The sequence below is a fragment of the Leopardus geoffroyi genome, chromosome A3 (assembly GCF_018350155.1).
Source record: "Leopardus geoffroyi isolate Oge1 chromosome A3, O.geoffroyi_Oge1_pat1.0, whole genome shotgun sequence".
Lineage (NCBI taxonomy): Eukaryota > Metazoa > Chordata > Mammalia > Carnivora > Felidae > Leopardus > Leopardus geoffroyi.
In genome coordinates this window covers 131533760-131605526 of record NC_059336.1, presented here as the reverse complement: position 1 = coordinate 131605526, position 71767 = coordinate 131533760, and the positions used below count along the sequence as shown (strand labels likewise).

Here is a 71767-nt window from a genome sequence, read left to right as displayed (position 1 = left end):
TTCTATAATTACTTGGGAAAGATAGGCTAGGGTGGGATTTTCTTTGACTCAGTTGGTTAAGCGCCCGACTTCGGCTCAGGTCACGATCTCACCGTCCGTGGGTTCGAGCCCCGCGTCAGGCTCTGTGCTGACAGCCCGGAGCCTGGAGCCTGCTTCAGATTCTGTGTCTCCCTCTCTCTCTGCCCCTTCCCCATTCACACTCTGTCTCTCTCTCTCTCAAAAATTAATAAACGTCAAAAAAAATTTTTAACTGGTATTTAAAAAATGTATTTTTATGTTGTAAACAGCCAGAGTTCTGCTGATACGTCGTTAAACTATATCTATTTTTTTCTACAGTTGTTACAAATAACAGCAGCTGAGGAAAAGAGTGATGTGATATGTAGGCAATGCTTTTAGGTGGGAGGGGGAACATGACAGTGGTGATATTAACCCCCAATATGATAAGTTGTATTTACGTGATCTTCCCTTTGCGAGCACGCTGGGTGTGTAACTCATCGTATATAATTTATCCTTTTAAGAACACTTCAGGTAGACCTTATATCCAGTTCACAAAGAAAGAAGATCAAGGTTGGGAAGTTCCATAACTTTCCCAAGGCCAAAGATCCCTAAACTATCAGAATTGTACCAAACTCAGACCCGTCTATCTTCAAATTCACGTTCTTCCCCCCCTCCCCCCACCGCCCCCAAATCATAACAAAGGCGTTAAGGGGACACTTCCATTTTCAAAACTTCCCCCCTATTTCTCAAGAGTAGGAGCAAAGTTTTTCCTAATGTTTTTCCTTCATACCGCATTTCCTTGATTGAAAAGTCACTGTCAATTTAATCATGACTTTTTTCGTCAGGGAAGAATAAAAATAAACGTTTCTACTCCACTGTCTGTACTTGTTAAATAGAAGACAGCCCAACATCAAAACTGTTAAATTGCTGTGGTTAATATTATGCTTGTCATTTTGTTATTTATGGTGTATTTTTCCCATTAAAGAAATATGGTCAGTGTTATCGGCGTAACACTGTGGGGGTGAAGGACCCAAGTTCTTGTCTGCAGAGCTACCTGAATGAGAAGAAAGAGTAGAGGGTTTCCAGTGTGGGGGTGAGAGTGCCATGCTCTGCTTTGTGATTTCTTCGAGGATTACTCGGGCAGCACAGGGGAAGGCCCGGGGTTGGGAGCTGGAGACAGGGAGGCTAGGTGAGGTCCACAGCCCAGGACAGAGGAGAGCCCCGACCTGGGCTGCTGAGACGGGGAGGAGGGAGTGGGTTGGCCATGGGGAGGTGGGAGGGGAGGGGAGCGGGCTGGATGAGGTGATGGATGGAATATTCTGGCACAGGAAAGGGAGGGGCTTTAGGATTCCTGCTCTATCTGGATACAAGACTGTGGCTGGGGTGTCTGGGGAGGACTTCCGAGGGGGAGAACAAGACAGGGCTGGGACTTTTCCAAACGTAATTACCATTTCATAAATACAGCACTATGCTTTGATGCAGCCTTTTGTGTTCTGAGTTGTCATTAACAGCCTGAGCGATTTCTCATTTATATGCAAGGAGGTGCAGTGCTCACAGAAAACTGCAAACAGTGGTTTAATATCTCCCCATAGGTGAGTTGATCAAGCTATAGCCGAACATTGTGTGTGTGCCTGGGGACATTATTTTGCTAAAAATACCTCTCTGTATTTGTGACCGACAATCATCTGCATTCATTCAATGTGTTTTTGTTAAGGAATGTAGTCTACTATTTTCTTAGAGTTATCATTTACTGCTAATGTTGCTTTCTTTTTCTTTTCTTTCTTTCTTTCTTTCTTTCTTTTACCATTTATTTTTTCTATGTGATGGGGCTAGGGAAAGAAAAAGAAACTATCATACCCATGGTGATGGCTCCCCAAATTTTGAAAGGAAGATTCCCCAAGATCCCATATGAGAGGTCAAATGCCCCGTTCGGAGCCGACTGGAAACTAGAGCAAGTATGTCTTCAACGTGAGGTTCCCTGAAGAGAACAGAGACTTGGTGAGTCTCAGTGGCAGCACGGGCTTCTGGGAAACACACAAACTTTAGAGTCGAAATGAATGGGTTTGTGTCCCAGTTCCGACTCTTACGAGCTGGGCGACCTTGACCCGGGCCAGCTTTTTTCTTTTCTAGGGCCTTCTCTGGAAACCGAGGGAGAGTTATGCCTTCCTTACTTAGTAGTGAGTGTAAGTGAGCTGTTTCACGCAAAAGAATTTTGTAAAACACGAAGGGCTCTACAGTGTTGATTCCTTTTACACTTATTACATTGGTACCAAATGACTTTTTTTTTTCTGACCATCACTTCCTACTTTAGGCTGTGCTCATTTCTCCCCCTCTAGACTCCCACACCACCCCAAACTGTACCTCGGTCATTCATTCATTCCTTCGACACCCCAAACTGTACCTCGATCATTCATTCATTCCTTCGACACCCCAAACTGTACCTCGATCATTCATTCATTCCTTCGACAAATGTACGCACTGGGCATCTCTTAGGGAGCACTGCCCTCTGTGTTAAAACTACCCGCACAGGGCGCCTGGGTGGCGCAGTCGGTTAAGCGTCCGACTTCAGCCAGGTCACGATCTCGCGGTCCGGGAGTTCGAGCCCCGCGTCAGGCTCTGGGCTGATGGCTCAGAGCCTGGAGCCTGTTTCCGACTCTGTGTCTCCCTCTCTCTCTGCCCCTCCCCCGTTCATGCTCTGTCTCTCTCTGTCCCCAAAATAAATAAACGTTGAAAAAAAAAAAAAACAAAAAACTACCCGCACAGTTTCTGAAGAGGCTATTTGATTTTTGAAGGCAGGGATTTGCTTTTCCTCTTCTTGAAGGAAAGGAGCATCTATGTGTTTGTTGAAGTCAGGGAAATTGGTATCGTCTTTCTTAGCAGAGAGCCTGATGAACAGTATGTGTTTATTGAGCTGAACTGAGGCCTGCATGTGTCACGAGCCCACATGTGGTCTAGTTATGTTCCACAGCAAGGGAACATATTATGTCCCAGTCAAGGGAGAGGAAGAGGAGTTAAGAAGCCAACTGATCATTCTCTTCGAAGACATGGTTACGCAATTAACGATACGACGATATTAGAACGCTTTAATTTTTAATAAACTAATTCCTCCAACTTAGCTGAATTAACATCCTGACCTATTTGGACCTCTTGGCTTGCTAATCTTTGCCCGACCTGCAGTATTGTGTTTGCCCAGCTTCACACACACACACACACACACACACACACGTGCACGCACACAAGTTATTTCATCTTTTTTAAAAAAACATTGTTTATTTAAGTTGAAGTTAGTTAACATATCATGTAGTATCGGTTTCAGGAGTAGAATTTAGTGATTCGTCACATACCTACAACACCCAGTGTTCATCCCAACAAGTGCCCTCCTTAATGCCCATCACCTATTTAGCCCATCCCCCCACCCAGCAACTCTCAGTTTGTTCTCTGTATTTAAGAGTCTCTTATGTAACTCTTAAATACCGAGTTATTTTATCTCGAAGCCTGTCTATCTACTCTGGAGCAGCACCTCCATGGACCTATCACTTGGAACAAGCCTATTTGATGGGACAGCAGGGCCTCCCAGCCTATGCCGTACCCTTGCAGGCCACCTTTCCTCGTATGGCCTGCACCCATGGATCATTCAGGATACACTGCTCCCATAGAGAAAGAACATATCCACCTACTTCCAAAATGGAAGCTCACCCAGATAGAGGCATAAAATCCCCCCACCCCAACACAACTTTATACACTTTAAATTTGCTCTGTACCTGTAGACATGATTAAAGTACCTAGAGTCTGTCTACAGATATATTTTGAGTCTTGGTGTGTGTGTGTGTGTCAGTTCCTGTCTGTGGGAAGTGGGGGATAAAAAGAAGTATGTGAGATCTGCAACTTGCCTTCAGGGCTTTTGATCTTATTGGAGAGATGCAACATGAATTCGAGAAGGTGTGTTAAGATTACTCCACAGAGAGATGGTGTGATATGATAGGAAGAGCACGACCAACAGAGAAACCAGAGCTCTTGACTGGGTCTATGGTCAGCTTTCCCTCTTGTTTAGGGGGCCCCTGTCCCCTCGGATCTCAGTTATACTTTTGTCTGCTCTTATGGTGAGTTGCTTGATGATTTCACTTGAACAAAGGTTTCTGCAGCTGGTGAAAAATAAGGTTAAAGGCACTTTAACTCAGTTTCTAAGGTCCTTCTGGTTTGTGCGGTTTACTCTTCCAAGAGAAGTCACAAGACGGCAAGGTTCGTTCAGTCTTATCTTGACTGCAACCATCGTAAGTAGAATCGTTAAGACACAGACAAACATTTACTAAGTGTTAAATGATCAGTAGCTTGTTCCTTTCCTCTCTTTTTCTTCCTGACACATTTTACTTTTTCTCCCCTAATATGGCGAAGCTCGACTAGATCTCTTGGTCTTGACTTAAAATCCAGTAAGTTTCCACTCTTGAGCTGCAGTTACTGGCTCTAGGCAAAGACAAGTACATTAACCACAACACCCTAAGTTTGGCCAAATAGAATTCGTTGGCTGTACCAGTATCCAGGAGGCTTCTGTCTCCACTTGCTGCTGAAGGTCCTGGGGAATCCACGAGCAAAGCCCATCTTGGGATAAACTCTATTTCTTGGGCATTTTGGTTTTGGAGGCGGGCGGTCCTGAGCTGGCTTCACTAGGACTGGCATCTTTATCCTGCTACTTTCCTGCTCTTCTCTGGACTATTTGGATGGGGAGCGGTTGCTCTGATTTCTCCCCAGAAATGTGGCTTGCTGTTATGAGCTGTTTATTCAGTCAGCCCTTTGAATATTGCGCGAATGTTTTCCATCAGTTATTATAGTGGATTGCTGGCCATTGGGAAGGTAATAAAATCTCTGACCCAAGGAAAGAATGTTTCACACATACCTAGCAACCAGAGAGAACTCGTAAAAAGTTCATTACAAGGCAACACCATGGGTCCTGGTGTATCTCCCCATGAGCATTGCTGCAGAACTACTCTAGAGCAGATGTCTCTCCTCTATAGCTTCCAGAACTTTATGGACGTTCCAAAACTTCCCTTCATAAAGCAGAGTACTTTCAGAACTTCCCTCCTTTGTGAAACTTCCAGAATTGTTCAATTAAAATGCATGTAGGTCAAAGATTCTCTGCTTTTCCTAACCATCATATGTCCTTCCATTTTTCCACCTCTCACTTGCTCTAGAGGACTACTAGATCTTTCCTCTTCCCCCTTTTTCTCTTCTTTGTTCTAATCAGGTTGGAAGGAAGAACATCTCAAAGGAGGCCAGTTTCATCCAGGTGAGCCCAAAGCAGAGGCAGCTGTGCTGGTGAGTGGCTCCAGATCATGTGACGGTTGAGAAGCTGTGAAATGTATAAATTGAATATTTAAGGAGTATATTGAAGCTTTGAAGTTTAATGTGCTTGACATAGTAAAAAATAAGCTGAGCTCAGAAATGAAGGAGGAATCACCTCTGATGTGCACATCACTTTATAAAGTCTCTCTTGCCATCTTGATGATGATACACTAATCCATACATCTTTTCCCCACTTTCCTGTAAAACTTAAAGGAGTCTGCTTCCTCTGAGTAGGAAAGATATCAAGGATAATCATTACATGTAATACACCTCCCAAATGAGAGGCAGCCCATTGACCAAGGTTTTGAAAAGTCTCTTCAAAGGAAACGCCCTGATGGAGAAATGCGGCAGTGGTGTTTTCAATGGACATGTAACACAAGGAGTTTCAAAGAAGATTTCCAGGAGGAAATAATACTGTAAAATTTCATTGTAAAAATGTAATTGCTAGTTTATTGTTTTCCTAGGTAAATGTTTCTCCTCTACGTGGCTGTCTGATTTTTTGCCTTTTTTGTGAGATATGATCTTGTGGTTTTTCTTCTTAAGACTGTTAATGTGGCTTACATCGATTTACTTTTGAATATGGAACAAGCTTTGCATTCACGAGATAAACTCCACTTGATAATGGTATGTTCTTCTTTTTACATATTCCAAGATTTGATTTGCTATTATTTTGTCAAAGATTTTTAAGTTTCTTTTCAAGAGGATTCTTGGTCACTAATTTTCTTTTTTAGTGCTGTCTTTGTCTGGTTTTGGTATCAGGGTAATGCTTGTCTTGAAAAATGAGTTGTGAAGTATTCCCTCTTCTATTTTCTGGAAGAGATTGTGTAGCATGGATGCTGTTTCTTCTTTAAATGTTTCTGAAATTTATAAGAGACATCTTCTGGGCCTGGACTTGTCTTTCATGGAAAGTTTTAACCTACATATTTGATTAATTTCATAGTTATATGACTCTTTAGTTTCTCTATTTCCTCTTGTAAATTTGGGTAATTTGTGATTTTCAAGTAATTGTTCCATTTCACAGAAATTGTTGAATTTATGTTCATAATACTGTTCGTAGTGTTGTCCTATTATCTTTCTAAGATGGGAAGGGTCTGTATTAAAATTCCCTGGTTTATTCCTGATATCAGTAATTTGTGTCTTTTTTGTGTGTATGTGAGAGTTGCCACACATTTGTAATTTCTATCAATCTTAAAAAAAAAACAGGTATATTGATTTTCTCTATTTTCTGCTTTCAGTTTCACTGATTTCTGTTATTATTTCCTGCCTTCTGCTTGATTTGTTTATTTTGTTCTTTTTTTTTGTGGTTTCTTAAGGCAACAACTTAAGTTATTAATGTGAGAACTTTCTTCTTTTTAAATTCATGTTATAACTTTCCCGCTAAGCATTGTTTTAACTGCATCCGACACATTATCAGATGTTGTAGTTTACTTTTGTGCAGTTAAAAATATTTTATAATTTCTCTGAGACTTCTTCTCTAACCCATATTTCTAAGTGCAGTTTTAGTTTTCAAGTATTTAGGATTTTTCTGCTACCTTTTTGTTATTGGTTTCTGGCTTCATTTCATTACGGTCAAAGAACACGTGTGATTTCCATGCTTTTAAATGTGTTGAGGTTAGTTTGATGACACTTGATGGGGTTCCGTGCATATTTGAAAATAACACGTATACTGCTACTGTTTGGTAGTGTGCTCTATAAATTCCGTTGGATCCAGTTTGCTGAAGAAGTTATTCAGCTCTCCTATATCCGTGCTATTTTTCTGCCAACTTGTTCCATCTATTACTGAATAAAGAGGGTTGAAACTGCCAATGATAGTTATGGATTTGTGTATTTCTATATTCAGTTCTGGCAGCTTTTGCCAGTTGGGTTATTTCTTTTCAATAGATTCAGAAAATATCTGCCTTTTAATTGGTATGTTTAGATCCTTTACATTTAATGTGTCATCGGCGTATTATTACGTATGCCTTTCCTTTTACTGTTTGTTTCATTTGTTCTATTTTTTTTGTTCCTCGTTTCCCCCTTTCTTGTCTTCTTTTGGGTTATTTGTACAATTTTTAGTATTTAATTTTATCTATAGTGACCTTTGGTATAACTCTCTGTATAATTTTTTTTAAGTGTCTGGCCGCATTTTTCTGTAAAGGACCAGACAGTAACTATTTTAGGCTTTGCCTGCCATGTGGCCTGTTTTGCAAACTACTCAATTGTACCATTAGAGTGTAAAAGCAGCCTCAGACAGTATGTAAGTGAGTGATCATAGTTATATTCCAATAAAACATCACTTACAAAAAATGGATGGCAAGCTGGATTTGGCCTGTGGGTCATAGTTTTCCAACCCTTGCTCTAGGTATTATAATATTCACATTCAATTTTGCATAGTATACTCTTAATGTTTTATCACTTTAAGTAGAATGTAGAAATTTTGCCACTACGTATAATCCTTTCCCCTTTATGTTATAGTAGTCTTAAATACTATATCAACATACTTTACAAAGCCATCAATCTTATGATTTTTCCTTTCAACTGCCAAACATATTTTAAAGAATTCTATCGGAAAAGAATGATTTCTCACACTGACTCAGATATCATTCTCGGCTGTCCTTCCTTCCTTCCTGATGTTACAAGTTTCCTTTTGCTCTCATTTCTCTTCTATCTGAAGAACTTTAGCAATTCTTTTAGAGTAGGTCTGCTGTCAATGAATGCTCTTAGCTTTCTTTTCTTTTCTTTTTAATGTTTATTTATTTATTTTGAGGGAGAGAGATAGAGCGTGAGCGGGGTGGGACAGAAAGAGAGGGACAGAGAGAATCCCAAGCAGGCTCTGTGTTGTCGGTGCAGAGCCTGATGTGGGGATTGGTCTCATAAACTGTGAGATCATGACCTGAGCTGAAATCAAGAGTTGGATGCTTAACTAACTGAGCCACCCAGGCACCTCTCTTAGTTTTGTACCATCTGAAACTGATTGTATTTTATCTTCATTTCTGAAAGATATTTTTTTGGGCATAGGATTTTAGCTGGCAATTCTTTTCACTCAGCACTTTAAAATAATGTTGTTTCACTTGCTCCTGGCCTCCATGTTTTCTGATGAAAAATTCACAATTGTTTGAATCACTGTTTTCTGTAGGTAACACATTGTTTTCTTCCAGCTGCTTTTAAGATCCTTCTTTGTGTTTCATTTTCAAGAATTTGATTCTGATGTGTCCGGATGTGCATTTCTTTGAGTTTATCCTATTTAGGATTCAATTAGCTTCTCAAACATGTAGGTACATGTTAGATTGAGGATTTTTTCCAGCTATATTGCTTCAAATACTTTTCAGTAATGCACTCTCCTTCTGGGACTCTAATGACACAAATGTAGACCTTTCTTATTATCTCTTAGATTCCTGAGGCTCTGGTCATTTTTTAAATAATTTCTCTCTCTCTCTCTCTCTCTCTCTCTTGTTCAGATTGGATGAATTTTATAACTCTTTCCTATGCCATCTCTATTTTACTATTCAGCTGATTCATGGAGGGTTTCTATTTTCTTATTTTATTTTTCTATAGTTTTTGGTTCTTCTTTATGTCTTCTGCATCTTTGCTGAGCCTTTCTATTATTCCACTGGTTTAAAAAGCATTATGATTGCTTTCCAGTACATTTTTGTAATAGCCACTTTAAAGTCTTTACAGATAATTCCAACAACTGTATTAGCTTGACATTGGCCTTTGGTGATTGTCTTTTCTCATGTAAGTTGAAATTTTCCTGGATCTTCGTTTGCTGAGTAATTTTGAGTCGCATCTTAGACATTTTGAGTACCGTGTTATTTTCAGATCTTTTGCAGTAGAGTTTAGATCTGTTCTGTGCATGCGCCCCACCCAGTGGTCTTTTTGCAGTTTGGGTGGTAGTGTCTCTTCTTTTATTCAGCTCTTGAATTTTTTGGTATGCTGTTTAGGATAAGATCTGCTATACATGTGCAGCTCAGGGGTGAGGCACAGGGTTTAGGAACAACATAAGGGGGTTGCTTTCCTGAGTTCCTCTCTCTCCTATCTCTCTGGTATTGTCTGTTTCTTTGGGTCTCCTTGGTTTTGGTCCTCTGGGTAGAAAGCTTGTGTTTTAGTTATTCTATTCTGCCATACCCCTCTGTATCTGTGCCCGCATTCAGGATCAAGTGGTGAGAGAACCAGAGAGAGAGAAAAAAAAAGCAATTGGGGGGGGTTTCCTTTACCTGTTTGGAATCATATCTTTACTGGGGAGAAAGCTTTTCTTCCCTTGGAGTCTGTTATTGCCACGGTCCCTGCAGACATGGGGTTGCTTGGAGGCTGTGGCAGGAAACCCAGGGATTTCAATATTCTCTTCAAGTGTTAGGAGCTCCCTCTTCTATTCCTCAGACCAGAACTAGAGGACTTCCTTTGGACCTTTCTCTGTTTGTGCCCTGTTCCGCACTTCTGGGCTGCTGACACGTATCCAAGCCAGGGGATGTTAGAGAAAAAAGATGGTAAACATACTGTCAGGTCAATGGTACTCTTACTTCTAATCTTCTTCCCCATTCTGCCTGCTATTCTTTACTTTTCAGTCTCACACAGATGTTCCATGAGTTCTGTCTATTCTTTGTGGCCGTCTTCAGCTGGGGACATGGTATTGTGTGCTTGCCCTGCCTGACTCAGAACTGGAACAGAGAAACTTACCCGGAACTGAGCTCCAAAACTGCCTGCAACTCAGAGTGGCCGGGGCCAAGTGTGACTACGTAGAAGGGGGGACAGAGGCTACTGTAGGAGGTAAACATGTGGATGATGTGTGTCAGATTAAGACATTTCAGCTTTCTACTGAAAGCTATTGGACGATACTCAAATTTTGTGAGCAGGTGATACAAAATTCTTTGTACTGAGTATGGCTTTGGCTTACAAAGTGTGACAGGTAATCTCCAAAGAGGAACTGCTTCTATTTGGAGGGATCTCTCAGAACTTCTGCTGTCTCAAAATAGTCACTGTCATCTGAATACTCTGACTGGCCACCTGGACCCAGGCTGTGCCATCAGACATTTCTGCTTGTCGCCATCAGGTCCAACCTTTAGCAGCTTCCGGTGTCCTGGCAAGGGACGATTCATGTATTTCCTCTTTCCTGATCTTCTTTCCTCGTTACATCTCTGGAAGACATCCCGTTCTTTAATAGCAGCATGGGTACATATGTACCAAGCAACAGAACAAATACTGAGAAAGAAACATACATGGAGGTTGGTGGAGTAACCCAGTGGAGGCTGGCTGGTGTCGCCCTCGGGTGGGCATTTGCTCAGCACTCTTGTTGGCTGGACCCCAGGACAACACCCTTCTGCATGGTCTGGTGATCCCCAGTAGCAAGTCTTTCTCCTGAAACATTTCATGAAGGGGCTCAGTCAACTGAAAACAACCCCAACAAGTGTTCTGTAGGTATGATTTACTGGCTAAGGCCTCAAAGAGGCCTTGGTTTGTCCAGTTGCTCAGTTAGTTGATTTGTCACGTCATGTGCCCTTTCTAAGCCTGTTTGCTCATCTTCAAGTGGGGCGAGTGATGGTACCTATAACTTTGGGTCCTGGTGCAGATTAAGTGAGAGGAGGTCTGTAAGGCTCTCACCAGGAACCTGTCCATGATAATAGTGCAACAGATATGAAACACCCTTAGCGATGCTGGTGCATTTGTCGCTTCCTCGCATCGTTGTCAGCTTGTCTGCCTCTTGAGACTCAGATTTGTGCTCCTCAGAGAACTTTTTGCAGGAACTAAAGGTGAGGCAGGAAGACAATGGGAGTCATTCTTTATCCTTCATTACCAAGAATAAGGACCTGCCCATTTTTTACCTTAAGATGAGATAAAAACCCATCTTAGTGTAGCTTCTGTCCATCAGCTCTAATTCTCCTTCTTTGGGTTCTATACAACACATCAGATCCTTTGTCCACACGATGGGTCCTTTGGACATTTTAAGAAAGTAATTTCAGTCCTTATTACATCCTTCTTTACCAAACAAGCACTTTGCCTTTCCCAGTGTAGTAAGATTATACCAGGATTCGTCTCTAGGCTCATAGGTTTTATCCGCTTTTTAGGCTGAAATATCCATGTTTGCAGCCTCCAAATTCTCTACAGAAAGGGCAAAACATAGCGACAAATCAACCTGCATAAATGCACAGGGTGTCACTATGCATGAGGCATGTATACGTGGAGAAGAGAAGTGGCCCCACACTTTATAACATCCAGCTGAATCCTTTGGGGTTGACAGCGGAGGGTGAATCTATCTGCATATTTGAGGGGTGGAGGGGGCTCAGGGTTGGAGGCTGAGGTGGGCCTCTAGAGTTTACGGCACCGGAGGGATGACACTCCTTCCTCTTAGAACCCCTCGTCAATCATGGCTGCTAAGGCCACCAGTCAAGGCTGCATCAGGGCCACTGCCTATTCTTTTCTCTTTGTTTCAGACTGAATGTTTGGTCCATCCAACGTAGACCCAAGGGCAAGTCTCAAGGACAGGACAAAGCGCCATCTTCCCACACTCTGTTTCTTCCTCAATGATCTACCTTTTCTCAAGACGATGGGATTTTTCTCTTCTTTCAGGGGATACTCTGTCCTACCCACAGGGCTGGGGGCCTCTCCTTATATTCTGAGCAAGTCCAAAGCCTTAGAGCACAAGAGCCCAGCATCTCCGCAAGGACCTCTTGATTATAGTTTGGCTTTCTGTGTGTTTTCCAATGGGGGGGAAAGCGGTGGTCATACCGATGTGACCTTGAGGTTCTGATCACAACTAAAGTCCTCCTTCTCATTTTAAAAGTTGACATTCTATCCATTCCAGGGATCTTGGTAAGTGTGATTCCATCCTGAGAGATAAGTGCACTTTTGGTGTTGGCTGTAAAATCATGTTATTGTCACAAAACTGATGGCCAGGCCTCGGATCATAGTAAATTTCCAGTGTCAATATTGCTCATGGCTGCCATTCTCTCTTTTGGACACATTTGTCATACTGTATGCTTTGGCTAGGACCAACCTTTTTCATTCCTATTTTAAACCTCTCCAGATATCATTAACCTCATTTTTCAAATGGGGAAATAGAAGCTTAGGGACATTGAGCAATTTCTTAAAAATCACATGGCTATGGTGAAGCAGGTTTAGAATCCAGACCCGTCTGACTTCAACACTCAGGCTGTTTCTCCCTCAGAGCTGACATTCATCTTCCTCTTTGGGCCCGGTATCTCTCTGACAACAACCTAGCATTCCATGACATGTTCAGTGGTGAGAATGTTGCCTTCAGATGTTTTGGCGATGGACCTGAATTCCCACTCTTTGCAAATAAATACTTCCGTAGAGGAAAGATCAACCTCCATCTTTGTGATCACGTACAATACTGTGTCACCAAACGTAAGAGTGCAATGGCCAGGGTCTCATGACTAAAGGCATTTTCAGATAAGTCTGTGAAGTGCGGTGGTTGGAACACGGAAGGCGCTCTGTCACTGGCGGTTCTTTTCCCGATGGAGGCAGAGGTACAAGAAGATAAAAGAAGGTAAGTCAAGGGCTCTCACAGGGGTAAACACCAACAGGGTCGGTTGCTGCATAGAAGATGCTTAGAAAATCCTTCCCAATCATCCACCTCCAATAGACTGTTTGCTCCCTTGAGCGGAGAAGGCCAGACCAGACAGATAGGGAAGCAGCAATCTGTGAAAACCATCTGTAAGCGCTGACGGGACTTTGGCAGGGAGGCGGACCGGGATCTGTTCCTACTGATCTATAAATCCAGCTTTCAAAACTGCTCCCCATGGGAGGCCTGGGATGGCTTAGAATATTTCGTGGGTCAAGTTCAGGAACAACCGAGAGAGTGTTGCAGCAGGGTGGGAGGAAATGCCCCTGGACCCACTGCGGAGGACATTCCTCAGGTCTCATCTCAGATGTCACCTCTGCAGAAAGGTCCTACTTGCCAGGTTCCCTGCTATGAATTGTATTTCTCCATATATTTCAGAGATCAACCACCTGAATCTTACTTATTTACTTAGCTTCTCCCAGCTATGATGTAAGCTTCGTGAGGGCAGAGACTTCATTTGTCTTTTCTTGTCTTTATAGGAGTAGAGAGTCTGGCATATGGGGGATGCTGTAGGAATATTTGTTGATTGATTGGTTGCATGAATGAAGGAGCAGGCAGACAAGATGGTGAGGGATGGTGGGGAACCAGTGGGTGGAAGGAACCCAGCATTTGGAAAGATACTCATTTGCTTCCAATCTCGATCCTAAAGTAACCAACGCATGACCTCAACCTAGAAAGGTTTGTTTTCTTGTCTATAAAAATCTGTTTCATGGAATTATTATCAATGCCGAATGACAGAACAGCGAAGTGACTGGCACAATGGCTGACATACAGGAGTACGACTAGACATTAGTGTCACTGTCTTCCCTCCAAGTACATAAGCACAACCACACATCTACCTTATGATAAGTAAGGTTCAAGTCAACATCTACTTCCGGTCCCCCCACCCTAAGCCCTTGGGATCTGGAGATAAGTACGTTTCAACCTCTGGCCTCAACACACTCATAGTACCATTTAGTTAGAAACATAAAAATCAAGTTTGGAGCCGTGGATACGGAGTGGCATTTTCCTCATTAGTTAATAATATAAGTGCCTACTTGAAATTTCACACAGTTACTGAATTTGATTTTATCTCCAAACCAAGCCTAAGAGGTAGGTAGTATTATCTTAATTTTGCATATGAAGAAATCGAGGCTCAGAGAAGTGAAGTAACTTGTCCAAGGTCACTTGTCCTTGGACCTTGTCCTTGGCGTTCCAAGGGCCCCATACAAGTTCCATCAATGTCAATGTCCTTGCGACTGTGTTTTTTACACCTGCCCATTCCTTACAACTCCATCGGTGACTTTAGAGAAATTTCGGTCCTTTTCTCACCTATTTGCATGGGCAACGTGTATTCTCCTGATTCTAATTGGACCTTTCTTCTTGGAGTCCATGGAGGTTTTGATATATGCCTGCTTTTATTTAAGCTGCTGGCTGCGACAGCTTGGTTTATTTCATTTATTATAAAAGATGTGCACATATCATGTATTATGCTCCAGGGAAACTTAGTGAATCATCCTGTGATTCAAAATATCAAACGAGTGGTTTTTTTTTTTTGAACTGCAGCCATCATTTGGTGCAATCCCGGTTGAGCCGTTAGGAAGTTTTCCCTGATGGCCATTATTGTTTTATGGTGACAACCCACCAGCTAAATTGAAAAGTAATAATAAAATGCATGGAGGATAAACTACGCCCACATCTAATAGCATCACACAAATTAAATGCCGAGTAAAACAAGCCAGGTACAGAAGATTCCATTCCCGTATAGTTCTACTTACATAGAATTCCAACACAGGCAGAGTTAATCTATGGTGAAGAAGTCAAGAAGGGGGGGCGGGGGGTGGGTAGCATCCTGCGGAGGCAGGAGGAGAGTTTCTGGGTGCTGGTCATATGCCATTTTTTTTTATTTGGGTGCTAGTTACACAGACACGTTCATTTTGGTATATTCACTGAGCTGTCCACTCAAAAACTTGTGCGCTTTTCATATACATGGTATAACTCCATAAAAGTTAAGTTTTTGAACACCACCGTGTGCTAAACCCTACAGCACGGTCTGCACAACCTAATGAGTTCACAACTATAATCTTGACAGACTTTCCAAGTTGATCTAGTTTATAACTATTTAACGGATGTAGAAACCGAGGCTCAGAGTATAAATTCACCTGAGATCCCATAATGAATAAATGATAGAGCTGAGCTTTCAAATCTAGGAGAACTGACTGCACAGCGCTGCCTTTCTATTTATGGCATGTTGAAATTGCTTAGCAGTCGTTTTGAGAAGCTTACCGTTGAAATTAGCGATACGTGCAAAACTCCGGGTGGACTAATTTTTTTTAAATGTTTATTTATTTTTGAGAGGGAGAGAGAGATAGAGATAGAGAAAGCAGAGGAGGGGCAGAGAGAGACAGAGAGAGGGAGAGAGAAAATCCCAAGCAGGTTCCGGACTGCCAGCACGGAGCCCGATGCAGGGTTTGAACTCATGCACCATGAGTTTATGACCTGAGCCAAAACCAAGAGCTGGACGCTTAATGGACTGAGCCCCCGAGATGCCCTTGAATGGCCGATGTTCTTTTCCCTGTGCCACGCTGCCTCTTTGTAAGTAAGAGCTTACTGTGTGGACGGCAGCCTTTTCCAGTTTTGAGCCGTGCACGCTGCCTGTAATTAAACGGGAAGATTTCTCCTTGTAACTTGCAGCCTCTGGCCCTTCCTTGTGTCCTTCGGTGTCACCTGGAGAAGCACGATTAATAGCTATTATTTACACAGGGCCAGCCATGTGCCAGGTACTTTACATATTTTCCCTTTGAATTCTCATTAGCATCCCTCGAATGAGGGGCTGTATTTTTCCCATTTATGGATAAAAAAGATTGAGGGTCAGAAAGGCTCAAGTTAGCTACCATTTTCTCCCTTCCAGTCTTCAAGAAAATTGAGCATCAGAGACGTTAATAACTCACCCGAGGTCACACAGCAAATAGGTGGCAGGTTTGCAACGCAGGTCCAAGTTCGAAGCTCATGGTTTTTGAATCTCTCCAGTGCGTCCCCTCTCTTGCCTTGGTCAGTCTGTTAAATGCCGGACCAGCTGCCAGCGTGTCCTGACCCCCCACTACCATCCAAAGTTTTTACTTCCCAGCACATGCTCCCGTGGACACCTGCTAGTTCCCTTCCTGCTACCTGGCTCCCATGGGAGCTGCCATATTCGTACGTGACCTGTCCCTGGTCACAGCCAATTGGTTCATGGGGGTTCCTGCTCCAAGCGGCTCCCGGCTCCACTGGGGGCGAGGTCAGAGGTCTGCACAGAGAAAGGACCTTCTGAGAATTCAAATCAAACATCGAAATACATGAATGGAAACTAGACTTGCTTCAGAGTGTTTGGTAGTGACCGGAAACGCCCGGGTGAGAGGTTTCAGCTCAAAGGAAGCATTTTATCACAGCAAGAGAGACCCAATGCCCGGGAGAGGAGGGAGCTCCGGCGTTCTGATGTTGGCTCAAAGGCGGGCGTCCCCTTGGACGCCTGCTAGACGGGACAGTCCAGCCAGCCAGGCGATGGGCTGAGCTGCTTTGTGGCTTCCAGGCTTCCTTGAACGTGGGGCACGTGAGTCCTTTATCACAGCTGTCCTAGCCTGCTCAGGCTGCCACAGCGAAATGTCACCGCTGCGGGGCTTGAACAGCGGAAATGTACGCGCTCCCGGTTGCAGAGGCTGGGAAGTCCAGGGTCAAGGTGCCAGCAGGCCTGGTTTCTGGCGCAAGCTCTCTTCTTGGCGTGCAGACAGCTGCCTGCCCACTGTGTCCTCACACGGTGGGGACAGAGTCTGGTCTCTCTGGTCTCTTTTTTTTTTTATTATTTAAAAAAAACTTTTTTTTTTTTTTTAACGTTTATTTATTTTTGAGACAGAGAGAGACAGAGCATGAACAGGGGAGAGGCAGAGAGAGAGGGAGACACAGAATCGGAAGCAGGCTCCAGGCTCTGAGCTGTCAGCACAGAGCCTGACGCGGGGCTCGAACCCACCAACCGCGAGATCATGGCCCGAGCCGAAGTCAGACGCTTAACCGACCAAGCCACCCAGGCACCCCTCTCTGGTCTCTTCTCAGAGACACCACTTCTAGCAGATCAAGGCGCCACCCTTATGACATCATTTAACCCGAACTGTCTCCTAAAGGGTCACATCACCAAATAAAGCCCACCCTGGGGGTTAGGTTTCCGCGTCTGAATTCTGGGTGGGGGGCTGGTGGGACGCATTTCAGTCTGGAACAACGATCCTGTGGTCTCTCTGTTTACCAGACAACTGAAGCAAATGTTTCACAAACACACTTCTGTTTTGTTATGCCTTATTTTATAGTATTTTTAAATTTTTTTTAAATGTTTTTATTTATTTTTGAGAGCGCAAGAGAGCAAGCAGGGGAGGGACAGAGAGAGAGGGAGACACAGAAACCAAAGCAGGCTCCAGGCTCTGAGCTGTCAGCACAGAGTCCGACATGGGGCTCGAACCCACGAACCGTGAGACCATGACCTGAGCTGAAGTCGGACGCTTAACCAACTGAGCCACCCAGGCGCCCCTGTTCTATAGTATTTTTAAAGTTTATTTATTTTGAGAGAGAGAGAGAGAGAGAGAGCGAGACTGCGTGCGTGAGTGCGTGAGCAGGGGAGGAGCAGAGAGAGGGAGAGACAGAATCCCAAGCAAGCTCCGAGCTGTCAGCACAGAGCCCGACTCGGGGCTCGAACTCACGAACCATGAGATTATGACCTGAGCCGAAACCCAGAGTTGGATGCTTAACCAATGGAGGCACCCAGGTGCCCCTATTTTATACTATTTAAAAACATTCTCACCATGACCATGAAACTGAGTTCACGTTTACTTTGAAAAATACCATGTTAGCTGGTGATGGCAATGACGATGACGAGAGTCACAGTCACACAGCGGTAGTGGTTAATAGCAGCTACGGGCATTTTTTGCAGAAGCGAAGAGCTTCAAAACAAATGCCTCCCTTGTGCGCAGTAGGTCTGCTTTCATCTTATGGACGCCATCAAGCTTGTAACTGACCAGGTTTCTCTCTTTGCCTTGGCCACTAGGAAACTTAGAGCAAAGATGGCTCATCTGTGACCCAGGATCACATGGAATGCGGTCATACAGACTGGTCTTTCCCGCACCTTTCCTCTTCTTATTCATGGTTTCTCCCCTGTATTTATTTTTTATTAAAAAATTTTTTTTTCTTTTTAACGTTCATTCACTATTTTTGAGAGACACAGAGAGACAGAGCGTGAAGGGGGAAGGGCAGAGACAGAGGGAGGCACAGAATCCAAAGCGGGCTCCAGGCTCCGAGCTGGCAGCACAGAGCCCGACACGGGGCTCGAACCCACAAACCACGAGATCGTGACCTGAGCCGAAGTCGGACGCTTAACCGACGGAGCCGCCCAGGCGCCCGTCTCCCCTTTATTGTGTATTTAGTTTTCTTGCTGTCCCACTTCTGTTGATAAATGCTTAACACTTTTTATGGTGTGGCACCAACCGTGGTTAAAAAAAAAAAGAAAGATAAATAACCAGACATTCCCTAATGTAATTATCACAGCAGGATATGATGAACGTGTTATTACTCTCATTTTATGTATAAGATGATGAATTTCAGAGAGGTTGGGTGCCTCTCTCTAGTGGTACAGCTTGTATGGGGGAAATCTTGGTCTCAAAAACGACTGATATTTCCCTGGAACTATCCAAGGCTCCCCACGTCCTCCTTGACGGTATCTTCTAGCTTTGAGAGGGTACTATTCTTGGTCTACCTTTAGAAGGTGGGTGGCAGGTCCGGGTCCATATTTGCAGTCATCACTGAGCCCCCCCCCCCACCCCCCAAGCAGCCCCTTCACACCCCACCTGTTCCCTCTCCTTGCATGCAGGGACCCTGGGGCTTGTGTGTTTCCTCCAGCAGCAACCATGGGACTTTGGAGGCTAAAAGAGTGTGGGAGCAACCTGCCCGCAGGTTAGGGTAGGGGCTCACATCTCTGCCGTTGTTACCTCGTCTGGAACTACTTGGATCAAAGCAGAATCTTCTCTACTTCGCTTGATCCCTGAGCAGACGGTGGGCAGCTCCGGGGCGGGAGAGTATCTCCACCTCTGGGGTCTAGAACAGACCGGGGGCAGGTCAGTCTTCAGGGAGAGCATCAGTAAGCAAACAAGGACACCTCTCGTCGTACTAATGCCAGTAATGTTGACAACTAACCTCATCGCATAATTGCCGAACGCCAGCTCTGAGAGCTTCCTGGATTGCTTTCGTCTAATTTTCACGTTAACGTGATGATGCAGGTCTTATTTTGATCTCCATTACCAAGTTTTTTTTTTTTTTTTATGTGTTTTATTTTTTATCCTTGAGAGACAGAGACAGACAGACTGTGAGCAGGTGAGGGGCAGAGAGAGAGAGGGAGACGCAGACTCCGAAGCAGGCTCCAGGCTCCGAGCTGTCAGCCCAGAGCCCGATTCGGGGCTTGAACACACGGACTGTGAGATCATGACCTGAGCCGAAGCCGGCTGTCCAACCGACTGAGCCACCCAGGCGCCCCTTGATCTCCATTATAGACACGGGAGTACTCGGTCACAGACGGGTTACATAACCCACATGCTCCCTTCCACACGGCTAACGAGCGGCACCCAGAAGGTAAATGCTGGCACCCTCGCTGTAGAACCCGAGATCCTCACTGCTGTGGACACAGCCTCCTCTTTCCCCCCCTGGCTCCTATCCTGGGGCTCAGGACTGGGCTCAGGGACCTCGGCTGCGAGTCTAGTAGAGTTTACGTTGACCCCTCCGATACTCCGGCATTTCTTCCTGGGTATTGTATAGATTGGATGCAGTTCTGAGGGCCTCTCAGCGCTCTGATTACATTGTTGGTTTATGCTGCTTTGGTTTCAGGTCATGAGGCAAGAAGGAAACCGTCTCGAACTCCCGCCAAGCCGTTCTGCCCAGCGAGCCTCTTCCCACAAGCGTGGGGCTCCGGGCGCGCCCGAGGCCCCCGCCAGCCGAGGCGCTTTCCTGCCTTCAAAGGCCCACCTTGAGTGCATGCCAGAATCCGGCAACAGATTCTGGTCCAACTCATGCAAACCGCAGAACTCCAGGGCGGTTGAGGCCACGGAACACTGAGTTGAGATCAAGTGGCTTAATACCAAAAGAAAACATCTTCAAAGTTTTGTCGGAGGGAAAGCCAAACAGAGATAATGTTGAAGTCTCCAGCTTGCTAGTTCCTTTCTGTTTGGTCAGTGCTTGATAGGATATGACGTCTGAGTGCCCCTGCCCACAGCTTTATCGTCGAAGAGGTGAGCGCGTTTACGTGGACCAAGCGGACCCCAGAAGGGGGGCTTGGACCGCTGGGGATCGCCAGAGGCGTTTTTCCATTCCAGGTCCGCGGGGCACTGATTTTGCATTGTTTCTCTTTGTTCCTCCTCAACACTGCTCTGTAGATTCCAACCTTTGGGGCCACATTTTATAGAGTTGGGAAGTGGAGTTCGCGGGAGAAGGAAGGAAAATAGCATTTCACTGATGGTGGTAGACAGTGGCAGGGCTGGAGCCCAGATGGCACGTCCTGGTTCCAAGTCCGGAGCTTTGGAACCACGTCTCAGGGTCCGACACATTTCCCCCCCCTTTGCCGTCGGGGAGCCTCGCACCCCCACGGGGCTCCACGTGGGGTGGGAGCGTGGGGTCAGGAGGAGCGTGCCCATCGTGGACAGCACGAGCAGAGTGCTGTCTTGGCTCCTGGTGCCGGGCCACCCTCTCTGGGCTTCTTTGTCACCAGCCTCTGTTCGTGCCCACGCAGCGTGAGCAGACGTGACGTGAGCGTATGCATTTCGGGGGGCTGGGGGGGCAGAGTCCGGCATAGAGATCAGCGTGGGGGAAGTTTATCCACGAGCCCTCTTTAGATTAAGAGCAATTGGGAAAAAAAAAAGAATGAAAAAAGAAAAGAGCAATCGAAAGGAAGGACAGGAGCAGGGCGGGCAGATGGGGAAGTTCGACCGTGTTAAGCCGCAGAGGTTTGGGATTTGTGACCCAGAGCAGTTAGCTCCTACCTTAGTGAGGGCAGGAAGACGAAGAGGTTGAGGGACACTGGGCAGAAGTGGGGTGTGCAGGGTTGCGGTGTAATTGCACAGATGGGGGGCGCCCAGGGACGACCCCCAAGGGCTCTGTGCAGTGGAGAAGATAATGAGGAAGCCGAGGTGGAAACCGAGCCCCTTCTCTTGCTAACCGGGTGGTCTGGGGCCGGTGTCGGGATGACCGATGGGTCTAGTTGAGGGGAGATGGCTCCCTGAGCAGCGCAGGGGGCCGGGCTCTACCCGGACCGACACCAGCTTTCCGGGGCAGGACCAAAGCCACAGAATCGCAGTCGTCGGGGAGGGGGTCGCGAAACACCCCCAGTGGGTCGCAGGGAGCCCTCCTAGAAGCCACGCTACGCTAAGTGGGCGGCTGAAGGTTTAGCTAATGCTTTTCCCTCCTTAGTGTTCGGAGTCCCAGCTTCCAAAGAGGAGCCGGAGGAAGGAATCCAAACGGGTCACTTGGCAGAAACGGCTCGTCATCCCGGGTGCCCGCAGCATGGGGGTGCGCAGTGTGGACTGGCGGGAGACGAGGCGGGCGCACGCACCTCGGGGGGGCTCTGAATGCCATGCCAGTGCGTCTGGACTTGGGCGTCCAGCTGGCCTGCGCTGCCTCAGAGCCAGAAAGGTGGCGCGGGGGTGGCCTGTGACCTGAGACGGGCACATTTATAGAGGGCAGTGCCTCCAGGGTGGAGGCAACGAGGACGGAAAGCAAAGAGCAGCAGGGTGGCTTCGGTGCTGTTGGACGCGGGACACATTGCAGGTGAGGGATGGTCAGGGCTTAGCAGCTGATTTCGGGGGCGCGAGGAGGTGCAGGGATGACACAGCCAGCGACTGAGGGTGAGTCCAGGGTAATTAGGGTGGGAAATTCCACAGCGTCCTCTGGGCCCTCCCTCAGGACAGAGGCCGTGCCTCTCCTGCCTCCGCATTGGCAACGCCTTGCCGAGCATGAGCTGGTGGAATGCAGCGAACTTCAGGAACGCCATCGGCCCCCGTCTCTTGCTTCCCACGGCCTCGACTGGACCAGGTGGCTCCTTCCCTCTGCCCGAGCCTCGTGACCTGACTGTGCCTGCCCGAGGTTCCCGGACTCCTGGACTCCAGATGCCAAGGACTCCTTGGCTTCTGTCCGAGCGCAGCTCCCAGCGGCCTGGGCAGGTGGCCCGGGGACGTGACGAACAGCGAGCGTCCGGTGTTATCGGTTGGGGACACGGGCCAGGTCGCGGGGGGCCGGAGTTAGCGAAGCAAAATACAGGGCCCCCGGTTCCCTTTGAACTTCGGACACAAAGGGAGTGCGTATCAGGCAGTGCGCGGGACACACTCCCTTGCCAACATCTGAGTTTCTGAGCTCGCTGGGTGTCCTGGGTTTTCCTGGCAAGCCCCCCTGTGTCCCCTCCCCACCCCCCGGCCTGGTTTGCATGCGCGGAGGGGACTTTGCACCTCCCGGTCCCCCGGGGTAGCTCTACCGACGGCACAAAAGGAGGCAGCAGACCCCCACCCTGGCCAGCCCCCGTCCTCGCTGCCAGCGGCCACGTGCCTTCATTGGCAGCTGGGCGGGTGGCTGGGCCGTCATCCATCACGCCGCCACCAAGGCGTGCTAACAGACCGCTGCGGTTCCAGCACATTGATGACGGTTACCATCCTAATGAAGATTTGTGGCCCTGCCCGAGGAGTCCGTTTGTTGTCTCCAGCAGATGGGACGACGCCCTTGGGAGCGGCTGACGGGAGGGGAGGTTCCGGGCACGGGGGCGGGGGGGAAGGACACAGTGGCGAGACGAGCGCCTCCGCTCAGGATCTTAGTCGTGTCTTCCGCTGTATCAGGATGCCAGGCAGGGAAGGTTCCTCCAAGGAGTCAGCTGGAACCCCCTGTCCCCGCTTTCTCTGTCTTCCCTGCTGGGTTAACGCTTCGATGTTAAGACAGGGCAGTTCACACACTCCTTCCGTTGAGGGAGGGAGACCGTGCCAGGCTGAGCGCGCCAGCCCTGCCTTTGACCCACTAGGTGGCCTCGGGGAGGTCGTGCCTCCTCCTTGGGCCTGTCTCGCCCGCTCCAAATGCGGGCGTTGGACCGCACAGCCACCAAGGGCCCCTCGAAGCCAGAGACTAGATGGTGAAGTTCAATCCCATCGCACACTGGGGCAACTAAGGGCCCTGGACATTGAGCCCCAGGGCTTTGGGCGTAATCGAAGCATAGAACCCAGCCGTTGGCTGCGGTCCAGGGTGAAATTTTGGTCCGAGCCCACGGCTTGCTCTGAGCAGCTCTTTACCATTCAGAACGGAGGTCATGATCCAACCCACGACGACATTACGGCTAAGGACATTTTGCTGAAGCCGCGTCCTGACTTCATAGCACAGCAGAAACCCAGATCCACAGGGAGGCAGCTGGAGCACGATGAAATTAGACAAGTTCTGCTCCGTGTGACCTTGGGCATGCCATTGAACTTAATGAGATCTCAGTATCTGCATTTGGAAACTGGAGTTGTCAATTTGTGAGCATTAAGGATCCACAAATGCAAAATGCCCAGGAGAATGTTTGCTTTGTGGGAGGGGCTGGCTCAGCAGGTGGCAACAGGCCCCCCCCCCAAAGGTGTCTCCCATTACTCTACCCCCATTCTCTGGGTTCGGGCCCTCTGGCCTCACTTCTGGGCTCACTGCTATTCCAGGACCGTGCTCGCCCTGAGTGCTGTCCTATCTCAGGACCTTGCACTTGGGTCGCTTCAGGCCGAAGCAGCCCTCTCCCAGATATGTGCACGGCTCATTCCTCACTTCCTGCAGGTGCCGACGGCCACGCCACATCGTCCAACGTCTCTAACGTGTCATTCCCTTGTCACAGTGCAACTTACTGTACGTTTCACGTACGTATCTATTTGCCTGGTTACTTGCCCTTGGGTAAAGTGTAAGCTTCAGGAAGTTGGGATTCTGGATGATTAGAAAATTTTTTTTAATGTTTATTTATTTCTGAGAGAGAGAGAGTGTGAGACAGAGCGTGAGCGGGGGAGGGCCAGAGAGAGGGAGGCATGGAATCCGAAGCAGGCTCTGGGCTGTCAGCACAGAGCCCGACGCGGGGCTCGAACCACCAACCTTGAGAACATGACCTGAGCCGAAGTCAGCCCCTTCGGCTGAGCCACGGTGAGCTCACGGACTGAGCCACCCAGGTGCCCCTGTAGATTATTTTTTTTAATGTTTATTTATTTTTGAGAGAGAGAGAGAGAGAGTGCACAGGTGCGAGGAGGGGAGGGGCAGAGAGAGAGGGAGACAGAGCACCTGAATCTCATGAACCCTGAGATCATAACCGGAGCCAAAGTCAGACGCTTAACCAACTGACACCAGGCGCCCCCTCGCTTATTTTTATCACTAATGAATCTCCACTTAAAACAGTGCCCGGCACACAGAAAGCACTGGAAAATATTTGTTGAATGAGTGAATGAATGAAGGAATGCACGAGTGTTGGGAGGGAAACGCTCTCGAAGCAGCCGCATGGAGGCCAGCATTGGGAGGTGATGACTAGGAGGCAGGAGGCCACCAGAGTCATGCCCTGCAGGACCCTCAGAGCAGGGAGGGGGCAGTGGGGTGACGGGGGGTGGGGTGGGTGGGTGGCTTTCTGGACACGGAGCTGATAGGATAAGCTGAAGTATCACTTGGAGGGGTGACAGACAGGGACGTGTCACAGAGGACTCCAATTGTGGGTAAATGCAGGTTCTGAGCTGGAGATCGCCTTGGGGGGCAGGTTTGCAATGCCCACATCCGGGGGCCTTTCTGACAGGGGACACTGGAAGGAAAGTGAACTGTACCTCCCTCGGAGGAGCCGGGTTCTGCTTCAACCTTCAAGGTGAGGCCACCATTGACCTGAAGCCATGCGGTTCATCTTCTGGGGCCGCGGATGGTTCCATCACGAAGGGACGGGGAAGGTGTGATAGAGCCCATCTGAGGTCCGTGGGTCCGTGTGGCACCCCGGGCAAAGCTAAGCTTTAAAGTTAGACCAATTTGGGGGCGCCTGGGTGGCTCAGTCGGTTAAAGCGTCCGACTTCGGCTCAGGCCGTGATCTCATGGTTTGTGAGTTCGAGCCCCGCGTCGGGCTCTGTGCTGACAGCTCGGAGCCTGGAGCCCGCTTCGGATTCTGTGTCTCCTTCTCTCTCCGCCCTTCCCCAACTTGTGCTCTGTCTCTCTATGTCTCTCAAAGAATAAATAAAATGTAAAGTTAGACCAATTTGGTTTCAAAGCTAAGCCTTGTCACTTACTAGTTAAATTTCACTGGACTCAGTTTCCTCATTCTCTAAAATGAGACGGTAATTCTGACCTCATAAAAATGCGAAGTTCACGTGATGCCATGTCTCAAACCCTGTGCCAGGCACACAGTATAGAACGAATAATTCGCTCATTTCCTTCCTCCTGTTCCTGGCTTTCCATAGGACACCCAGATCCTGATTTCTCTGCCCCCACTAGCCACTCACCCCTATGCTGGTGGAGTTGCATGATACACAGCTTATAATGCTCTTAACCTGTTCACACCTAAGAAACTTAGTATTTCCATGCCAACGTGCCCCACGGATTATGGCGAAAGGCCGCTGAATATGTAAGAGGAAAAGCTATTGCTTTGCTCGGTGTTGCTTGACTGGATTACATAGAAAGGGTAAGAATTCTACCCTTCTTTCTCTGCCATCACCTTTCTGTTAGATTTTTCTCACACCAGGTGTCCAAATCCCAGAGAGAACATTTCTTCTTCCCCATCTGACATTTTCAAATGTGTTGATACTTACCCAACGGAGTGATTCTCCTGGAGACGGTGCCACTCAAAGCTCCAACCTGAATGAAGAAGCCCCCAGCATTCTATTTATGTCGTAAGGAACATATTCCACCTCAGAGCGTCAAGGACTTTGCGAGCACACCTGCCACAAAGAGCGCAGTACGGCTCCGGAGTGATTCGAATTTTCCTTCCACCAAAAAAATAATTTTGGCAGCTTGGGATCAATATCTTCCCTCCCATATGTTTCATAGTCTCTGTAAAGTATAATTGAAGACACCCTTCTCAACAGTACTTTTCGGTGTGAATGCCTTCCGAGATCCTAAAAAGGTAATTTGAAAAGGAAGGAAACTAACGCTTGGCTTGTACCTAGCGCGCAGCGAGATAGTGTTATTATGCACCTTGCATTTGCGATCTCATTTAAGCTGCACAGCTGTGAGAGAAACATAGTATCAGGCTTCTTGTGCAGAAAGGGAGGCTGAGGCTCTGTCAGCTTAGGTTACTGGCCTGAGGTCCCACCGTCAGCGGTGGCGGGATCAGGATCCGAAGCCCGTGTTGTCTGACTCCAAAGCTTGCCCTCTCGGAACGTGGCCTTGGACTCTCCACACCGCGTTCCGAAGTCTCCACCCTTCCTACCTTCAGGCCTTTTGTTTTCACCGAGAACAGAGACAGAATCAGTGGAGGGACCCGAAACCCTGAGACCAGATTTTGGAAGAACGTTCTTGGCCCACACTTCCAGGCGGACCACGTCCAGTTCGTCTTCACTTAGACGGCATTGGTGTCCTTATTTCCTGGCATGGAAACAGAAGCCAAGTTGGACAGGGGAGCCCACGACCTTGGACTGAAAGAGATTTGACTCTATTCTAGGAAATGCCTGCCTTTCTCCGGGAGGTGAGAGGGAAGCGGTCCCCGCCAGGGGAGACGGATTCTTTCCGCTGTGGCTCTGACAAGGCATCCTGGCAAATGTCCCAGCCAAACTTTCTGGGCTGCTTTCGTGCTCCGCTGCATGATTCCTTGGTAGGGTAGGATTTGGCTCCGTGGCTCCCTCCGCCCATCAATCTTCATTTTCGTTTGTTGCTATAAAGATACATCTTGAGACATTCAAGAGGCCAAGGAGGAGTTCATCCGTGTCACAGACAGCATGCTTCAAGGGTTGCTGTTTTGTCAACCTGGCCAACTTGAATGTCAAAGAACGTGCTCTGGGAGGAAGTGGCCTTGGAAAACTTCCTTGCTTTGCATTCTGTCCCCGTCCCCACCTCCAAATTTATCCAGAGCAGCAATGACCCATTTTATTGTTGTGGCCGTGACCACGAGGACAGGAATGCCTTCTGTGGCCCTGGGAGCTGGGTGATCCTTTGACCCCGTGGTATTCCCAGTTGGCACGGCCCCAGAGCGTGGCCACCGTGTGACGTCCGCTTCCTGGAATTGAGTGGACTTCTGTCGGCGGCTGGGGGATTTCTGCGCGACTCAGCAAACGCACTGGCAGTTCCCTCAGCGTCCACACAGCGATGATGTTAATTTCCTTAGTGCCAGGACCTGTGTGACTTCTAACTCTCACGCATTTGTGAAACTGATGAGTTGTTGACTGTCCCCTAATATGTCCTGCGTTTCTGGTTGTGAGGAATTCCAGATAGAGGAAATGTTCTGACAACTGGAAGCTTAGTTGAGTGCGTAAGCGCTTCTTAGGAAGTGGAGAACTTCTCACTTAGGAGAATGGGGGCCCCTGTGTGCTGTGCTCCTGAAGTTCGGCTTCCAAGGAAATGTCTTCATGGGGGCCCCGAAGAACAGGGGATTAACATTAACTGAGTTCCTGCAGTCCAGCTCCTATGTTTGTGACCTCTGCTACGTACTTTATTTACACGATCTTACTTACTTTCTGGCCAGCAAATTCCTATCCTACAGAAAAGGAAACTCGTGCTCAAGGAAGGCAAGGGGGTGATAGTGTTGAACTTCCAAATGGGACCGTACGTGGAAACACTGAGCAAAACCCCTTGTCAGTCTGCTAAGATGTTTCCCAGTGGGGTGAATCCTGAGGCTACTTCTCCATCGTTTAAGGGAGGACCTTTAATCGTGTTTTAGTTCACCAAGATTGTGCTCTATCCCTCGGCACAGACTCGCATTAACCAAACTCATAAGGCTGATATAAAACACACACCCATTGCCGATATATTAAATTAGTACGGGAGGCATAACTACCACAGTGGCCAAGATGCTTGCAGTGGCCCAAATGGCACCTTCTCTTTTTGTGGGCAAGTTGAACGGGAAAGCAAATTACAATTGGAAAGATCCTTCATAGAAATGCATTCAGGGTGTGCATTATATGCTATGCAATTTAAGTGTCCTGTGGCCTTAGACTCTAGAAGCTTCTTCCATCAGTTTTCAAACTAGAGCCAAACTTGCCCCAGAGCCTGGACAGGCTGAATCCCTAGACCCGGGTTCCCTCTCCCTTGGCTACTGCTGGCGTGGGCACGGCTTGGTGACTGTCCCTTTCTCTACTTCCAGGAATGACCAAGCTCCTCCAGCTTAACTTTGTCAATGGCTCCAGCCACAATAGCTTGGCTTACAAGCCATTCTGGTTTTTTATTTTTTCCGCTAAATTTGAATATCCCAGCTTTGATCTGGTGTCTGTGGTGCTATTATTAACTCTCTGTTATTAACTCGATTTTTTCTAATTTCCAAGTTGTTGGCCACTCCCATAGCTGTTTCCCTGCAGAGATAATATCAAAGCTGTAGGATTTGGGGAAGGCTGAATTAGACAGCGTAGGGGAACGAGTCCAGCATGAGGCAGCTGGTTCATTAATTCCATGCCTTTTTTTTTTTTTTTTTTTTGCAAGAGGGTTAAAACTGACCAAAATCAGCTACCCAGATCTCTCTCTCTCTCATTGACCTCAGAAGACAATGTTAAATCATCATCTCTTTTTGCCATTCATCCCAAACTGGGGAGCAGGGGCAAGTTTTTCTTTAAAAATTTTTTTTTAAATGTTTACTTACTTTTGAAGGAGAGAGAGAGACAGACAGAGCATGAGCGGGGAGGAGCAGAGGGCTATGGAGACACAGAATCCAAAGCAGGTTCCAGGCTCTAGGCTGTCAGCACAGAGCCCCATGTGGGGCTCGAACCCACAAACCATGAGATCGTGACCTGAGCCGAAGTCGGACACTTAACCGACTGAGCCACCCAAGGTGTCCTGCAAGTTTTTCTTTTAAAAAAGACTTTTAGCAGCGTCTGGGTGGCCCAGTCAGTTAAGCAATCAACTCTCGATTTTGGCTCAGGTCATGATCTCGTGTTTCATGGGATTGAGCCCCGTATCGGGCTCTGTGCCGACAGTGTGGAGTCTGCTTGAGATTCTCTGTCTCCCTCTCTCTCTGCCCCTCCCCTACTTTCTCTGTCTCTGTCTCTCTCAAAATAAACAAACAAACTTAAACAAAAAGACGTTTTGCTCATAATAATGGTCTATCTTTTCCACGAATGTGACTTTGATTACATACCATAGAATCTTTGAGCTGGAAGCCATCTTTTTCAAACTCCTGTCGTCAAAGTTGGCTACAATGTCATCAGAAGAATAGAAACCACATCCCTGGGGAAGGAGAACTTGGTACTTCCTTCTGCACACACAGTAGTTTTGAGAAAGCCTTTACGGCTGTCGGACTTCAATCTCCATGGTGATAACTTAAGTTTGGCTTCAGTGGGGGCAAGAGCAAGAATGATGTCATCCAATCGTCCATACAAGGCATCTTGGTATTGGCCAAGATGGACAGCCAAGTTTTCTGTGCATCCTAGACTGTATTTGCCTCCTTAAAGGGTGAGAAAATGATTTCGTGATTAAGAACTAACATTTCAAAGTGTTTTGTTTTTGATCATCACATTTGACCCCTGATGAGGGGGTTATTGATGTGGTTCCCATTTTGTAAGTTAAAAAACTGACAGCACATAAATCGTTTGGCCAATCATTTGGCACACAGTGCATGTCTCTATTGACTTGAAATTCAGGACTGTTAGCAGGATTCCATGCTTCTTCCTAGTTTCTATGCTTGAGTTCACCTCTGGCCCTTAGAACGAGTTACACATCACCATTAGGAAAGAAAGAACCATATGCCACTGTGAAGGTCAAGTTAAAAAAATTTTTTTAATGTTTATTTGTTTTTTGAGAGAGACAGAGACAGAATGCGAGTGGGTTAGGGACAGAGAGAGAGGGAGACACAGAATCCGAAGCAGGCCCCAGGTTCCGAGCTGTCAGCGCAGAGCCCGACGCGGGGCTCAAACTCACGAGCTGTGAGATCACGACCTGAGCCGAAGTGGGACGCTCAACTGACTGAGCCACCCAGGCGCGCCTGTGAAGGTCAACTTTATGTGTCAACTTGGCTAAGCCACAGTACTTAGAGTTGGTGGAATATTATTCTAGAGGCTCCTGTGAAGATATTTTCTATATGAGACTAACGCTTAAATCAATAGACTTTGGGTAAAGCAGATTGCTCTTCATAATATGGTGGACCTCATCCAATCAGTTGAAGGACTTAATAGAAGACTACTGACCTTCTCCTGAGAGGAAGGAGCCCTGACAGAGACCACATTTTAGACTCAAGCCGCAACTCTTTTTTTGGGTCACCAGGCTGCCAGCCTACCCTGTAGATTTTGGACCTGACAAGCCTCCACACGAGCCAATTCCTTAAACGAAATCTGTTTATGCACGCCCTTTCGGTTCTATTTCTCTGGAGAACCCTGGCTAATATCGATTTTGGTGCCGTGGAGTGGGGTGTTGTTAACAGATACCTCAGATTACTCAAGTGGCTCTAGAACTGGGTCGTGGGGAGAGCTGGAAGAGTTTTGGAGGTGCCTGACAGGAAAAGCCAAGATTACCTCGAAGAGACTCTTGACAGAAACAAGAACGTCAGTGGTGCTTCTGGTGAGGTCTCGGGTGGGAATGAGGAACATGTTACTGGAAACTGGAGGAAAGGTGGTCCTCGTTACGAAGGGGCAAAACGCTTGGCGGAACTGGGTGTGGTGTTTTGTGGAAGGTAGAACTTGTAGGTGATTCACTGGGATATTTAGCCGAGGCGATTCCTTTTTTTTTTTTAAGTTTGTTTATTTATTTATTTATTTAGAGAGAAAGCACCAGCAGGGGAAGGGCAGAGAGAGAGAGGTGGGGGGGAGAGAATCCCAGACAGGCTCCGTGCGGTCAGCGCAGAGCCTGAGGCAGGGCTCAAGCCCACGAACAATGGGATCGTGACCTGAACTGAAATCGAGAGTTGGACGCTTGACCAACTGAGCCCCCAGGCATCCCTAGCTGAGGAGGTTCCTACATAGAGCATTGTGGCTGCTGCCTGGCTTCCCCTTGCTGCCTGATAACAAAATGTGACAGGGGAGACATACATTGAAGAAAGAATTGTTAGGCCAAAGGGAACCAGTGCTTGAAGTTCTGGAATGTTTCAGCCTATCTGTATGGCCCCAGATGAGAACGCTCGGTCTGGAGAGAACACCGAGCGTGTGGCTGGACAACCATTTGGCTATCAAGTGACTACAGGTATGACTCATGGGTCCAATCAGCTGTCTCAGCAGAAGGGCTTGGACCGAAGGGCTTGGCCAGTTCGGACGGAAGGGGACGGAGACAGGACACAATGAAGGAACACTGCTGGGCTTCTGAGATTTTGCAGGACGAGCCAATAGGGCTCTCTGGCTGTGAATGTGTGTTGTCCTTCCAAAAAACACGGAACTCCTGCCCGGGGCCTCAGGGCAGGGCTGCCTCCCTGGGGAACCAGAGGGCAGAAAAGGGAGCCAAAGAGGCTTATGACCTCAAGCCTTTCATCTTCTTGACTTTTCCCCTTTGAATAATAATGTCCGCCCTATGCCTGCCCCGCCGTTGTGTTTTGGGAGCAGATCCCTTGTCTGGCTTCACAGAAGAATTTTGCCTCGGGACGCGTCATACCTTGAGTCTCACCCGTATGTGACCCAGTTGGTATTTCAATGAGGTCGTGAGCTTGGAGTTGGTGCTGGAGTGGGTTAAGGTTGGGGGGCTGTTGGGATGGGGAGAGTGTGTTTTACATTTTAGGGGGCCCAAGGGTGGCATGTTATGGGCTGCACTGTGTCCTCCCAAATCTACATGCTGAGGTCTTAACCCCCCCCCCCCCCCCCCAGTTACCTCACAATGTGGCCACAGTTGGAGATCAGGCCTTCCCAAAGGTGATGAGGTAAAATGATGGTAAAGTGAGGCACAATGAGGTTGTATGGTGGGCCTAATCCAATAGGACCAGCGTCCTTGCAGGAAGAGATTAGAACCCAGACACATAGACTGAGAGGCGACCACGTGATGACACAGGGAGAAGGCAGCCATCTGCGAGCCAAGGAGGGAGGCCTCAGAAGAAACCAAACTTTCCAACATCTTGATCTTGAACGTCCAGCCTCCAGAACTGTGAGAAAATAGACCTCTGTTGTTGAAGCCCCCCAGTCTGTGGTATTTTTGTTATGGCGGCCCTAGTAGACTAAAATGGTCACGAGTATCAATTAGATAATTTAGTGGCGGGGTGAGGGGGGGGGGCGCAAGCCACACCATGTTGTTGGCGTTAAGAAGATAGATCTTGGTTATTTCACTGATCTTCTTATTTTAAAACTGATATTGTGTAGACTCGACTTTGATTACATGTTCCTTCATCTCTGATTTTTTTTTTCCATGTAAAATTACTTTCTCTTTAGTCTATTGCCTTAATAGCCTGGGGGGAAATATTTGCTCCTGAGGGTCATGGTTCAAATCTGCTTCATTTTGGTCAGAATATCTTTCTTTCCTTGTAAACAAAATTACACTGTGATTTTAAGTACAGAAACTCTTAGAAGGAAAAGTCTGCTTTGGATTCCAAGAAAGTTTCCTCTTATTATATTATTATATTTCATCTTTATTGTAGACTTCAGGACTCCTATTTTGCTTCCAGACACTCCCTGGAACCAAGCTCTCCCAAACCAGTGTCTTCCCCCAGAAAGAATCGTAGGACCAAGGGCAGTCCTTGGTCCCCCTTCGGCTTCTCCCCAGGAGCACTCTAAAGAATCCCACTTTTATTTGCCCAGATTCCAACATTTAAGCACACATACATATGAAAAAAATAACTGAAAATTCCCAATTGGCATCTCATCTTCTGGCTGTAGTTACCAACCCTGAAAGAAGAGAAGTAGCCGTGAAAAGGTGAAAGAGAATCCCGCCAATATTTGTCGATAGACTCAACATCGTTTCTGTGCAGTAATGACACGAGTTCATGAACATCTCCTCTTGTTAATTTACTTGCCTGGTTAACCAGAAGATCTCTCTTGTTTCACCTCAAAAAAAACTGTCAATCTTGAAAAGTTCCCATACTAAGAAAACTCCGTGTTCAATAAAATTGATTTTTTTAAATGATTGTGTCTCTTGGCTTTATATTCCTGTTAGAATGATAAAAGGTTGTCCAGAAGAGTGTAAGAGATTGAAATGCTCAGGCAGGAAATGGGGGGTATTTCCATTTGCCTGGGATGTTATTTTTTCTATCTTTAAAGTAGAATGTTCCCCCAAACTCCTCTTTTCCCCTGCAAAGAAAAAAACATAAACAAAACTAGACCATTATAGATCCTGGTTAATTGGGTTTCAGGAGATTTTGAACTTCCGGGAATTTTGTGCGTCGTTATAGCTCTGGTTGATGGTACATTTGATGGACAGGTTGCAGGTAAATGACGGAGCCTGACTCTGCCACGATACTCGCTGTGCATCGAGGCCAAGTCATTCCGACTCCGAGCCCTGATGGGGGAACCATAATATCTGCCTCACAAATTTTCATGTGCATCAAATGAGATAATGGATGTGAATTTACTCTTGAAACCATAACGGGGCTGTGCAGATGTTAGTCATTATTTTCAAACAGCATCTGTGACCTAGTTTTGATTGTGGTTTACTTTTGGAAGGAAGAGCATTGTAACTGCAGCTTGGCTCTTCTGGAACGAAACTAATTCAGGGACCTTAACTACCAGTGATCACATTACAGGCAGATACCCTGCTGTCGAGGTAGACTGACCCCAAGGATGATTGTTCCTTGCTAATTAATGATCAGAAGCATCTCCGTCAGCGTACTAAATTCTGAAAATCCGTTTAAATAAAAATCATACTCGTCCGCAGAGCATCACCTCCAGATTCGGTCGCTGTGCTCCGTTTAGAGAAGGAAAATACTCGTTGGAGGTTTTCCATGTTCAAATATTTCCATCGTTTGTAAGAACTTGCTTTTGTCACTCGTGCATCCTTTCTCGAGCAAATTTTTTGATGGTTCTTTCATCAGGTACATTTTCCTATTAGATGGTTTTATAGAAGGGACTGTTTTTTATTGCCTAATTGCCATATGGAAGAGATTAATCATTAAAACAAAAATAAGAGGGGCGTCTGGGTGGCTCAGGCAATGTCTCTATTGCTTTCCTGGCCCAGGGAGGATTTGACCTTTCTGGCTTGCCCATCGAGTTGACCTTTGCTTTCTGGGCATAGTTTAATCCCGACACCTTTTATCTGTCATCAAGAAAGTTAGTTTCGAGTCTTTTACGGTCACATCGTTTTTGCTGCCCTCCCCAGATCTTATCCTACAAATCAACACTGCCTTTTCTTCTCTTGGCCACCTGGTGTGGGTGAACCTTCATGAAGCAATCCTTCCCGTGGGGTTTGTCTGCTTGAAGAGGACCTTGTGTGGTGAAGAGAAAGGGAGGGGGCTGGGCTCCGGGGGACCCGGGTTTCTGCCTTGGATTAACTCCAGAGTGTTGCCAATGTGGCTGGCACGCTCTGGGCCTCTGTTGATTCCTCTGAAAAATAAGCCATTTGGAGGAGCTGTCCTCCAAGATTTTCCCCCAAATTTAGCTTTCCCATAGTTCTCGGGCATGTAGGATGCGGAAAGAATACGTGCTTCAGAGCCCGGCAGACCTGAGCTCCCAACGACTTTGAGAGAAGTTACTAAAGTTCGTGGAGCCTCAGTGTTCTTGTCTGTAAAATAGGGTTGATCATGCTCACCTCAAAATTATAAGCATTAAGTGTACAGAAAATACTTCTGTATGGAAAATGCCGTGATACGGAAAAGAGACAGCTACCGTTTCCCTTCTCCTCTTCCCGTCGCCTCCTAAAAAATTAAAGAAAAGCGACACGTGGAAATGAAATTGGAAGCTATCGTGGAGAAGGCATGTGCCCAAGGACTGGCCCCTGCCCCTCGCATGCTCTTGGAGAGCACGGGGCTGGGATGAGGCTCGCAGAAGCTTCTGGTCCACTGACCCTCTAAGAGACGCTGGGTGGAGCATCATTTGAAGCTTCTCTAGTAACCGTTGCAGAAGGAACAGGGGACACATGATCCGACAGAGGACACGGGGAATGTGGGTAGCGTGAAGACAGACGTGGGAAACGTAGCGACGACTGTGACTCCTAAGGACGTTTTTGGTGACTCTTGCAAGACAGCGGAGCAGAGAGAGGATCAGAAAACTGAGGCAGCTCCAGGAAGGGGCACCTGCAGCCGTCGCGCCTCGGTGGCTTTCTCCCCTCCAGCGGAAATCACGATTAGGTTCCAGGGTAACACGGGAAGGTCAGAACTGACAGCGGCCTTTGGAAATCTGGTCTCACCTAAAGTCCACGTTTTATTTCCTCCCCCATCTCCCGATGGCGTAGTGCAGAACCGCTCTGTCTGCCTTCCTCTCGAGGGGAAGCCGGGACACAGGAGTTCAGGGGTGGCGCCTGGAGCGTAAGCCTGGGGATGAAATGAACGTAGCGGTGGGAAACACAAGCATCTAAATTTAAGTAAAATGGAAAATTAAGCCCATTGTGCTAGTGCAGTTTGGCAGACGTGGGGCTTAGCAGGGTAGCTGTGAAATAAACGTCTCAGTGCTTTGAGGTGCCCGTGCACTCTCTATAAACCAACCATGCGACACGGTTACCAGAAAAGTAGACTCAAGAGTAAAATGCATTATCAGAGGATTTACGATTTTTGGGGCAGAGAGAAGGAGAGACAGAATTCCAAGCAGGCTCCATGCCAGCAGCGCAGAAACCCCATGCAGGGCTCGAACTTACCAAGCGCGAGACCATGACCTGAGCTGAGATCAAGAGCGGGACGCTTAACCAACTGCACCACCCCGGTGTCCCTACGGTGTTGTTTTCACCGTCAAGGTTACAGATGAAAAGGACATGGGGGTCATACTGGCCCAGGAGGATCACTGGGGGTTTGCCCACACCGGTCACTTTGGAATGCCTCTCCCAGGCTGGTGCTCAGGGGGGCGTTGTTCCTCCTTTAAGACCCTCGCGGACATCTAGACCTTCTGTGCGCCAGCCCATGCTGTACGGTAATCCACAGCGGCCATTCATGCACAGCCCCTGTTCAAGCCAGGGGCTCCGGGGGGCACAGACCATTTGTCGTTAGCCTTGCATCCCTGTGGCCATTCGGGAATACCATTAGACCTCTCTACCTGTTTGTCGAATACCCTGATTAATGAGAAGATTTTCATAAGCATTTAATGATTCATCTACCTGTTTAACAGTACTGATGGAGCTTCTACGAGGGTCATGAGGTGACTGCACCAGATTAGATCATGCACAGACCCTATCTCAAGGCGTCTTGGTCCAGCCGAGATCTGTCATACAAAGAGCGGCTGGAGGAATTGGGGATACTTAACGAGGGTACAAAAGTCTTAGGAAGAGCTCGGTAGGGCTTGCCATATTAAAGGGCTGGAAGGGAGAGCGTGTGCAGCCTGGGGGATTCCAGAGAGAAAAGTCGGTGGGAGTTTGAGGGAGGGAGATTCCAAATAACAGGAGGAGTCCCAGGGGTCGATGGAATGGTTTGCCCTGCAAATGGCAAACCGCGCCAGAGTGGCAGTGTTTGTGGCCACGCCTGTGACGCCCGCCTGACCGGAGGGGATGTCTGCTAGGAAAGAAGATGCACAGCCAAGCCCTGGGTGGGGGGGGGTCTCCTCTGGTCCCAGAGAGTCTTGTGTTTTCCCTGGAAGAGTGGTTTCACAGAGCGGATGTTTGGTCCCAAGCTCTTACCTTTTTCTGCTAAAAATAAAGCCCAAAGGCAAAAGGCAGCGAAAGGTCTACATGTTGAGGAACATTTCTAGGGGCTGCTCCAGTAAGACCCAAGAGAGAGTTCAGCGGCCTGCCTGACATAGACTCACGGGGTCACCTCGTTTGTCTCTGCTTCTCTGGTAGCCGTCAATCTAATGGGTGTGAAGCTTTACGTATGGACAGAGCATCCTTCACAGGGACCATGTTGCTGTGCAAACTGCAGTGGGTTTGTCACCTCTCTGGGCTTTAACGAAACAGCCCTGGAGGGCCCTGCTAGCTCTCACACGCCAGCCTTTGTGTTCTATTCCAAAATGTCTTCTCTACCGACAGGGAGGCCGCTGACTGAGTCAAATAATGCCCTCGTCTGCGTATTCACAAAGATAAATGCAATCCCTTGCTTACCCATGTAAATCGGGCTCTGGAAATAAATGAGTAAGACGGTTTTGATGGCTATTAAACCGGTACCTGCAGAATTATGGAGAGTTTTACATTTGCTGGAAGGGAGAGAGGTCATCATTTATTCTCTCTCACCAGCCAGATCTACGAATTCTTTTCCTCTTCTCCCTGCATTGCTTTTCTGGCATTTCCCAACTCCAGGAAACACATGAAATATGTTATTTGAGAAATTTCGCAGGCGCATTTCAAAATTGGGTGGAAACAATGTAGAAAAAGATATCTTTGTTGATTCGGAAAAATAAGTGGGACTTGGAGAAGCAGAAGTTATTTCGGATTTAAGGGTTTGAATGACATTCCTGTGCAACAACCCGGCCAGCTCCTTTCTGTTTTTTAAATTTTTTTTTGGCAAAGGTTAAGATTTTGAGCACGAAGACTTTGAATGCAAAAATCGTCTCTTATTTTTGTCCCAGTTCAGATTATTGACTCTGATAGGCCCAGAAGAGATGGAATTGATAAAAATAGCAAATTGCTGTTGTTTTTACATCTCGGAAAGGACAACATCTATGACTTCTGACAACTATTTCCTAGAAGGAGCTGGAACGCCCTAGAGCAGCCTTGCGAAGAGCTACGCCAACACCGTCAGGTTAACCGATGGCCGTTCGTGGACTTTGGAACCTAAGTCTGCTTGATGTCTGTGGCACCACGTAGACATCTACGCCATCTTGACAGCAACACGAAGTACGTTCACGTCCATCATCTACTTTTCATTATGAAGGTGGCACCTGTTAATTGCATCCAATTTGGAAATATACTCAACATGATGCCCATGATAAGGCCGAGCAGCAGAGACTTAAAAAAAACAACAACAGATGCAGCCATGTCAGACTACTTTATGACTTTATATGACTTTTGAGGGCTTTGAGACCAAGCCACATCCCGGGGGGCAGAGTAGGGGGTTCCCCACTGAGGGAATGTTCCGGTGCTTAATTATCCTGCGATGATGTAAATCTTGGAGCAGGGAAGGAAATGGGCCTTGCTCATGGCTTACAAATTAATTCTTCTAGGACAAACTCTCTGGGGCCAGAGGTCAGCCTGGCCCAGTTTCTGAAGCACAGAGCAGCATGGTGCAGGATAGTGGTCGGTGACCTGCTGTTGTCCTGGAGGGTCAGATTGGCAGCCAGTCACCTGGGAGATGGCCCGGGAAAGTGGGTGTGGACCCGGGACTGCAGACATAAATGCTTTTGTCCACACCAGTTCCCCTCCATTGTCCCTAATGCTCTGTATCTTGTTGTGTATAGCAATCTGGGCTTGGGGTGATCGTCGTAGACGCGGGGGTAATACCAGCAGTCGTAGTAATGACAATGACAATTAGACTCCCCTATAGAGCGTGTTACATTCTAGGCACTATTCTGAATACCGGGCATGAACTCATTTTGTCCCCACGGCACCGTTATGAATTAGGTACTGGTATTTTCCCAGTTTGGCAGATTAGGGAACTGAGGCACAGGCAGGCCTCGGCAGGGAGGGTCCCGGAGGTGAGCCCTACACTGTAGAGGCTCTGCGGGGACCGGACCCCGGGGAGCGTGCCAAAGAACCAGGAGGGCTAAGCGATGCGCTTCCCCCGGAGAAGAGCGGGGAGAGGTGGCAGATACAGCGGTGGGGGAAAGGGCGCAGCCAGCTGCCGCGGAGGCCGCCCAACAAGGGTGCGGGTGTCAAAACAGAGGGACCTGGCCCACGGCACGGTCAAGGCAGCATCAGAAGCAAGCAGTGGCCGCTTCAGGAAGTTGAGATTCTCGCTAACGAGTTGGGGGCAGGGTTGCGGGGTGTGGGTAATACATCAAGTGTATAAAACAGAATGAAAAATCTGGGGCGCCTGGGGGGCTCAGTCGATAAAGCGTCTTGACTCTTGATTTCGGCGCAGGTCATGATCTCACAGTCCGTGAGTTCGAGCCCCACATCGGGCTCTGCACTGACAGCACGGAGCCTGCTTGGGATTCTCTGCCTCCCTTTCTCTCTGCCCCATGAGTGCACTCTCTCTCTCTCTCTCTCTCTCTCGCTCTCGCTCGCTCGCTCTGTCTCTCTCAAAAGTAAATAAACCTCAAAAAATAACAATATGTAAAAATCACCCATAGAGTCACCCCTGAAAGTTAACGACTGCACATTTTGATATATATACACGTTTGTGTGGACATGTGCATAAAACGTGTCTCCCCTCGATTTCATATTATAAAAAGTTTTCAAACATATTGCACAGTTGAGAGAATTATGGACGAACGATGCTTTTTCATGTGGTTTTACACGCTGAGCCTGTTTCTCACTGAAATTTGTTATGAACATGGTTTTTAGCGGCTGTGGAATACTTTATTGGGGAGCTCTGCCACAGATGGTCTTAGCAAAGGGAAGAAAACTTCCCAAGCTCCTCTCCCCACTACTCTTGCCCACCCTGGGACCCCTGTGCCCCTGTGCTCTCCCCTCTCTGTTGTAACCGGGGAAGAACTTCCCAGAATAACGGTTGACCTGAGCAGGTGGGCAATACATATTTATGGACTAAATGAATTTAACCAATGCCTGTTTTGGCAGCATTCACCGTCCCCAGTTCTGTCCATCATCTACGTAAGCGTGGAAAGAAACGTACTGATTTACATTTTCACACTGTTTCATAAGAATGATCTTTCAGGGGCCCCTGGGTGTCTCAGTAAGCGGAGCATTAAACTCTAGACTTTGGCTCAGGTCGTGAGATTAAGACCTACGCTGGGTCTTTTCTCTTAAGATTCTCTCTCTCCCTCTGTACCCCCCTTTCTCTCTCTCTCCTTGTCTCCAAAAAAAATTATCTTTAAGAAGTGTTAACTACTAAATCAAGGGTTAGGAGCACTTTAAAACTTATTGCTGTGTTTGGCAAACCGTTTGTAGAATGCCTTTGGGAGAGTGCTACTGTCCTCTATCTTTGCAGGATTTAGTTTTATCAGCGTGGAAGCACTCATCAACTCAGCTAGCCGTATTATTCAAGATGTCATGTGAACTTAGCTGCAAAGAGCAATGCATTGAGTTGGGAGTAAGTGTAGATACTCAGCTGGATTTTGAAAAGTGGTTCTCCTGAGTGATTTCTCTCCTCTCCATTGCAAACCTGCTTCAGAAAGAGATGCTACCTCTCTCCTCGGTGGATTCTCGGTCTGGGCTCACATGAACTTGCCTGAGTGGGACCCAGGGATTCCGACCTAGAATTCCTTGTAACCAATCTAGTCTCTTTGTCCGCAGCCTCTGCTTTGCTGGGTCCAGGACGAGGGTCATTCCAGCTCAGCAGTGAGTGAATACTCTTGACCATAAAACTCTCTGCCAACGAAAGACATTGTGAATATAGAGCAACACAGTCTGGTGGTCATGGCTAAGGTGAGTAGGAATGCTGATATGATTCTGAGCAACATTCTCAGTGCCTCAGTGTACAAATGAACGGGATATTGAATCCCTGAAGATCAGAAGGCTTCTTAAATGCAATGATCTATTCTCAATCATCTAGCAGTGGGAGGCCAGGTATTAGACAACTGAACTCTAAATATGATTTCACACACTCACATCACTGCTCAGGTGTGATACCTCTCTCTTTACCAAACTTTTTTTTTTTTTTTTTTAAATCTTTCCTCCAAAGCTCTCAAACCACACAATTCAGCTACTAACCGAGGCTCACCTTTTTGGATTTCCCCTGCTGTACTGTGGTCGAGGTGCTAATTAGCAGGGAGAGGGCCAAATGGCAGGCGGCCAGAAGGAAAAGAGACGTCAAAAGACCCGCACAAACCACAAATGGGACAGCCTGTGCCCTTGTAAAGTTGAGACACGCCTCTTAGGAGCGAAGCATAAAAGTCCCCCCGCCGCCCCCCGCCGCTTCCGAACATGGTCAGGTTCGGCAGCGGGCTCCAGCCTTCTCACCTGGTAATCGGGGATTGGAATAACACCTCTCCTCTGGCTTGCCAAGAGGAGTAAATAAAATCAGATAAGGGGCAGCAGGCTAGGAAGTGATCCCCTGTTGAGCACCCCCGTTGTGCCAGACCGTTGGCAACGTTTTCCATTGAATTCTCCCACCGGCTCCGTAAGGCTTGATGGATGGGCCAACCATGGCGGGGACACCTGCTCAATGTCACATACGAAGTGGCCTGACCTCACTGCAAAGCCTTTGCTCTTCCTGCTGAGCCATGGTGAGGTGCGTGGCATTCTGTGGACACTCGGTCATGTCTGTTATTATTGGAGAGGACGGGAAAACGATGATCCCCTTGTTATGAGTGAAAACAACAGACATTTAAAGCTGTTGGGAGTCTTTGTGCTCTGGGTTTCAACATGGGATTTACCTGTCCTATTTTAACCAATTCGCATGAGCATTTGTTGTATAACCAGCACACGCTGTTCCTGCATATAACTTCGGTTACATAAATCTAAAGCCTGCTGACTGCTGGCGATCTTTAAAATGTAATGAGCTGAAGGATTCATTTTGAGCCTTGGGGCAGGATGGCTTTAACCATTCCCCGAGCTCAGCTTTTAGGAGGATAAGTTTGCTGCATCTTTGCCATAATCCAACTGAAGCCTGGATTCCAAGCAACAGTGGATGAGATTTAAGTCTCTAAGAACGATATAAACTTAAATAAAACAAGGCTTAAGCGTAAAGTCCCTGCAAAGTCCCTGTGTCCACATTCCATCAGGATGACGTAATAGAAGTTTGGAAGCAGGCAGCCTCTCCCTTCGGGTCCCCTGACCGCTCTGCAAGACGGAAGTCAACGGGGTGGTGATCCGTGACTCTCAGAAGCCACAGATCACGGTGGGCTTTCTGAAGCCGGACGTACTTGGCTGTTGGCGGGTTTCTCAACTACAAAGAAGATCTCTGTTAAAAAGCAAAAAAGCGAACTAGGAAAAGTTTTGGGTAATTGAAATCAAATTTTGTGTCAAAAGAGGAGCGAAGTAGGAGTTAGCTTTCTTCTCACTGGAGAAAAATCTCTATGTGGATAAAAACATCCTAACATTTAGTCTCGTCTATTTTGCTGGTGAGTCGAAATCAGAGCAGTGAGATCCAAGGAAGGGAAAGGATTTGGGAGATTTCTCCCCTCCCCCCCCCCCATCTCCCATGGGATTCTTTCTCCTCCATTGGAGCCAAAACACAGCAGATCGTGGCCATGTGGCCCCCAAGCTGAGGACAGATGTCACCTCAGCCTCCTGGTGTTCATTCATATGAAGAGATGCAGGGTGCGACCTACACTGGGTCACTCAGCCCCTCCGTGTCTCACATTTTTCATCTGCAGAATGGGATAATAAAAGTATCTGTCTCAATGGGTTGCGTGCAGATCACATGGGTTTTAAACATTAATTCAATGTGTTAGTTTAAATTAAATGGGCAAATCTCTCAGAACGGACCCAGGCACATTGTAGGAGCGAAGCGTTTGCGATTCTTCTGTCGTGAAGACGAGAGCGTGGTCCTGGGTATGTGTGAAGTCTTTGAAATCCACCTGACCTGCCTCCAAAACCCAGTTCCACCATATGCCTGACCTTGGTTGGCCAAGTCGCCTGAAGTCTCTGAGTCTCTTTCTTTCTCAAATTTAAAAATGGAGATGTCAATTCCTAACACTGGTAGCATTTGGAGGAAGAGGAAAGGATTGCATTTGACGATACGTGATGGGCCTGGTATCTGGCCCATGGCTAATTCTCTTACCAAGTATTTGTGGAAGAAAGTACCCCTGTGGCTGTAAGCACATATTCCCACACACATCCAAATACAATCATGTTGGACTACTTTCCCTTTTTCGTTTTTAACTTTTGGATACTTTGTAGAGAACCCAACTTAAAATCCCCAACCAGGGGAAAACCTAGGTTTCCTTTTCTGGCAAATGACCTCAGAAAAGAAGTGTATTAAGTCAGCTCAGGCTGCTATAAAAAACACCAGAGACCGAAGGGGCTTAGACAACAGACATGTATTTCCTCAGCTCTGGAGACTGGAAGTGCAAGGTCCGGGCTGGTTTCTGCTGAGGCGTCCCTTCCCGGCTGGCAGACGGCCGTCTTCTGTGTCTTCACACAGTCTTTCCTCACTGGTGAGCCTCTCTAGTGTCTTCCTCTTCTCAAATGGACACCAGTGTCATTGGATTAGGGCCACATCCTTATAACCTCATTTAACCTTAATTACCTACGTTAAGGTCCTATCCCCAAATATAGTTCCCTTGGAGGTTAGGGCTGCGACATGTGAATTTTGGGGTTCAGTCCATAATAGGAAGCTTTTATATCACTTTTTCTTTCGTCATTCATGCTCACTCACTCATTCAGAGAAACATCGTGTTGTATTTAGCCATTTGGAAGCCAAGGAGATCGGCCTCGGAAATCCCATCAACCTTTTGGTTGAGGATCTCTGTCTTTGGCCCTGGGAGGAAATACGTTTCTGTTGTTCAAGCCACTTGGTCTGTGGTCCTCTCTTGTGGCAGCCCTTGCAAATGAATCCACGCCCTTACTGAACTAATATGTACTTTTAAAAATTAAGCACCTACGACGTTCCAATATTTTTTACGATTCTGAATGTGTAGGTCCTGCTTCAGATTTGGCAAATTGGAATTTGAACCCCAAAGACCTGTCCTGCCTGTTCTTCCACGTCTAACCTCTGATCGTTGCGAGTCTCAAAAATCAGCCATCAGATACTTCTGCCTTTTAGTGGCCCGCACGGCACCTCATCGGATCTTCTACCTAATATCTCTAGTTAGCAACGGAGTCTGGAATCGGGATCCAGTAGTAAAAAGAGGAGGCTGTGTTTGAGCTAGGGTGAGCCTCCCCTGGGACCTACGACCTGTTTTCCCAGAGACATTCCAGACTTTCTCTTGTTCTGAAACATGCAACTTTTTTGTTGAACTTATGGAACTGTTTTACTCCTGAAAATGTCCTATAATAATTGGTCCCATTGGCATTGGGAAAGCTTATTGGATGCAACAGAACTGACTCTTTCACCAAAAACTAAACATGCACCCGGTTCACTTTTGCTTGAGGAATGAATATCTCACCCAGCTTAGACTTGCGTGAATCAGCCTTTTCTTGTATGGGTTTCTGTGGTTGAGCTCCTGGTGAATGTTTAGCCCATCTCCTTCCAGACCCTCCCTGACACCTCGAGGTTTACCATACCCTTGGCTCGGATGTCAGGCGAGTCACTTGGTTTTTCTTACTCTGTGTAGGTCGCTGGGCTGGGTGAGGTTCAGGCGAGCTCATGACCATGAAAGCATTTTGAAATCTGAGATGTGGTACCGATTGTTACTATGATACTATCTGGAAGGGTACAGTTTGTTATTTTCCCTAAGAAGCCGTTTCTTCCTTTCTATCGTTATCTACAAATATCTCCTACTTACACTGTAGCTTCTGACCGTGTCTTTATAACTAACTGTTAGATCAAAAAAGACTCCTGAGGCTGGATCTTATTTAATTATCCTTGATTTCCAGCAAGGCGGGCCTAGGCTAGGGGATAATAATAATTTTTTATTATTGGTCCTCTCGAGGACCAACCCGAAGAACAAAATTGCAAAAGCCGAGAAACAGTCCCAGCGGCAAAGTAATCAAGCATGAGAAGTTGCAAAATGTGATGTTGTATCCCGTCAGAGGCAGGGGTAAGGAGGGATACAAAGTTCGTGGCACATCTAGGTATTGCTCTGCCCCATGCCCTCATGTTATACACAAAGACAGGAATTTAGAAGACTATGCACTTTCCCCATCAGTGCCGCTAAACTTAGAGAAAGCGTGAGGAGGTCTTGAATAAGATAAATCCCACCCCACGGGAGATGCTGGAGGCTTGTCTCCTCCGGGGGCTCTGAGCCAGAGACAGAGGGGTTTTCTGGGAGAAATCTTGTGGCGTGCTCAGACGGGGCGGCCGAATGCTTAGTTAACACCTGTGTGTTATGGGAATCCCAAGCTGGAAAAAAAAAAATGACCCAGAACTGGGGGGTCTGTCTTTTAAAACTTTTGGGGAGCACACATCAGAAGCAGGTGGAAAACTGCTCTGTGGGGCCTCTACCACCCAGTGTTCGAAATCAGCTCATTTGGAATTTGTCGAGTCTTGGTTTACGGCTTAGTAGATGGTAAGTTCTTGCGACCATCCTCCCCACGGAAGAGCACAAGTATATTTTGCATCGTCTTCTCCTACTTTTACTCAGTTGGGCGCTTTCTGCGTCTAGCTACTACCTGTCCTGGTTTCTACTTTCTCCCAACTTCAGAGGTTCACACTTGTGAATGTGTGCATGTGGGACTGAAGGGAAGTTTCTGTCTGTTCTCTATTAGGACTCTCCTCCGTGACTCATTACCTTCAGCCGAAAAGTTCTTCTTTTTTTTTTTTTTTTTTTTTAAATTTTTTTTTCAACGTTTTTTATTTATTTTTGGGACAGAGAGAGACAGAGCATGAACGAGGGAGGGGCAGAGAGAGCGGGAGACACAGAATCGGAAACAGGCTCCAGGCTCCGAGCCATCAGCCCAGAGCCTGACGCGGGGCTCGAACTCACGGACCGCGAGATCGTGACCTGGCTGAAGTCAGACGCTTAACCGACTGCGCCACCCAGGCGCCCCAGCCGAAAAGTTCTTCTAAGCAGATTCAAGGGATTGTCAGAGAAGGCACAGTTTGAGGTTATTTTGAGCGTTTGGGTGTCTCCACGTCCAGTCGAAGGCCTCTGAAACCTGCCAGCAGTCCGTCCCACTTCCTCTGCATTAGATCTATTTTTATTTATTTAAAAAAAATTTTTTTTAACATTTATTTATTTTTGAGACAGAGAGAGACAGAGCATGAACAGGGGAGGGTCAGAGAGAGAGGGAGACACAGAATCTGAAACAGGCTCCAGGCTCTGAGCCGTCAGACCAGAGCCCGATGCGGGGCTCGAACTCACGGACCGCGAGATCATGACCTGAGCCAAAGTCAGCTGCTTAACCGACTGAGCCACCCAGGTGCCCCTAGATCTATTTTTATTGTGATTCTTGCTGTTATCACCGGAAGACCGGACAACTCTCTGGTGAAGGAGGATTCTGGAAGATGAGAAGTGTTTGTTCTCAGATTTCCCCCTTTGTTTTAGGGCCAAGTGCAATTCACCCAGCCTGTTTGTGATTGCCAGGGGCCTCCCCGGGGCCATCGGAATCTCAGGGTCAAAGACCTCCCCCGCTCCCCCACCCCCCATGCCAAGGATGCTGCCGCTTGGGGTTCAGAGTCCAGGCTGCTGGCTCAATCATCTCTCCTCACGCAGGAGTTCTTGTTTAGGGTCCACGTTCAGCATCTCTGGAATTGGTTTCAGTAGGGGATTTCTTCTCTGTCTAGATTACATGTCCCTCGAGGGTATGATCTTGAACTTCTGTTATGGCGAGGAGTCAACTGACATCCGCTGGATGTTTCCTTTGCTTTAGACATGTTCAGTAGCTCCCCAAGTCCTCAGGACAGTGAGCGGAAATGATCACAGAGGGATGAAGAAACTTGCCCGTGGTCACACGGTTGTTAGAGGAAGCACCGGAAACCGAACCCCCCCAGCTTGCGTTCTTTCCACCTTGTTGTCTGTTCTGCAGGCTGCCATTGAGGTTGACCTTCTCCACAAGTGTTCACCGGATGGTCCATGACGACGATGGTCACAGGGTAGAAAGGATGGAATTCTATGAATTTCTTGGTAAGTGAGGATGATAGCTTCGCTCACCAAATCTCAGGATGTGTCACGGGGGGACAAGCCTTTGGGCGCAGAGGACCGGAGAAAGGGGTGTCCTCTCTGCCAGGTAGAAATCTTCAAGAAGGAGGTCTCAGAAGGAATTTGGGGGGATAAGGTGGCTCTGCAGGCCAGATCTCAGAGCTTCAAAGTCAAAGATGTGTTACTTACAGGATAAAGTCCCTGTCAGTTAGTGTGACACATCCTGCTCATCATCTGACCATTGTCTGTGGGTCCGGCCGCCGTTTCCACGACCCTCACCCTGCCCCACACGGACAGCCTGCTATTGACCACTGCCCATGCTTCCCCTGCCTAGAATGTTCCTGTTCCCTCTACGTCTCTCCGCACTTTGAATGAGGTCTACTCTTCCTTTAAGTCTGAACTCTGCTGTCTCATCAAAAGCCTTTTCTGGGCACAGTCCTGATAGAAGCTTTTCAAGGGTACAGATGACACTCCGTTTCTTTGCCCTCGGGACTTAGCACTATGGATAATGCACAGGAGACCCTACACCGGAGTGTTTCTTGTGAGGATGAATGGATAAATTCCTGGCACAGCAGGGAGAGGCCGTGTGGGGCTGAGATATCCTGCTGATCAGGAGACCTGAGCTCAGTCTTCACTCAGCCCCCTATAGGCTTTGTGCCCTCAGGCAAATGACTTACCTCCAATACTGAGATTCCCCGTCTATGAAATGATGTTAAAGCCTTGCTCACCAGGTTTATGAGATTAAAAATAAGATAAGAAATGCACACTGTGATGCAGGATTGGCTATGGGTTAAAAATCCCATCCACCCACACAAAATTAAAGATTGATAAATTACACTGCATTCAAATTAAGAAGTTCTGATCCGCAAAGGACACCATCAAGGAAGTGAAAAGACAAGCTACAAACTAGGGGGTCCTAAACGTGACGTCAGTAACTGCCCACCTCTAGGAGTAAGAACCCCTCGAGCCAATATAAAAAAACCTCCCCAGTAAATACGGACAAACGCAGAAGCAGGCCTTTTGCAGAACAGGAGACACATCGGATGAATAAACGTATGGAAAGGGAGATCGAGAGCACACTGAGATGGCTTTGGGATCCATTTGACTGGCAAAATGGACATTTCCGTGTTTTGCAAGGAATTTGGGTCAGTGGTGTTCCTGCTACTTTGCAGTGGAAATGCAGTCATTTTGAAAAGCAACTCATGATTGAACAAATCGGGAGACTCTAGATGCTGGCGAGGATGTGGAGACACGGGAACCCTCTTGCACCGTTGGTGGGAATGCAAACTGGTGCAGCCGCTCTGGAAAACAGCGTGGAGTTTCCTCAAAAATTCAAAATAGATCTATGCTATGACCCAGCAACAGCACTGCTAGGGATTTACCCAAGGGATCCAGGAGTGCCGATGCAGAGGGGCACTCGTACCCCAATGTTTATAGCGGCACTTTCAACCGCAGCCAAATTATGGAAAGAGCCTAAATGTCCATCAACTGACGAATGGATACAGAAGATGTGGTTTATATACACAAGGGAATACCACGTGGCAATGAGAAAGAATGAAATCTGGCCCTTTGTAGCAACATGGATGGAACTGGAGAGTGTGATGCTAAGTGAAATAAGTCCTACAGAGAAAGACAACCTCTGGCGGGGGAGGGGAGACAGACGCTGGTCTATGGGAGAAGCACAAGATAAATGTTAATTAGAAGCGTCTAGTTCTGGGCTTGGATGGTAGGGTCAGGGAGTTCTTTCTGCTTTTTTTTTTTTTTTTTTATTTAATTTTATTTTTTTCCAATTTTTATTGAGCTTCTATTTAGCTACCATAATATCGGTTTCAGGAGTACAATTTAGGGTTTCGTCACTTTCAAATCACACCTAGTGCTCATTTTATTTATTTTTTAAAATATTTATTTATTTATTTTGAGAGAGAGAGAGAGAGAGAGCACGAGCACAGGCAGGGGAAGATCCGAAAGAGAGGGAGAGAGATTGAATCCCAAGCCGGCTCCGTGCTGTCACTGCAGAACCGGACGTGGGGCTCGAACTCAGGAACGGGGAGATCGTGACCTGAGCCGCCATCAAGAGTCAGATGCCTGACCGACCCAGGGGCCCCTCCAGGGCTCACTTTAAACAAATAAGCCCAGACAATGCAAGGTCATGCAAAGCTCCATGATGACGGGTTGGTGTGCCATCGCCAATTCAATTCAGTTCAGCTCAGTGTACCTTTTCCTCAAATACCTTCGTTACGTTCTCTACTGTGTGTGCACGTGGGTCCATGTTCCAAGTGTTTGGGTGGCAGGAAGGGGAGTAAGAAAGGTGGAGCGACTCTGGGTCGGTTTGTAATTGACCACAAACGGAGAATGATCACTGTAAACAACGTATGATCTCGGGAAGAGTCACTGCCCTTCCGTGCCTCAGTTTCCCTGTCTCTGCAGAGAAGAATGGACCCAATTGCCGAGTTTCTGCGGCCCCTCCCTCCATCCCTCCTCACTGTGCTCACCTTTTCCTCAGCCTTCTCCTCGCTCCGGGGTGTTCTCCCCAGTCGCTCTCTCGGGGAGCCTGGGGACGACCAGCGGAGGGCCACGTGCCGAAATCTGGCCGCACATCCTCGCTGGCATCTAGCTTCCTGCTCCGTCCGTCCAATCACGTTCGTTAATCACACCATTTAGTGCCCTGTAAACACAGCCACTGCTTCATTTCCCCGCAAGCGTCCTTGGCACCGGTGGCCGGGGAAGATTTGTTTCCAGTCATGAACCAAATATGAAGGTCACATGATTTCGTGATTTTCTTCCTTTCCAAAGAAATATGGGAGGCGTATGCAGGCCAACCTTCCAATTAATCCTGAGAACAGCTGCCTTCGAGGTGGGTGAGCCTGAATATTATTCACTCTCGTGGTCATTTATCAAAGAAAAGGAACTGTCTGCCGGCCTCCGATAGCTTTGATTCACTGGGGTCTAGAATGTGGTGCAGCTGGGAGATCCCTGTTTCACGGGTACGATCCAGGTCGTTACTTGGACCTGCGTGGGCTCTCGAGCAGCCAGGACGGTGAACCTTCTGTGCCCGTGGTGTGGACTGCCCTGCGTACTCACACGCGGTGCCTGAGTCGGCATCCACCTGCTGGCCACAGGGCTTTGGGACACCCAGGAACCCCCCAGTGGCCCTGCAGGTGCCTGTTTACGCCCGGTGGCTTTTACATCGCTTGCCTCCTTAGCTCCGGTGAGCAGGGGCTCTGTCAGTCGTAAGTGCCGCTGGACGGACGGTGGGCCACCTCCCACAAGAAGAGCACAGGAGGAAAGCATCAGAGAGAACCTGTCGCATCAAAAACAAAACCAGCAGGGGCCCCTGGCTGGCTCAGTCGGTTGAGCGTCCGACTTCGGCTCAGGTCATGGTCTCGCGGTTTGTTGAGTTCGAGCCCCAGGCCAGTCTCTCTGCTGTCAGCATGGAGCCCCCTTCGGGTCTTCCGTCCCCCTTTCTCTCTGCCACTCCCCCGCCCGCACGCTCTCAAAAATAAATAAACGTTTAAAAACAAAGCAAAACGGTATGTCTATTGCAAACAGCTGTATTCAGGATCCTAGGAGGATTTCACTTGCCCCTGAATCTATATAGGCAAGGAGATCTCTTTTAGTGCAGGTTCCCCCAAATTCCGCTTCGTCCTGTCTGATGGATGGATTCCCCGTGATCAGAATGGACCGAAACACAGAAGTCCTCCATGGTCGCAGGAGATAAGTCCATTAGGAATGGGGTGGTGAATTATGTTCTGGAACGGCAGGGACCGGGGAAATTAGGTGGTAGCATATTGAGGGAGCACAAAATGAAGCAGAGAGAGAGAGAGAGCGAGAGAGCGAGCGAGTGAGCGAGCCTGAGGCTGAGCGGATCCTGAACAATGGTCAGGGCTCCACGTAAGAGGGCAGCGCTCTTACATGGATGTGATTAACTTTTTGTGGGTGGGGCCCTCTCATAGAATCTCTCTCTGGAAGGTGACTTAGGAATTTTCGTCCCGTTCCCAGGCAGGGAAATGGAAAAACGTCTTCTGTGCTTGGAGGGGATACATCCAGGGTCACATTCCTCAGGGCGCGCGTCATTGGCTTCTGACCTAAGCAGACTGCTCGGTCCTTGACCCTCTTCCTGGGGTATCCAGCTCATGCCCTCAACTGTCACACACTTGCTTGGGTCCTCACGTCTCTGGTCTCATCCTTGATCTCACTCCTGGGGGTTTGACTCACACATCCAACTCTCTCCTCGCTCTTACCCACCTCGGATTTCATGTCTGAACTTAATCCACTTGCCCCAAAACCTGCTCTGATTTCGGGACTATCACCAATTCCCCTCACTGAGGCTGGAATTCTGATGTCATCGTGTATTAGCCCGGGCCTCCAGAATCTACAGAACAGGATGTGTACGTATAGAAAGAGATTTATTACGAGGAATCGACTCATGCAACTATGGGAGCTGAGAAGTTTCAAGATCTTCAGGTTGAGTCGATCAGCAGGCTCGAGCCCCAGGAAAGGCCAGTGTTTCGGTTTGAACCCAAAAGCAGGAAAAGGCCCAAACTCCAATTCAAAGGTGGGTCAGGCTGGAAAAATCCTCTCTTATGCAGGACTGTCAGCCTTTATGGTCTACTCAGACCTTCAACTGATTGTGTAAGGCCCACCCAGACCAGGGAGGACAACGTCCCTTACTCAGTCCACACACACAAACAGTTGATCACATCCCAAACACCCTCACAGAACCACCCAGAATTGTGTTCGACCATATATCTGCGCAGCTGGTGGCCCAGTCAGGGGCCACATAATAGGCTAACTTGTCATTTCGCTGCACAGGTGCTCAGTTTCAACTCAGCAGGCAAGTCATCTTCTCTCAGACGCTCCCATCCCTCCGCTCCGTGGCGTTGCCATAGTCTCGAGAGCGCTCGTGGCTCATTCTGCGCCTTCAAGGGCTGATAAGCAACCTGCCGGACCTCTCTGCTCCCAGAGTCAAATAGGCCACTCGCACCTCTTTGCCTGTTGACCCAGTGGACTCTTGGCTGTGTCCCCAGCGTGCTCTCTTGCAAATGTGTGCACATGCCTCATTCTGGAAGATATGATTGCGATGTGGGACCCTGTGTCTCTGTGCAGCTTCATGCATCTCCCAGCCAAGAATGGGCATGAGAAGCCGGGAAGACCCGAGTCTGAATCCTGACTATATGAATTTCTAGCTGCGTGACCTGGATGGAGCTACTTAATTTCTCTGAACGGCAGATTCCTTTATCTGGACAGCGGTGCTAAAACCCTTTCTTCCAGCGCGGGGGACTGTTAAAGAAAATGCCCAAACGGTGTCTGGGTCCTAGTACACGTCAAAAACTTTTGTCTGATCCAAGAAGTGGACTTATAACCTTTCTCTCCTAACGTTTCATGAAGTCATCACGTGCTGGATGTGCAGTCCTCAGGTATGATTTTCTCCCCATTTTAGGGGGGCTTTTCCCCAACGCACTGTATTTTCTACATAATTTTTGGAAGCGTTCGAATATATGGTCAGTGTTAGTAATCTCTTTCTCTCTCCCCTTTCTCTTATGGCTGATGACCTGGCCCGAGTCTTCACTTGGGAGTAAGGACCAGTGCTAAAGTTCTAAGCTACAGAAGTCTGCAATCTGCGGTCGCCAGGCACGACCTAGCGCCGTTCTACTGTTGGCGTGACCCCCGTAAGACCAGAGGATGCTGCGCTCTGGGCCTCGAAGGCACCAACGTGAATCCCCACCCTGATTCTTCCCAGGAGAAGCGAAGCGTGGAAAATTATATTCAGCTGCAGGAGTTTTCAGCCTCACATTCGGAAAGAGCAGAAGTTGCTAGAGGCTATTTTCAGAGAACTCCTAATAAGTACAGAACCCAAATACAGACATGGTTGTTAACACCCTGGGAAATGCCAAATCCGAGCTGGATCGCAGCCAGCAGAGAAATGGAAAGTCCTAGATAGCTTATCTCAGAGCCAATCTGTATTACGTGGGAGGCGCAAGAGGCAATTGCACGGGAGGACACGAGCTCTCCTTCTAGGCTCTGCATCAGCGCCTTGGACCGACAACATCAAGGTGCATCGGGCATTTTCTGAATCTGCGAGTAGGTCCCTTGTCTTGCCCTGTGTTCTATCCTGTGCTTCCAGCCTTCTTCTCCTTCAACCCACCCATTCTTCCTGACCCGTTTCATTCATTCCTGGGGCTTCAGGAACCTTCTCTCCCTCAACAAATGACTCCTTGTGATAGATCTCCAGGCTTGAGTTTTTAAACAAGTTTATTCTATTTATTTGTTTGTTTGTTTACTTATTTATTTAGAGAGAGAGAGAGAGAGAGAGAGCACATGGGGGAGAGGCAGAGAGAGGCAGAGAGAGAATCCCAAGCAGGCTCCACGCTGTTGCACAGCCCGACGCGGGGCTCGATCCCACGAACCGGGAGATCGCGACGTGAGCTGAAATCAAGAGTTGGATGCTCAACCACCTGAGCCACCCAGGCCCCCCAGCCTTGACTTTTTGTCTGCATGTCAGGCACCTGTTTAAGTCCGTGACAGACACCTAAACTCAGCATGCTTTTCTCCAGCTCTGTTACTCAGCACTGGGACACAGGTTCTTTGACTACAAGCCAAGAGTTTTCTGCTCTCCACAACGACGCCTTGGGTAGTTGACGTGGTGGCTAATTGAAGTTAAAGCACCCATTTAGAATGGTTTTGGGGGAAGGTGACAGAAAGTCTGACTGTGGCAGTGATTAGAATTTGGATTCTGAAGATTTGGGTTCAAACCTCAAGATGCAACCTTCATACCTTTCAGGCAGCATGGCTTCAATAAATCATTTCCATTTGCAAACAGTAGAGCAGGAGAAGACACAATTAGTGTAATTAGGTTAATAGCCTATATACGTATTATCTATATACAGGTTAATTATATGTATATATTGTAATTATGATTATATATGACGTATAACATGTATCTTATATATGGATGTTGTATATTTATACATGTTACACGCAAACATGTATTATATGTATGTATATTATCTGTACATACAACCTAATAATATATAATTAGTGTAAGTAGGACAATAAAAGTTAGTTGTGATGTTGTGTTTACCTCGTGCTAGGCACTGATCTAAGTGCTTCTATATAGTAGCTCATTTAATTCTCAAAACAATTCTGTTAAGGATCATACTATTATGGTTCAAACTTTTAAAAAATGTTTACATAGTTATTGTGAGAAACAGAGCGAGAGAGAGAGAGAGAGAGAGAGAGCGAGAGGGGGCGGGGGAGGGGCAGAGAGAGAGGGAGCCAGAGAATCCCAAGCAGCTTCCGTGCTGACAGCGCAGAGCCCGATGCGGGGCTCAAACTCACGAATTGTGAGATCATGACCTGCCCCGAAATCAAGAGTCGGACGCTTAACTGACTGAACCACCCGGGCCCCCCTCAAACTTTTCAGAGTAAGAAAGGGAGTCAGAGTTATGTGGTCCGTTTCCGCTCGTGTTTGCAGGGGGTTGGCGTGAGGCAATGTGCACAATGCTTCTGCCCGGCGCCCGCCACGGCAGGTTGGTGTCCTTACCCTTTCCCTCCTCTTTCCCCTGCCCACCAAAATGCTGTCACCTTTACTTGACGTCTTCTGTAGCTTAAATATGTGCATTTTTAGTTTTGCAACGTAGACACGTTTGTATTAAACGGCGAATGAATACCGTTCTCCAAATGTCTCCCTACATGTCCGTGTCCCTAAAGCTTCCCACTTAACCCTCCCAGGAAGGTGAGTGCCTCTCTAGGTCGAGACTCACCTGCTAAGGAGGTGATAAATCACAGGCACTGTCAGCTTTTAACATGTGGTACTCTCTTTTTTCTGAAAACCCTTTTCAGTGGCTGTGAGGGCACAGAGATGACCTTCAGAGGTCAGTGCTCCCAGGATGCATTCCAGGGCTGAAATCCAGGCCCCCCATTGGGATGTGATGGCCTGGATGCATCAGGGGCAGAGGGATGGCCCTGATTTTCAGCTGACCCAGGCTCACTGGCCTGCGGGTACTCTCCAGCCCGGTCCCGGCGCTGCTTAAACGGGCAACGCGTCCACACGGGGCCAACGTGATAGTCTTGGTTTTAAATACAAAATCATGGTGCCAACAGAAGAGGCTGCCTAGCCAGTGTAGGTCAATGGCTCTATTGATTCTGTGAGTTGTATCAACACTCTGGGTATGATCTATTAATAAGGATTTAAAAAGGAAGGGGTACTCATAGAGAAAGAAGCAGAGGTGTAGGCTTGATGGTAGAACTTACATAAGAAGTGTTGCACCCCAAAGCGTAGGGAGAGACAGAGCAGCAGTCTTGCCTTGGGCCATGGATGAGGGTGCAGCAATGGATAGCTGGGGTGCCCTGGAAACTGGGGAAGAGTGGCCCACGGGCATCAGCATCTTCTGGCTGGTGGTGTAAGAGGGAACAAAAAGGTTGTATCTTGTGTTTTGGAAAGAAGAACAGGAAAATTCCAGTGGGGTAGTGTTTGAGATTCCAACTTCAATGGAATCAACGGGCAGAAACCAAGGGACCGAGATGCAAAAGTATAAAACGACATTTGTATCCTCTCCTTGCTGAATCCAATCTACCTTCGGTGGCTTTCGTTTTGATGACCAGGAAATTAAGTGAACAGGAGACTTGAAAGAAGCCGAATGCTCCAAATTTTTCCATAAAAGGAAAACAGGTGGGAGATCCAAGTGGTCTGGGGGTTTCAATGAGAATTTAGAAACGCATCAGGCGACCACTAATTTGGGGGTAATAAAGTGTTCAAGATTTTTTTCTGCATGCTTCAGAATGTAATTTCCCCTTTGGCACCTTTGAGAAAAATCCATTCAACATTAATAGGCTTTTCAAAGCTTTTACTCTTCCTCTTTGGGATCAGGGATGTCTCTTGAATTCAAGGTGGCGTAGTAGAGTGGTTTCGAGCACAGGTTTTGTAACCATACCTCCAGAGTTCATGTTCTAGCTCCACCACTCATAACTGTGTGATCTTGGGCAGGCATGGAACTTCTCTGTGCCTTGGTTCTGTCGTTTATGGAATCTGATCGTTGTAGTGTCTACTTAATAGGGTTGTTGAGAGGAGGAGACAAGGGGGCTACTGTAAAGCCTGGGACACGGTGCTGGGACACAGCACGTGCTAGTCAGTGGGGCTGTTGAGTTACCATGTGGCACCTTGTTGGCGTTAACTGCAGTGTGGATTCTAACTCTGTGTGGGAAGTGATTATTTTGGATTTTCGACTCACACCAAGTGATGTTGTTTATAAATTATTACCATAGAATGAAGTCAAGAATGCATCTTCAACATTTCTTTTCTTTTTCTTTTTTTTTAAATTTAAATTCAAGTTAGTTAACATACGGTATAGTCGTGGCTTCAGGAGTAGAAGCCAGTGATTCGTCTCCCACTTATGACACCCAGCACTCATCCCAACAAGTGCCCTCCTTAATGCCCATCAACCGTCTAGCCCATTCCCCCCACCTCCCTGGCAGCAGCCCTCAGTTTGTTCTCTGTATTTAAGATCTCTTATGGTTTGCCTCCCGCTCTGTTTTTATCTTAGTTTTCCTTCCCTTTCCCTATGTTCATCTGTTGTGTTTCTCAAATTCCACATAGAAGTAAAACAATATGATATCTGTCTTTCTCTGGCTGACTTTATTTCACTTAGCACAATACCCTCTAGTTCCATCTATGTTGTTGCCAATGGCAGGATCTCATTCTTTCTCATCGCTGAGTAGTATTTCACTGTGTGTCCATACCACAACTTCTTTATCCATTTGTCAGTTGATGGACGTTGGGCTCTTCCCATAATGTGGCTATTGTCGATAGTGCTGCTATAAACGTTGGGATGCACGTGCCCCTTTGAATCAGCATTTTTGTATCCTTTGGATAAATTCCTAATAGTGCACCTTCAACATTTCTGTTGGCCCTAGGGAGCAAGGAGGTGGGAACTGACCCAATAATGAGCCGTGACGGCCCTTGAAATCCCTCCCCAAAGAGAAAGAGAATCTGGAGAGGATGTTGAGATAGAAAGCAGAAGTTTTGTGTTTTGTTTTGTTTTGCTTTATGAAGGTAATCATGATAATCAGGACCTGGCATTTCATATGAAGAGCTTCACTTATGTAGCATGTTGTTAATTCACTTGCGTAAGAAAACCAAAGAAATCATGTTACAAGATGGATGCCCACCTTGTTGGCCAAGCTGAAAGCCCTCTGGAAGGGGAGGGGTTCGGTGGCCCATGAACTTGGACCGAGTCAAGGGTTGCTCTGCTGTGCCCGCTGACAAGGGGGCCCTCTGGAGCTGGAGCTCTGGGCTCACTGCTGATGGGAGACGTGGAGGAACACAGCCAGGCGTGGATGAGCAGAACTCAAGCCCCTGGTAGGAATGCAGCGGAGGGCTGCCGATGGCAGATGACGCAGGTAGAGAAGCAGCGGAGGCTGTGGGAGTATCTAGGGGACCTGCCTTTCTGATGTTCTATGTAGCAAGGCCACCAGGGCCTCTGAGTCCGTGGCACACTCTCTGAACCCTCGAGGCAGAGTGGACAAGCCTGCCGACCACTGTCAGGGTGCCTGGGCACTTCATGGCCACATGCGGGCAGGAGGCAGAGAAGGTCCTTCTCTCAATACGTGTTTCAGTAAACGCTTCCACAGTAGGTCACCCGGCAGGTCCCTGGAGGAAGTCTGGAGAATCTGGAAAGCCTGGGTCAAGGGAGTGCAGGACTGACTGAGAGCCAAACCTTCCTGAAGGAACCGATTTCCCCAGAGACTCAGGCGGCCCTGGATGTCCCAGCCAGCGGAGCTGATCAGAGGAAGGGAAGAGAAAGAATGGCATTTCCTGGAGAGAGACGTAGCAAGAGACACAGCTGCCCTCTCAGGTACCGGAGCCGACTTGGGCAACTGGAATGTGGACACAGTGCCCAAGAGAAGTGGTGGCAAGGCCGGATAGATCACTGACCCCCACCGGGGGAGCCTCAGAATCAAAGCCCCTGTTCTGTCTCTGGCCTCCAATTGGTGAGGGCTGGGTACAAACAGGGTTCCTTCCTGATTCCTGGAACCCACGGGACCAGCGTGGGGTGGCCCACTGCTGCAAACACTGCCCTGCCCAGGCCTTCTGTGTGTGTAGACACCCTTGCATTCGCTCTGCGTGTGGCACGAAAGGAGAAATAGGACAGCTAGTGGCCAACAGCATCCGGAATGGAGGGTTGGAGACACCGCGTCGTTCTTTCCTTTCTATAGAAAGAACACACCTCCTCTTTGTGAAGGTCTGTAGAGTTTATCAGCGTTGAGCCCAGAAGGGACAAAGATGATCTCTGTAGGTGGCCCCCACCTCTTGTCCCAAGTCTCTCAAAAAATACTGAGAAGTGAAAAGGTCCGGAGTAACTTTTGGATGCGTTTTGTGTGCTCCCTCCCATGAATCTCCCTCAGGAGTCCTCAGTCAATGTTTGCTTTCAGGGCTTTCTTTGGCTGGGTGTTTCCCTTGCCACCACGGTCACAGAGATTGGCCTGGTAGAACCTAGGGAAAGGGGACATCCTAGGCCAAATCAGGAAACGAAAGTCAAATTGTCTATCTTCGATTCAGTTGATGCCCAAGCTTATGTGACCCTGAAACTTTTCTCACCGAAGAGCTGTGCACACCTGGGTTCCTCTGCACCCGGAGAGCGGAGAGTGCCTGAGGTCATACAAAACGAGCATCGTGGCCAGCACTCAGCACAGCCAGGGGCTGTCTGTGTTTGGGTGCTAAGGGAGGAGTCTGCACCTGAAGGTGGGGCCCCGGCTGGGGACAGATGAGAGGAAAGACACCAAGAAAACAAGGGACGAGCCAATGGTCAGGAACTGAGTGGTGGTGACGGGACCATTCACTTTCGGGAAAACAAGGGCTTTCTATTGTCTTTAGTTATTATCAGTTTGTTCTGGTTCCGACTTCTAAGTGACATTTTGACCCAGAATTTGACTTAGAACTGGAAGGCACCCCAGACTGTCTGACTGTAGAAACACTTCATTCTTGACAGGCAAGGAAATGGTGGCCCAGAGAATGCTTATAACTGGTTGAGGCTTACAAAGATTGGGCCAGAACTTTGATCCACTAGATTGAATGATATCAAGGTTTTTTTTTTTTTTTTTTAAACATTTATTTATTTTTGAGACAGAGAGAGACAGAGCATGAACGGGGGAGGGGCAGAGGGGGAGACACAGAATCGGAAGCAGGCTCCAGGCTCTGAGCCATCAGCCCAGAGCCTGACGCGGGGCTTGAACTCACGGACCGCGAGATCGTGACCTGAGCTGAAGTCGGACGCTCAACCGACTGAGCCACCCAGGCGCCCCTCAAGGTTTTTTTTTTTAATGTTTATTTATTTATTTTTGAGAGAGAGAGAGTGAGCGTGAGCAGGGAAGGGACAGAGAGAGAGAGAGAGAGGGAAACAGAGAATCCCAAGCAGGCTGCACACTGTCTGCATGGAGCCCGATGCAGGACTCTTAACCCTGAGATCATGACCTGAGCTGAAACCAAGAGTCAGACATGCAGCTGACCGAGCCACCCAGGTGCCCTGAATTATATCAGGGTTTATTTGGAAAATAGATATGAATTTCTTACTCTGCTCTAGGCGTATTTAGACTCATGTTAAGAAGTAAAGAGTCTAGTTGGAAACCTTCACCCATGCCACATCAACCAAGAAAAATCAATTTTATGGTCATAATATTCCTATTTTATAATGTATCAAAAATTTTCAAGTGTTTGAGCTCTATACTTGTGAAGATAGATATTATTTCCCTTTTAGAAAGAAGGACACAGATATGCTCAGTGTGGCTGAGTCACTTGGCAATGAGCTTCCCATCAGGAAAGAATGGGGGCAGGATTAGACACCTGTGTGAGCTTGACCCACTGGGCCCGCCCTCATCTCCCAGTAACAGACTTCAGTGACTTTCTGCTTTCCAACTTGATACTTCTCCTGGATGATGGGGCATTTATCCATGGACTGGTACATGCAGAGGGAAGAAAAGACGATTTTTCTTGAGTCTTTCTCTGAGCTATCTCTCTGTGCTATCTTCTGATTTTTTTCCTCTGCTCACTCATATTCCTTTTTTTATCGCTTATTCCTTTGTATGTTTCCCATTATTTTTATTAAATACAGCAAAACCTTGGTTGACGAGCACAATTCATTCCAGAGACGTGCTTGCAATCCAAAGCACTCGTGTATCAAAGTGAACTTCAAGAACCATTGGCTCAGTTGCGATCATGTGACGTTTGGCCTCATGTACTACTCGTATTGTAAGACAGTGCTCGTTGATCAAGTTAAAAGTTATTAAAAATGGTTGCTCATCTTGTGGAACACTCACAGAACAAGTTCCTCGCGATCTGAGGTTTTACTGTATTTCAAAAGTGCAAAACGTTGAAAGACTAACACTGAAGCTGGCAGACGATTTCCCACTGCCTGTTTTTTAAAACAAAGTTAAAAAAAGAACTTTATTGAGTTACAACTTATAGACCATAAAATCCATTCCCATACAATATACAGTTCAGGGGAATTTACTGTGTTCACAGTTGTGCAACCATGACCGCTGTCTAATTTTAGAGCAATCTTATCACCCCGCCAAAGAAACCCTATACTCATTAGCAGTCACTTCCCATTAGCCATGTCTTGAGCACCCAGCCCTAAGCAACCACCAGGTTCCTTTCCTTTTCCATGAATTTGTCTATTCTGTACATTTCAAATAAATGAAATCATGCAATGCATGGTCTTTTGTGACTGGCCTTTTTCAAAAATCATGATGTTATCAAGGTTCATCGGTGTTGTAACATGAGTACTGCTTTTTTTTTTAACTGCTGAGTAATATTCCATTGTATGAATATGCCACATTTTGTTTGTATGTTCATCAGCTGATAGGCATTTGGGTTATTTTCATCTTTTGACTCTTATGGATAACGCCACCGTGAACATTCACATACCAGTTTCCGCGTGACACATGTTTTCGTTTGTCTTGGGCATCTACCTCGCAGTGGAACTGCTGACTCACATGCTGACTTTATGTCTAGTGTTTTGAGGAACGGCCAGGCTATTTTGCAAAGTGGCTGTTCCATTGAACAACTCCACCACCGGTGACTGGAAAATTCCAGTTTCTCCACATCCTTGCCCAAACTGGTTATTTTTCATTTTGTTCGTCAGTGCTTTTGTGGGCTGGTATTTTGTCTGCCTTTTTTAACTTTAGTCATTCTGGTGGGTGTGAAATAGTATCTTCCTGTTACACATTTCTTATCGATGTGTGATTTGCAAGTAATTTCCCTTATTCTGTGGGTTATACGTTCACTTTTATGATGTTTTTTGCAACACAAAAGTTTTTAATTTGTATGAATTCCAATTTATCTTTTTTTTTGTCACCTGTGCTATTCTTTTGTCACTTGTGCTTTGGTGTCATAGCTAAAAAACTACTGCCTAACCCCAGGGCACCGAGATTTATTCCTATGTTTTCTTCTGGCAGTTTTATAGTTTTAGCTATTATATGTAGGTCTATGATCCATTTTGAGTAGATTTTTTCATATGGTGTGAGGAAGGGATCCAACATCACTTTTTGTATGCTATCCAGTTGTCCCAGTACCACTTGTTGAAAATGGTATTCTCCCATTGAATTGTTTTGGCAGGCATGTTAAAAATCAATTGGCCTAAGGTCAGTTGTGTCACTTCTGTTTCAATAGCTCATCTTAACATTCTCATTCACTATTTTTATACAGTAAAACCATGGATTGCAAGTAACTTGTTCTATGAGTGTTTTGCAGATGAGCAAGCATTTCTAATACACTTTAACTTGATAAATGAGTGATGTCACAATATGAGTAGTACATGGGGTCAAATGTCACGTGATCACAACTGAGCCAATGGTTCTTGAAATTCGCTTTGATATGTGAGTGCTTTAGATTATCAGCTTGTTTTTGGAATGAATTATGGTCGCAAACCAAGGTTCGACTGTATTTTATTCCATTCAAGGCAACACTACTGGCACACTATTGAATTAACAGAGCAAAGATAGTCTAAAAGTTTGAATGAATTTGTTTTTAGAGTTGGAAGAGGAAAAACCTCTCTGAGTAGGATAGAAAACCCAGAAGCTATAAAAGAAAAGACACATACAGAGAAATAAAAATTCTGAATTTGTGTTGGGCACAGAGGAGCTAACACACGGTAAAGCAAACAAATCTGGGGCACCTATCTGCAACACACGTGATGCATGAAAGGTTAATTTCCTTAACTTTTAAGTCTTTAAAGCTCATATAAATCAATAAGACAAAGTAGGAAAAAATCCAATAAAGAATATGCACAAGTAAAAAAACAAAAGGGGGGAAATGGACAAGAATCCCATTAAAAGCTGCTCAGCACATCCCTTAGTTAAGGAAGTTCTCATACACATTGAAATGCCACATTGCTTCATTAGCGAGGCAAACATTAAAGTGCTGGTTCCTGCAAAGCGCTGCTCATACAGGGGCAATAGTGCGAGGAAAGGCACTCTCACGCGTTCAGAGACTGTAGGTAGGCTTAAAATACCCACATCTTGTACCTTAGCAACTTCACTCTCAAGTTTCTAAAGATGGCTGGGTGATGGGGCTATTGGAAGCCAGATGCTTACTAGAGAATGTTGTTAGCTATTGACACGCATCTGCTCATTCTTCTGAAAATTGTGGTCAGCTATTCATAACACGAGCTTAATCATTTTAACTACTCGTAAGCGTCTAGTTCGGTGGCCTTAAGTACACTCACATTGTTGTGAAACCATTACTACGGCCTGTCTCCAGAACTTTCCACGATCCCAAACTGAAACTCTGAATTCATGAAACCCTCACTCCTTATTTCTTCCTCCTCCCAGCCCTTGGTAACCTCTATTCTACTTTCTGACTCTATGACTCAGATTATGTGAGATACCTCTTATAAGTGTAATCATGCAATATTTGTCCTTTTGTATCTGGCTTATTTCATTTAGCATGATGTCCTTAAGATTTGCCCATGTTGTAGTGTGTATAAGAGTTTCCTTTATTATCAAGGTCATATAATACTCCATTATATACATACACCGCATATTGCTTAGACATGCATTCCTTGATGGATACTTGGGTTGTTTCTACCTTTTGGCTCTTGTGAATAATCCTTCTGTGAACATGGATATATAGGAGTCTGCTTAGGTTGCTGCTTTCAATTCTTTTGGGTGTGGACCCAGAAGTAGAACTTCTGTATCATACGGAAATTCTACGTTGCATTCTTTGAGGCACCACCATATTCTTCTCCACAGTGGTTGTGCCATCTTGCCTTCCCACCAGCAACATACAAGGGTCCTAATTTCTCCACATCCTTGCCAACACTTGTCTTATGTTTTGTTTGTTTATCTTATTATTATTATTATTATAGGCATCCTTATTGCTCGTTCTTACAGCAAGCATTTACTGCGAGCTCCCAGGGGCCAAGTCTTGGGCGAAGCAGAGACTCTAGAGCTGTATAGTCCATGATATGCAGGGAGACGTGAGATTACAGTGGGGAGAAAGACACACAGATGCAGACTGGCCTTACCCCCATCAGCATGAAGTGGGCTAGCGGCACGCGCCCAGTCCGATGGAAACGGTGCGGTAATATGGCTTGCCCGTTTGCTCTGTTGTCTCTGGTAGTTACCAGCAAGCTAAAGGTAGTGAGTGCCACACGTGGACAAAGAAAATTACGGAATAAAACTTAACGTTGAGAAATTTCTCCTCGTTTGCTTATTTTTCTCCCTGCGAATTGGGAAGACGAGCTTTCTTTGATTTTAGTATTGGAACCCCGGGGTTCTTTGGAGTGTATGCTGAGCACCACAGGCTTAAATGAACCATGGATTTCCAGGGAGATGAGAGAAAATGGAGGGGAAAATACCCCTTTGTAATTGTTTCATGTGCAACCTTGGCCGTGATGAGGAACAGTGAAGGCGGTAATAATTCCACCACCTGGCAATTGTGGAGGGCGTGTAACTCTTCAAAGCACCGCCACATAATCGGAGGAGGGGTGTCCATGCTGCAAAAAGCACTTTCTTTTTTTTCCTAATCTATAATCACTCATGTGCTTCATGCACCTGGTGGAAATTATATTTAACAGCACATGCAAATGCTTATTGCCCGAACGGGCTTATATTTTGCCTTGTTACTGTCTACGGTTTTCTTAATTTGGACTTTGTCAGCCACTTTTTGTACATTGCTGTCAATATCATCCTCTTGGGTAGTACATCCTCCTGGATGGATATCTTGGAGGTACTGCATAAAATGTATGTTTTGCAAATATCATCAAATGTTTCAAAGATCAGCTTTTAAACAAACAAACAAACAAAGATTTTACAGTCAGAATAGAAGAAGTCTAAGCTGGTATTTCTTTGTGATATCACGGGTTGATAGGCAACACACAAGTAATTGGTGCATTTAAAAATGTGATATTCGGGGGGTCTGGGTGGCTCAGTCGGTTAAGCATCTGACTTCGACTCAGGTCATGATCTCGTGGTTTGTGAGTAGGAGCCCCGCGAGTTTGAGCCTCGCGTGGGGCTCTGTGCTGACAGCTCAGAGCCTGGATCCTGCTTCGGATTCTGTGTCTCCTCCTCTCTCTGCCCCTCCCATGCTCATGCGTGCTCTCTCTCTGTCTCTCAATAACAAATAAACGTTAAAAAAAATTTTTTTTTTAAAATGTGGTATTTTTCACGATAATAAGAATTCTTCCCAGTGGTCAAGGAGGGGCTCTTAGATTTGTGTTCTTAATCCTTTTTAAATGACATCCAGAGCTCTCAATCTTCTTTACAGAGCTGTAAAAACTGCTCTGGGTTTTTTTTGGAGGAAAGGAAGTGGGATTTGATAGCTAATAAAAGAAGAGGTTTTTTTTTTCTCACTTGGTCAGGATGGACAAGTAGAACTCGGTCATACGGTAATTCTACATCTTTAATTTTTCAAGGCACTGCCGTGCTGTTTTCCTCAGTGGTGGCACCATTTTACATTTCCAGTATGGCGGAAGCTTGGGCAAATCTGACTGACTTCCTCAGGCTGTGGGAGGAAGGCGGAACGGTGGTATTTCGGGATCTCAAGTGTCCAGAGACGAGTTCATGGGGGATTACGTCAGAAGTCCCGGGAGGATCCATTTGGTCCTTGATTCATTCAAGAAATATGAGTTTATTATCTCTGTCACGAGTTGAATGTGTGGTCCCAAAAGATATGGTGGAGTCCTAATCCCTGTACCCGTGAATATGATCTTATTTGGAAATTGGGTCTTTACACATATAATCAAGTTAAGACGAGGCCGTTCTGCATTGGGGTGGGCCCTAATCCAATATGAATGCTGTCCTTAGTAGAAGAGATACAGAGAGCCCCCCTCGTGTGGAGATGAAGGCAGAGATTGGAGCGGGGCATTTCGAAGCCCAGGATTTCGGGTGAACCCTCAGAAGCTAGGAGAGAGGCAGTAACAGTTTCTCCCTCAAAACCCCCAGTAGTGCCAACCCTGAAGACTTCCCACCTCTAGAACTGGGAGGAAATAGATGTCTGTTGTTTTAAGCCACCTGGCTTGTGGCGCATTGTCACGGGTAGGAAACACCCTGGAAAATGGCATACAACTTCAAAGGTAACACGGGTCTCCGCGTACTGGGGAGTACCAGGTGGATGGGACAGTTCCATGCCACTGCCCTTGAAGAGGTCACACACCGATGGGGAAACAGGCGCGCTGGGAGCAGTGGGTCTTGTGGAAGACAGTGGGCTTTGGGGTCAGACAGTCGTGACTTCCAACCCTGAGCTGGTTTCTTAAATCTGTCCGGACCTTTTGGTTCCTCATCTGTACAATGCAGGGACCTGATACTTTCTTATCAGATTTTCGGTGGGCGCTTTCCATCTGCTGATGGATTTGAATCCTCTTGTTCGGCACCCTGAGGTCCTCAGCTGGCATTTGTTGCTAAAGGCCTGGACATGTTTTCTCTCCTTAGTCGGGTCATCTGTTGAGAGTCAGTCTCTGTTCTTTGGATTCCATCTTGGTCATTTCTGTCCTTGCACTGTGTTTATTTAAGGAACCGTTCTGTTGGGTGAAACCTCACAGCATTTAGGTTTTGGCTCAGTGCATTGGAACAATCTAAAGGGTATTTATAGCTAAAAACGTTTGTGCCCCCAAACCACATGATTTTCATCTCCTGACACCAAAGCAAGTCCTGGCTTGGGTGGGATCATTAAGCCTTCCTGGGGTGTGGAGGACAGCGGGTTGTTCAACAGCTGTCACTCGTCTGGGTAAATATCTTGGTCCTACCCTATGTGGTCAGTCCACACCGTGGACTTTATCCGGTGATGTCCATGGCGCCCCCAATTATCATAATGTGGGCCGATGCTTTGTGAGGAACTCTTTGGCCATTGTTGGCAGATATCAGGCAAGATATTTTCACAGCTCATGGCTCGCTTTCTCTGGACTCACTTGGGGTGTCTTAAAAGATACCTTCTGTAAAAAAAGAAGTCATTTGGGGTCTCACATGTTTTTCATATTCAGGTCTTGGCAAGACTTGAAAACACACAGGCGATTTTCTTCTGTTTGGTCTATACACCTGTGTAGGAACGAGCCAGGATGGATGAAGTTTGTCCTCTTTGAGAACTCATTTTATTCCAAGCCAATACCATGACCTTAAGGCGCATTCCAGCAGTATCTCCAAAGGCAGTTGGGAGAATGGGCCACAAAAACATCAGGGCTTCCTAATCGAGAACTGAAGTTAGACCGGGGTAGACTGTGGAGCAGGAAATATTTGAAGAAACAAGAGCTGCGTTTTTCTTCTTTCGTTGCCAGAAAGCCAAAGCCAAAGCTGGAATTTTGTGGTTCCGGTGCTTTGAGTGCCTCCCAGTCATTTTACACAGATGGTTCTGGTTTAAGGGTGAGACACTTCATCCACCAGAGGGAAAGAGGCCCCGTTAACGTGCCTGAGTGGCCCAGTCTCCTGCCAAAGTACACTCTGCAGCCAGAGAAAATAAGAACTAAGAGAAGATGGTTCTAAAGCCACCAATTAGGATGCAAAATTGAATGAGAAAATTACTCGGCAACACTGAAACTTGACCTTCCCTTCAGATTATGTCACCTTGGGAATACTGACTACGGCCTCTCGACTACACAGTCAGTCACCGGTTTACCAGAGACCCGCCACCTATAATGATGGTGGTGACGTTTCAACGGTGCTTGCTTTTCCTTTGTCATTTGAGGAAACAGAGGCCCCGAGAAGCTTTGCGGCTCGGCATTTGCCAAGGATTGTGGGAAATGCCAAAGTGGGATCCGCCTCAACTCTTTCCTTCCCTACGGATGGTGAAAACCTTTCCTGACCGTGTGCACCTTCCACACTCAACCGTCCTCCTCTCTGCTCCTTTCGCCACCCTCCCCACCTCCTCTCAGCCCTCCCTTGAGGCTCTCGGCCCCTTTCCACCCACCAAGGGTGAGTGGGGGCCGCCCACATCACGTCCCCTCGTCTTTCCCGTCCCCACCAAGCTGGCACTGCCCGAGAAAGTCCACATCTCCTTCAGCGCCCTCCTCTGAAAGGCCTTGCGGTGTATTCCTACAGTGACTGGATTGTGGGGGGAGCACATTTTTCCTTACCTGTGACAGCCGGCTCTGTTGTCCCCTCCTGTGTGGAGCACGTCTCGGGTCTCACAGCACACAAGCCATTTCTCGACGACCGCTTTTACACTTTTGCTTTCCAAATATTCACTTAATGTTCGAACTGTGGGTTCCTCATAGAGCGGGTCTACACTGTCAAGCACTGCGTTCTTAGCGTCCTGGAGTATCTGGGGCATTGAAGGGGGTCGATAATTTAGGTTCTTGTAGCCTTACGGCGTGGCCCAGCGGTTAGGGGCTTTCCTCTGACATACTCAGTTTATCCACATGGCTGGAACTTTCCTCCAGGCCTGTGTCACCCGGTCCAATGCATACACTCTCGTTGGGTTCAAATTTCAAATTTGAAAAAAACCCAAACGGGGGCATGTTACATTTATAGAACGCTTTGCGATTTGCCCTGTACTTTCATGAACGTTTTGATTTTTGGCTTTGTAGCATTCAAGAGACGCAGGGAGGGCAGGCGTTCAACCCATGGTTGTCGTCCCCATTTTGCAGATGAGAACATGGAGGCTTGGAGAGTTTTGTTGATCTCCCCCTGGTGACAAAGCTAAGTAAATGGCAGAGCTGGGTTTTGTACCCAGGGCTTCTGAATCCCAGCTCAACATTTTCTAGCAACGTGGAATTGTTGTTAGAAAAGCATAACAATAATTTTGTGGGCTTCAGAAAACAAAAGAAAACCACAACCCGCCACGATAGCAACCGTAACAAAGCTCTTGAACCCTTCAGGGTAGATGCTATCTATGTTTGTTGGCATGTCATGTGCTGACATGCCACTGGCGTGTGAGCAGTGCCCAAAACCCAAGCGCGTAGGATGGGCCGTGATGGGCAAACATCGTCACAGCTCAGCGAGCTCAAAGATTTGCAAGCATAAAACATTTACCAAGACTTGGCCCCGCCAAGGAGTGAGCCAAGCCCCTGGGATGTGGCCATGTTACTCCATCAATAAAAAACTGAAAGAGACCTTGGCAGGGTTTCAGGGTTCACATCTGGGAAGAAAGGTATGATTCATCATTATTTTGTTCCTGTTTGCAAGTGTAGCCCAGGCCTTCCTTCGGAGCCAAGTTGGATTGATTTACTCTGGCATTTCCTCTTCTGTGGGCCCTCGGAATGGCATTTCCAGGTTCCCCTTGGGAAAAGATGTAGGGGAAGCTAAAATATAAATATAAGTATAAGTATAAATATAAATATAAATATAAATATAAATATAAATATAAATATATAAATTAAATAGAAATATAAATTAAATAGAAATGTAAATTAAATATAAATATAAATATAAATATATAAATTAAATAGAAATATAAATTAAATAGAAATATAAATTAAATAGAAATATAAATATAAATTAAATATAAATATAAATATAAATATAAATATAAATATAAATATAAATGTAAATATTTAAAAGCAAATTTCCAGGGCGCCTGGATGGCTTTGTCGGTTAAATGTCCGACTTCGGCTCAGGTCATGATCTCACAGTTTGTGAGTTCAAGCCCCGAGTCGGGCTCTGTGCTGACAGCTCAGAGCCCGGAGCCTGCTTCAGATTCTGTGTCTCCCTCTCTCTCTGTCCCTCCCCCGCTTGCACTCTGTCTCTCTCTCTCTCTCTCTCTCTCTCTCTTTCTTTCAAAAGTAAATAAACCTTAAAAAAAATTTTAAGACCAAATTTCCCATTCCAGTCTATGACCAGTTAAGTGAGTTTAGATGATGTCTCAACATTTAGAGATGACGTCTGTCCCATCCCGAGGCTATCCCAGTTATTTGAGGTAAAGGAGATCTTGGAACCTTTTTGGGTCTTTTAGGATGAGGCCCAGGGAAGGTCACTGTATGGCTAATTGAGCCACTGAACCGAGAGCAACGTGGTTTCACTGGAGAAACTTCTCAGAGGCACCCCATACCTGGCCCTTGCTCAGGTCTGGGGCACCCAGCCCTCCTCTCTCTCCCCTCTTCTTCCTGAGCCACGTAGTTTTTCCTTGGACAAGCCTCCATGACTGGCTTACTGGACACAAACCTTTTACTGGCTTCCCACTCTGCTGAGTGATCTGAGTCAGGCCCCAGACACAGTTTATCCTTGTCATGCTCTGGGAGCCATCACCTTGCCCAAGACCCTCTTTGAGTAGGGACACAGCAGAGCGTGTAGGACAGAACATCACTCCTGGGATCTGAGCCCCGGATCAGCTCAGGACAAAGCATGAGACTCGATGGGACCATCGCAAGGCACGTATGGGGTTAGTTTCCCGGCTTCTGTCCCTACTCCACATTCCTCAGCTTCCCTGTGTGTCAGCTTCTTTATTAATGAAATGATGATTATAGTACTTAACCCAGGGCCATAACGTATGCCTTTTATAATACCACGGGTATAGAGGGAATTAGTCAAGATCATGGATATAAAGCATTTTCTACCATACCTTTCTCATGGTAAGAGTTCAATAAATGTCAGTTATTTTTATTCCCCTTATTAGAAAAGTGGCAGGACCTCTTTGGGAGTACCAAAGACGAGTGGTTCAGTTTAGTCGTGATAGAGACACCGGGGCCATCAGGGCCCACAGAAGAGAAGGAGGGTCCAGATCAGGTGCCTCAGATGCCGTGCAGGTGAGGTTGTGAGAAGGCGTCACCTACGCACTTGAATCAGAGGCTGCAGGGCTCTAAGCCTCGGGTTGGGACCAAGCCAGACCCCAGGTCTGGGAAGGAAATGGACTTCCCCCCTCGTTGGGGGTTTGGGAACCAACCTGGGAGGTGGCCCTGGAACTCGGAAGCCTCAGGCAGGGAGGCCTGGATTCAGCAAATATTTAGGGCACCCTCCAAGGGCCAGGTACCGTATGGACGTGGGGCCCAGAAGAGAACAGTCTCCGTCCAAGACGATTCTGGCTCTGGGCGTTGGCCCCAGAGTCAGCCTCCGCCTGAATATCAGAGAGTACACACCTCCAGAGGTGCTTTTAATTAAGCAATCGTTCGATGCTGTTCTCTTTAAAGATTGTGAGCACAAGTATCTTGCAACCACATGTACGAGGGGCTACACGTGCAAGTGTATTACTACGAGGACAAGTAAAAGAGCGTGCGTTCAGAGGGTCGAGGTGCACGGTGTTACTCTCTCATCTGCTTAAGCGCAAGATCATCATTTTGTCAGGTCGTGAGGAACATCGCAGGAGATAGAGAAAGTGACTTTGCACGCTGGGCCGGCCGACGGTCACTGTCACTGCCTCTTAAAATACCCTTTCCCCCTGAGAAATGAATAATCCACGTTTTTAACCTCTACCCACCCTTTGCCTTTCAAAGCTCTTGGGCAGATATTGCCATCTGCTTCTCTCTCATTTCCATGATTAGAAGATAACTCGAGAAGCTAAAAGGTCTGTAATTTCCCTCGGAATTTCCTTGGTCATCCACTGCCCTGGGAGCTGGGCCTTTGAGAGAATCTTCCAGAAACTGCTGTGCTTTTCTGTAGTTGTCCCTTTGAGGCTGTCCTAGTCCTTCCTTTCCGGAGGCTCAGGGAGGGAGAGCGGTGACAGGTGCTGGGTACCGTCCCGTGTGGTAGCTCATTGCACGTGGTATCTCATATACGTTGACTAAATCAGCCAGAGACCCACAGAGGGAGCGAGTGACTCAAGGCTCAAGAACAGAGTCTACTGTGAAGGGAACTTGCCAAGCTGAGACTTGTGTCGGGAGACTTGTGTCCTCCCCGCCTCTATGGAGACCCTGATCTCACTCTGGTGGCACATCTCTCTCTCTCTCTCTGGCCTTCGCCTCCCCCAAGCCCATCCTGGTGATGCCCCGACCAGCCACGATAGTGTTGGTCCATCATGCATTTACGGTGTGGGGCAGGGCAGGGTCAGGAGGCTTGAGGCTTTCACATTTTGGGTGACTCTTTGAGAAAGAATATGCGTGTGTTTGCCAGGAAGCACAGACCGGGAGCCTTAAACAAGAGTTTGCCTCCTCACAGTTCTGGAGGCTGGAAGTTAGAGATCAAGGCATTGGTAGGGTTGGATTCTCCTGAGGTCTCTCTCCTGGGCTTGCAGGAGGCCTCCTTCCCTTCACATGGTCTTCTGTGTGTGTGTGTGTGTGTGTGTGTGTGTGTGAGTCCCCACCTCTTCTTACAAGAATGCCAGTCCTCTTGGATTCGTGTCCACTCTAGCGACCTCGTTTTAACTGAATTAGCTCTTTAAAGACCTGATCTCCAGGCACAAGCACATTCTGAGGCCCAAGGAGGGTTATGGCATGGGCATGTCGGGTGGGCACAATTCTGTCTCTCACAGGAACACAAAGTTAGGATGACACATGAAGTTCAGGACTCTGGAAGGGGTTCGTACAAGTGAGGGTCCCTGACTCCTAAGCGTTCTCAGCTTCCTGGTGCATTGGCTTCTGTGTCGGCAGCTTCCCTGTAGCTATTATGGTCCTGGCACCTGCAGAGAGAGGAAGGAGGCCACTCTGCCCTGAGGAGGGGCGGAGGGGAGGGGGCAGCAGGTTCCTGG

At 47.2% G+C, this 71767-nt stretch overlaps 2 long non-coding RNA genes across 2 annotated transcripts; both read left to right on the top strand.

Annotated features, from left to right (window-relative positions):
* The first annotated feature begins 19358 nt into the window (after positions 1-19358).
* On the top strand, positions 19359-40463 carry LOC123581568. The gene is made up of 3 exons (XR_006703828.1): positions 19359-19507; positions 19760-20160; positions 40337-40463. It is a non-coding gene; the product is annotated as an uncharacterized LOC123581568 (long non-coding RNA).
* A 4115-nt stretch (positions 40464-44578) lies between these two features.
* LOC123581567 lies at positions 44579-52992 on the top strand. Its single transcript, XR_006703827.1, has 3 exons — positions 44579-44688; positions 46616-46713; positions 51541-52992. It is a non-coding gene; the product is annotated as an uncharacterized LOC123581567 (long non-coding RNA).
* Positions 52993-71767: the final 18775 nt, after the last annotated feature.